General features: G+C 39.2%; 1 protein-coding gene across 1 annotated transcript; it reads right to left on the reverse strand.

The window, feature by feature from the left end:
- Positions 1–14,730: 14,730 nt before the first annotated feature.
- Positions 14,731–57,725, reverse strand: LOC136560143 (vitellogenin-1-like). Its single transcript, XM_066555820.1, has 36 exons — positions 57,686–57,725; positions 57,357–57,377; positions 56,981–57,132; positions 54,286–54,537; positions 52,009–52,170; positions 51,176–51,327; positions 48,365–48,515; positions 48,102–48,259; positions 47,836–48,001; positions 46,639–46,761; positions 44,873–45,091; positions 42,621–42,838; positions 42,444–42,541; positions 38,020–38,144; positions 37,835–37,936; positions 37,631–37,750; positions 37,188–37,377; positions 37,007–37,100; positions 36,709–36,894; positions 31,654–31,798; positions 29,904–30,123; positions 28,875–29,044; positions 27,822–28,239; positions 27,295–27,563; positions 27,156–27,212; positions 26,105–26,302; positions 24,897–25,103; positions 23,601–23,743; positions 22,944–23,082; positions 21,591–21,726; positions 20,704–20,890; positions 20,211–20,308; positions 19,536–19,630; positions 19,271–19,430; positions 17,924–18,085; positions 14,731–14,900 (listed from the first exon to the last, which is right to left on the reverse strand). Exons 1-36 carry the CDS (start codon positions 57,723–57,725, stop codon positions 14,782–14,784), a joined length of 5,652 nt encoding a protein of 1,883 aa, XP_066411917.1. The 3' UTR covers positions 14,731–14,781.
- Between the last annotated feature and the right edge of the window lie 3,223 nt (positions 57,726–60,948).

Below are 60,948 nucleotides of genomic sequence, written 5' to 3' on the forward strand. Positions count from 1 at the left end.
CTAGCACGTTGCAAATAACATCTGCCAAGAGGACTGGCATCATTATCTAACCTAGTGATTATGGAGCTTGGCCAAGAGTGATGTATTCCTGGTCCCAGTCTCACTGTCCTTGATTATTTCTGGCTTGTATTTGTTTTTTAATCCAGATGCCATCTGACATTGGATATTTGAACATCCCAGGGAGCAGAAGCTGAGTCCCACGTCTCTTCTACTCAAATCCAGGTTTGTCCTCCTTTACAGGCTCTGCATTTTCCCCCAGGAAGTAGAAGCCATAGTTTCAGCCCTCCTCAGCAGGGAAAAGCCTGGAATTCAGGTCCACCACTTCCTGAGCAAATTCTCTATTCGGGTATTATGCAAAAGGCCACGTCTGTGAATAAAAACTTGGCATACATTAAGATTACTCAAAGCATACCAAATAAATCAGGCTCTTCAGGAGGGACAGCTAGTTTGTAAATCCCAAGCAGCCTTTGTTGACAGAGAAGTGCTTAGATTGTCAGCTCAGCTTGGATTTTTCAGAAATCTAGTGCAAAATCCCTTTGTGTCTTCAGTTTTCATTACCCCCTGAGCTGTGAGGCTCAGGGTTCGTGTTTGGCATTCAGGATGAGGTGCTTTGCCTGTCCTGTGCACCTCTAGCAGCTGCACCCAGAGCTCCTTCCCTGTAAAAGGATTTGTGGCCAAAGAACAGCAGTGCAGTGAGAGCAGGAGCAGAGCTGTTAGAGGGGAAGGCACCCAGTGAATCAAAATTCAGAACAGGAGACTGGTGAATGTATCAAGAGGGAAAGCACAAACAGATCCCCAGTCAGCTTACATGTTCAAAAGCTGCTTTTTTAAAAAAAAAGGGGAAAAAAGGTTATAGATGGAACAAAGAGGTTAATTTAAAAAGAATTGTATAAGCCCAAATTTTAATTCAGTTTTGAAAGGAAGCAGCCTTTTACTGCACACTTGAGCAGTTAAAGTCTCACCCTTGTTAGCTTCCCAAAAAGTGATGCTTATTGCTTTCAAACAGCACTCAGAACAACTATCCAGAGGCTGTGGCCCATACCTAAGCAGCCAGATGGCTTAATAACAAGAGACAGCAAGTTCTTTTGTGCAGCTATACTGCACTTGGCTAACTGCTCAGGATGTCCTGAAAGATGATGTCTAATGTCAACAACATTTGTGTCTTGGTTCTTGTCTCAGACATGTGAAATTAGAAAGCCTGAAATGTCTGTCCTGGGTGCTCAGAAACTTCTTACTATTCTGGCATCTTTTCCCAGACAGTATTCATTCTCCAACTGAGTTACACATTGGTTTATACACACTAAATCTATTTATGTGCTCATAGGATAAGGAGTGCCAGGGCTTATTTGCATTTGTGGTTTATAAAACCTGAACATGATTTCCTGAATGTGTGACAGTGCCCTGTATTGTCTTCTGATATGCTCTGAAAAACAACTTTTAGCCTATTCCTAAGACTGCTTACATTATTGTAAAGTTGTTGAGTTACCTCTAACAGAGCCAGCAGCTCACTACTGATTTTTCATTCCCTTGTGAGATGGTAAAGCCACTCTTTTTCTCAGCTGCATTAGTTGTCTCACTGCAGATAACTCGGCCCAGATTTACATAGGTGGTGGATGTCACAGCTGCACGTCCCAGTGGCAGCAAAAGGCACCCAGGAGTGCTCAGTGCTTGCTGAAAAATGACACTATTCAGATTTCAAATTTACCACTGCAAATTAGAGGAGTGGAAAGTATGAGGCAATGAAGGATGGGATTTATTTGCATTCTCCTGATTCCTGTATGCTGGTGTGACTAATAAATATATTTTGAGATCCCCTGAGTCTTAGTGAGAATGTAATTTTTTTTCCTTGGTCTTAACAAGGAAAGGAAGAAAATGATGGATGAAATTGGATGTCACAAATTTTATTTAAACATGCTGTCATTGATTTGCATTTTATTTCTTGGTCCAACTGGAGTAGGAAAATCCTGCTTTTTCAGCTCTCCAAGTTCTCCAGGAGTACCCCCTAAAGAGCTGATAAAACAAGTATGACAACTCAAGATAAATAATTGCTCCTGGCTAATTGTTTCCAAACTACAAATGCAGTCACATAGTCAAAAATCATCGTGGCCAGTTCATGGAACAGCTGTTTCATATAGAAATGCTGTGATTCATTTTGTATTCCTGTCCATTATGTGCTCTTGGTGATTTTAGTGCAATTATGTGTAGCAAAAGGTTATTACTTTTTTTGAGGAAGGCACTGTAAGCTGCCATTTTCCAGAGCTGTATTTCTGTGCTGTATTATCCTCTCTATGAGAAGCAGCCAGAAGGTGTGTCAGAAAGACATTATCTTCAAAAACACATGAAAGGTGTCAGTCTGATTTTAACACAGTTTTGTGCAATTTATATTTGTTTTCTGTCACATTAACTGTTAACTGCCCTGTTTGGTAAAGATGCATGCTGATAGGAAAAAAATCCAAATGAGAAATGGCAGGATTTTCTAAAGAAAATTGCTTGAGAGAAATTTTACTGGGCTGTTCCTTCTGTTGCAACAAATAAACAAACTGCCATACCAATAGAAGGGATTCTGCCCAAATTTGGCTCTCCACCCATGGGAATGGATGTGGAACTGAAGCCACAGTGATCCTGTCTGCTAATTTTCTTGGGTGTTTGCTCTGTTATCTCACTTTCCTTCCTATAAAATGGGATATTAATTCTTCTTTCGTTCAGAGAATTAGTTGGGGTTTTGTGCAGTCCTTTGGTACTATTAATGAAGGATTTCCTCTGCAATTTAACTCATCTCTCCCTCTTTGCACAGACAATCCTCACTACACCAGGAACCTTTCTTTGCAGAGTCATATTTGCTGTTTTTCATTAGGAGCTGATGAATGTAAAGCTGAGATTTTCCCTGAGAATCTGGAAGTGAAGCTGAAATCACCTCAGTGAAAAGTGAGCCAGCATGGTGAGTTTTATATTCCTAAATTAGCACTGAAGAGAAGGGGAAAACTTAAGAAGTAATTTCACAGAAAAGCCTCAGTGTGCTGGTGAGTAGGAAAATAAAGTATTCTTCACCCATGAATCATGCTCACTCCTGGGGAGGAGAGATAGATACTTATTGCTCTTGCCATTTACCCTCTAGCCAGCTGTCTGAAGAAGAGTCATGCACCCATAGCCACATGTTGAAAATATCTTCTCTGCTCTCTTGAGTTGTTATAATGGTTAGAACAGAGAAGAATTGTGAAGGACTTCATTATTCTTCCCATTTAATTTTGCAGGATGCCCTTTGGTGCTTCTGCTCTGCGGTAGGGCAGAGTCATTCTGATTGATGTATACACCTGGTGGACACCAAAATAAGGCTACCATTACTAAGAAATACTGACTTTGAAGTCATGAATTACAAAAAGAAGAAAGAAAGCAGTAAGAACATTTTGAAAATATGAAGTAGCAATGCTTACTAATTTAGCAGACAGATCGCAGAAGGAGAACACCAAAAAGCAAATAACGCCCCCTTAAAGTATGGGACTCTAGTGCTGGCAAGCACCAGTTCAGCCCTATCTCCCATGGATACAGTTGGATGCAGCAGCAGGAGTGTTATTTTCTCCCTGCATGATATGAGTCACTTCCACAGGAGACAATATGCAATCCTAAGAGCCAAGCACTAGGTGTTTCATATTTGCTGAATCTCTTGCTTTGAGTCATTGATTTCTTCACATCGAATCTCATCTCTGGCCCAGTTAGTGAGCCATTAAGTGAGGACTCTACTGTGTTGATGAAATAATAATTCTGTTTACAGAGTGCCTTCTCACCAAGGCACTGTAGGTGCAGCACACTGTCTGCTTAATTCACACTCTTTTAATAATTAAAGCTTTTCTACCTAATGCCTTTGTGAAAAACTGAATTCTTGTGTGAGCTTCAACCAGAAGCAATTGCAGAGAGACTTCCTGGGGAGCAGTTCCTAGAAGGTTGCCCATTTGTTTGGTGCCAGAGCAGACTTTCCTCTAGAATGAGGAAAACATTTCTTTCTTTTGAGGAAGGTGCTCAGGCCTTGTACTCAAGCACATCAGCTGAGGAGAACGCAGTTCTACTCCATTTCTGCCATGCTTTTGTCCCATTAGGGATCGCCATACTCTGAATGCATAAGTTGTGTGACAATTCAAAGTCTTTTTTCACCTTCTAAAAAGTTAAGATATGCTGAAATGATATTCATATTCTCAAAGAATAAATTGTCTTCTGTTAGCAGAGAAAAAAGACAAACTTGGGAAAAGTAAGAGCCAGCATGACTTGCTGCATCCAGCCCAATCCAGAACAGCAGGAGTTTACCCACCCAGCTGAGGAGAAGGAAAAAAAAATCCTGTTCATATGTTTTTGGGCAATCAACTTCTACTTCTACAAAACTCCCTCTATTTTATTTTTCTTTAATTCTCATGCATAATTAGAGAAAGAAGAAGACAGGAGTGAGGTATGCTGGCTGCTAGTGATGTGCTGTCTCATCCCCTAACACCTGCACGCCACTGGCTTAGATGTGAGCAGTTCCTCATGTTCCACTTAAGATTCCATGGGGGCACTTGCAAAACCTGTCCAGAGCTTTTCTTTCCTGGGCCACAAAAGCACATCTTTGTATGCTTGGTGCATCTAATCCAGAAGGGAATAAGGTTTAGTTACAAAGGCAAAAATTTTGCTTTACCCTTAAGGGCTTGTGTCTCCTTTTTTTCCCTTCTGTGGACATTCATGAAGTTTTTGTAAAAAGAGACATTAGGGCTCTGTACCTACTTTGCGTGGGTGTAAAAATGGCACACAAAAAGAAGGATGTAAAGGATCACAGGTCATAGTCCTGAAGTGGCATTATTTGTGATTTGCATCTGTAGGCCTGCTCTTGGGCTAATACTGGGTGATTAATTAGATGCAGTGGCTGGATATAGCTCTGAAGTGACTATTTACAGGGGGATAGCTGAGAAACCAGTATGAAACATGGTGACTCACACCTGGCTGACATGACTTCCCTTAACCTGTGGGAAGGGCTCCCAGAAGCTGAAGCTCTTGTAGCAAAATTTAGACTTCAGGTCCCATTACTGCTTGTTTTTGAAGTATGCTTTGAACAGGAAGAAAACCTAGCAGGGAACAGATGATAGTCCATGTTGGCAGGAATAAATTAATTTGTTTCTTACACTTGTGTGAACATTGGCTTCAGGAAGCAGTGTCTGTTCCACTGCCATGGCATGTCCTTGGTGGCCATGGGAGGGGACCACTGACATGCTCAATAGGTTAAGCTCATTAAGCTGAAACGTCTTGAAAGTGCCCAGCTTTTTTTTTTTTTTTTAATGTTCTTGCATTTCTGTTCTCTCTCCTTATATTTGGAAGGTCGCTGGCTTAGGGATGGTGCAGAAAGAGTAATTTCAATTCCCGTTGTGTTGTCCTAAACCGTTTCTGTGAAGGCAATAGGCTGCAGTAGTGGATGAATAGTTCTGGTGGCATTAGCCCACCTGTGAACTGTTTCCTTAAAGCTACTGGGTGTCCTGGTGTCTGGCTGCTGCCAGAGGGCTGGAGCTCAAGTGGGAAGGGTCACCAGACCCCCAGGAAAGGTGTTGGTTGAAAGCAAATGTCATCAGCCAAACTGCACCCATGTGGCCCCATTGCTGGTGTGAAGGCAGGGGAGCACCCAACACTTACATTCTCCTCAAAAAATGCCTTTGAAAATATTTTCCTAAGATTTTTATTTTACTTCTATCACAAAAACCAAGGCTAGAAGATAGTTTGAGAGCTCTTTAAGATAAATCCTTTTGTGCCTTTCCTACAGATGCAGGTAATTGCAGAGAGATTTGGGATCTGTCTAAGTCAGATCCTGCCCATTAAAAAATAGATCTCAGTGCTGGATTTGACATGCAGTGTTGACATCCTTCTTTTATAGTAAGTCAGATGATATGTTTAGCAGACAGCTACTTTGACAACTTTCCTTCTGAGAAGCTAAAGGAAGAAAATGCTGAAAATTTCCTGTAGCTTTTGACATTTTATGTGCTTGCTGAGCTAATCTTTGTAAAATCTTGATGTTGGGAGGTCACTTACTGATACCAGAGGCAAATGCAACTCCAGAGACTTCATTTCATTGCAGTTAGGGAGCTGGACCTCCTGTTAACAAAAAATATTGCCTTGCTTACGTTAAAGGGAAAACAGACTCACCACTTCTGAACTCTGATACCAATTCTGCAGGATCTTTCTAAACCTTCCATTTCCTTCCATTAGAAAAATTACCCGCACAAATCTTTCAAGAAATTATCAAATGAATACTATTTCCTCTTCACAGTTTAAATGACATCTTGAATGATTTCCTACACAGTTTTCTTTACTTTTTCCTCTCACTTTGCTGCATTACCTTCTCTATCCTGAATAGTTGAATAGCTAAACACCCATATTATGTGATAATGACTAACTCCACCTACAGACCCTGAAGCCATTATGAAGAAATATTGAACAAGAATTGAGCTGCCTCTATGCTCATTCAGAATGAGATGAAAGCCAGACAAGAGCCTTGTAGAGGAAGTCAGTCTGGATGTCTCATTGTATCACCTTCTGCATTAATAGGAAACACCTAGAGTGGGATCTCTAAAAGTTTTCTGGAAGCCTTTTGACTGGTTACTGTTAATATATTTTTTTCAAAATAATTCTTTTCCATAGGGTGTAAAATATCTAGATTGTTTTCGTTTGTATTGGTTTGAAGAACAACAATGCATATACCATATTTTTATTTGAAAATATGAGGAGAATGTTTTGCTTGCTTGCAGCTATAAATTTTTTTAGGGACATGTGTAATAAAGCATCCATGTGTTTTGGGAGTGTTCCAACCATGAATATTTTTAGTGTATCTGACATCTGTGTCTCTGGTAGAAGATACCATCACAGTATCCTTGCTGAAGGTACAGTGGGCAAAGAGGCTTCTTCTCACAAAATCAGCCATAATGAAAACTGATTATATATTAATGTAAGGGATTTCTTTTGTTAAATGGCTTGGCCATGTTTGCCCTCTAGTGGCAGTGAGTTTGCAGCTGATGGACCCCCAGAAGTGGCCAAGAGGAGCAGAGAACATCACTGATGGATTTTATTTAACTCTGTTGTTTGTTTTGTGGTTCTGTTTATCAGCTTCTGCTGTGAGCACACAAGTGCACAGGGAAGGCTTCCTCTCACCTAGAGGTCAGGGTGAAGTGTGAGTAAACCTATTTCCTGCTGCTCCATTCCCTCAAGGGTAAAGCCTTTGAGAAGATCCCCAGGTCTCTTATCAAGGAGGTAAATGCAGCAGCAGCTGGTAGGAGCAGAGGGGGCTGCAGTTTGCTTTCCTGAGGGTTTGCTATAGGAATCTGTTCAGCATGTTGAGAAACACTTGGTTATGTAGTGCTTTCCTGACAACCCTGCTTATTGACTAACAAGGGAAAAATAAGCCCTATAAATAGCATAATACAGAGCTCAGGCAAAGAGAAGAACTTAAAGTAGGAAAGGTCTTTTCATAGAAAAATATCTTCTGTGGATGGAAGAGGGTAATGAAACCCAGTAGCTGTGAAATTGCTGTGTGATCACCAAGCAAGAAAAGCGCTTGGTTTGTCATTCAGAAAAATTATTGCAGTTTTCAGTCTTGAGACATTAGAATAGCAAGGCAGATTCTGGCACAGATTTCCTTTCTAATATACTGTTTTAAAAGATCTATCAACATTTTTGCAGCAGAAGAAACTTTTTTTTCCTTTCTTCCTTCAGTGCATATTGATGGAGGAAAACAGCAAGGCTCATGTTTTCAGTCTTAGTGCAACTATAGAGGAAATGGTTGACATTTAAGGATGCTGTAATGAGGAAATTACCAGGTATTCTCCTGAGGGGCTGACTCTGGGTGATCCCACTCCATCTGTATTCCTTGCACCTATGACTCAGGGCCATTGGTTTTTAAAAAGCACTATTTATTACTTCTTGATTGCCTTAGGATGAAGTGCTTGTAGAATGGTGGAAGTGTAATGAGAGCCTTATTGGATGAGAGACTTCCCAAGCTAAAATATGAGTTTTGGCAGCTTGGCTAAACAAACACATTTCCAGCTAGCAGTTGTGAAAATCTCACACTGTCTCCAGCCCAGAGGTTATGCAAATGTAAGCTGTTGTGGCACTGCTTGTCTCTTCTGCTCCATATGGAGCTGCAGTTAAAAGGGGACTTGATGACTGGAACAATGGTGAAGAGATGGACACAATTACAGGAAATATTTCTATTGCTGTTATGGGGCTATTCAGGCATAGAGTCCTGATCACTGATTTCAGAACAAATCTGATGCATATACAAATAATTTAAAAAACTCCTTTAAAGTGAGATTTTTAGGGAGAGACAAGCTCAGGAAGAGCAAAAACTTACACATTTCAATTACTCTTTGGTACCATGCTGAAAACATGCAGTAGATGAATGAAGGTGACATTCAAATGTTTGTACTATAAAGGAGTTACCCCTAGAATTGATAATAGAAGCTGTGTAAGAAATGAGAAATCCTTCTTAATTATTTTTATATTTGCATTGACATGATATAGAACCATACCATACTCTGAGCTGTGATTCTGCTTGGCCAGGACAGGGTTTACTCTGTAGGTGTTTATGTAAAGCTGTAGATTTGGTAGGACACGGAGCACAGAGCTTTGCCTGTGCCTATAACCTAAACCATGACCTTTAATTCAGCCAGTTTGTGCCTAATCATTAAGAGCAAGCTGAAACGGGACACCAAATGATGTGCAAAAATGTAGTGCTTTGAGCTTCAGATCCTTTGAGAAATATAAATGAAATAAATTCATCCCAGCACTTCTGAAAAGGCCCTTTGTCCGCTGCCTGAGTGAAGGGGGTGAGGCAGAGAGCAGCCTGCAGGTGCTGCATGAAGAAGCCGCTCCCAGGGCACTTTGGGGCTGTCCCTGCGCGCCTCGCTCTGCGCAGGGGGGATTTCAGCATCCCAGAATTTCTCATGAGTGGAGCAATCCATTTTGTCGACCCACCAGCTGGCCAAGAGGTGTGGGCAGTGCCAGCTTCCCTGTCTGCCTGGTGCTAACCAGCTGGCCCTGGGCATGCAGAGGAGCCTGCAGAGCCAAGCTGCAGGCAGGAGGCAGCGCAGGGGAGCCGCTGCTGGCTGCGCTCGGAGCTGGCAGCCCTGCCCGGCCGGGAAGCAGTGAAATCCGTATGGCTGCAGCTGGGGAGCTGAGCACTTGGCAAAGGGGACAGCCTGCCTGCCAGATTTATTTTGGTCTGTCAGGCAAGGTCACCAATTAATTCCTCTGGAGCATTTCAGTTTGGTTGCATTAGGATTTTCCAATGTGAAGCTGTAGTGCTGTAGAGACTTATGCCCAGCTTCACAGAGGAAAGAAAAAGACTTAGATACAATGCAGGTGCTTATACTCAAGACTGAAATCCTTAATAATCCCTTCTATACCTTTAAATAGTGAAGTTTTTCACTGCCTAATTTTCACAAGCTGTAGAGCTCTCCAGCATCCTCAAAAGCAACCTTGCCTTTGCTCAGAAATGGTGGAAAATGCGCAGGGCTCAGCCCTTTCTCACACCTATGAAATGGAAAGTGTCACACAACTTGCTCTTTCCTCTGTATTCCACCTGTGATTATGCTCATGCCTATTTTCATTCCTTGATTTAACAGGTTGAGCAATCATCAGAGATGTGAGCCTCCTTCCCTGGCCCACCCTCCCCAACTGTGTTCCAGAGCAGGCAATGCATGTGCCAAAACCTAGAAGGTGATTTCAGGTATGGAAACTGTTCCCAGGGAGCCCAGGGCCCCATGAAATGGGGTGTGTATGGTGACATCTTCAGCATTTCCTGTTGAAGTCTTGGTAGGGATTGGGCTGGAGGGAAAGATGCCTTAGATTCCACCTGAAGTGCTTTATCTCCTTAATAAGGGAAGTGAGTATGTTGCTCTGGGATGAACACTGTGCTCTGGCTCAGACACAGGAAAGTCACAGAGACTCAGAATGCCAGAGGAAACGGGGGCACCATGACTCATGGTGTAGATCAAAAGGAAGTGGTGTTATTTCTCAAAGGTGAAATATTCAGAGATGTGTCTGCATTGAGGCTGCAGTAATGTAGGCAGGTTAATGCCACTGTGAGACAAGCACTTCTCTGCCACTTCTAGCCCCACCCTGAGCCCCTGTTAATCTCTTATGCCCATAGTGAATCTAATCTGTATATCATCCCCCAAATCATGAACAGATCTTGAATAGTACTAGTTTTGTTTTGACCACAGAAGCAGGAATCTGAGTAGAATTCTAGCATGTTAGCTTATTCAGCCCAAATTCTTGGCTCTCTTTTTTTTTTTCTTTTTTTTTTCTGTAATTATCTTTTTTATCAGCTGGCAAAAAACAAAGCGTCAAAGCAGCTCTAATTAGAGTAAATTCTCAACCACATAAGAGACAGATATGACCACAGTTACATTAGGCATTTAAATATTGTTTCTTATAATGTCTATAAGGAATGTTTGGTTTCTTTTTCTGTGAATGTTAAGAAGATACATGAAGGTTAGGTGCCTGTATGTGTCCTGACCAGACCAGTGGACTCATAAATAGGGAAGGGAAACTGGGACTGCAGGAAGAGACAGGCTACAGATAATGAAGGGAAAGCTCTGTGATAGATCTGTCAACATAGATAATTCCTGCTTGTCAAACCCCATCTGAAAGGCAACTTAAAATTATTAGGCCATAGAAGTGTTTCCTGTGAATTACAGCTAAGTGAACTGCAAGTGAAAAAAAAGGGATAACCAGATTTTTTCTGTACTTTAAGCATTTTCAGGTACCAAAATAATAGCCTTCTTACACTGATTCAGGATGAACTGTAAGTACTATTTTTGAGCAGCCTTGGATTTTCTAAGTAAACTGTTCTTCCAGTATTGCTTACAGTATAATTATTGCCTATCCAGCAATACCAGAAATAAGAATGTCTTATGCAATGCCTTTTTCCTCTGGGGACAATGTAAAATGGTATTCAGAATAGTATCAAACTGTAATGTACTTACAGGAAAAAAAAAATCACATAGTAAGCAAGTGTGGAGATAATAGGGAAAAACACCCCACCCCAAACCTTTAATGGAATTTATGTAAAACTACCAGGAATATATCAGACCTATAAAAAAAAACCTCAAGGAAAAACATTTAAGCCATTGTAACTAAATAAAAAAAAAGCCAGTAGATGGCATGAGAGACCTTGAGATTCAACATAAAACTCAGACGGTCACTAAAAGCTACTCCTGCAACCTTCTGAGCTGTCTCTGGTTTTAGCCCTAACTACTGTATTTGCTGGATTCCTGAGGTTTCTTATTCATCAGCTGCACTTAGATCTGCACACTACATTTATTTTTAGGGACAACTGAAGTTCATTTAATAACTCATTCAAACATGCTGAGTAAAAGCCTGGCTCTGTTGAGTTTAACCATTGGTTTCAGTGGGGTTAGAATTGAGGATGTTTTTTTTTAATGCTCACACTGTGGAGCTGGCATTTCATTTCCAGCAAGGGTCTGGTATTAGTGGTTTTGTCCTTTCCTATCACTGCTGCTCCTTTCTCTAGAGCAGAATGATCCTGCTTTCCTGAGATTCACTGTGTCATTTAAAATTAGTGAATCAAAAGAGCCAGGTCTGGTGGACAAAAGGTTTGTTGTCTTTGTCTAGGACACAAAAGTCTGTGTCTCCAATAGCCTTTTTGCCTATCTGTCTGTAATAGTATCATTCAATTCTAGGCTTTTAGGAATAATCCACTAAGGTATAACCAAAACTGACCATGAACAAATGAAGTGTATTGTTTTGATTTTTTCCAAATGTATAGTTATTTTACAGTTGGATGAATCTGAAAATGAAAACCTTCAACTTAGCAATAAAATATACTCATGTGGTTGGGAGATCTAGTGGAAAAATTTACTTTTCATTTCTAGAATCACTGAAGAACTTGCAAAAGACATATGGGACTATAAATTCATAAGCATTTCTGACTCCATCAAGTAGGTAAGTAGTCATATCTTTCTGATGCAGAAAATGAGACACAGAAGTCCCCAGCCTCATGCAAAACCACATTACAGAGCTGCAAGGGCAGGATTAGGATGCAGGCCTGGCTTATGCTTAAGTCTGCATCTTTTTTCTGACACTTAAAAAGAAAGCAATACTAGAGTACCATAATTGCAAGATTATATTACTTGGTTACTGCAGTAAAGTCCAGAATTCATTAATACATACAATTGAGGAGCGCTAGGAATGAAAAATGGAATGCATGAAAGCTCAGCCTGTGTAGTATGCATTTTAATACTCAGTTGGGTACATAGTTTTGGCTTGCTTTATAAGATAGGACAGGCATGATTTCCAAATGAGGTTTAAATCTGGACTGCAGATATTCTCCCAGATGGGTTGGAAATGTCTGTGTGGTGCATTAGAAATTCCAGAAGGGCCTTTTCACACTTGTACTGCTAATGTTCTTAATTCCTTTGGCAAAATGAGCTGGTTCTCAGTCCTGCTTTGCTGTGCACACTACCAACCTCATGCTTTTCTAATGTTCATTACATTGTGATTTTACAGCTGCAGTGAAGCCTTTCAGGCAGTCAAAGGCATTCAGCTGTCCCAGCAAGAGGGCACTAAGGAACAGGAGCTGGCCAGAAAGGAAAGCTGCCCCTTGGAAGTGGAAATGGGAGCTGTGTCCCACCCATGCCCTGTGCAGAGCAGAGAAAGGTCTGCGCCTGGGCTTTACCTGCTTTCCCCCAGGGTCAGCCTGCACCCCAGCCCAGGCTGCAGGACTGGTGGGGTGATGGTGAGTGAATTCCCAGGAGCAGAATTTCTTCTCTTACTAATGGCTCTTTGCTGTTACTAAGCCCCTGTTTTAGTAGTTGAGCATGAAACTTCATTTTTCTTCTCCCCCTACTACCTTTGTCTTATCTGAAGTGGTTGACTGGCAAAAGTTTCTTTTTTGTAAACAAGAGGATTAAAGAGAGAGGTGTTGGATTAAAGATGACAGTCTGATCCTGTGAAAGTCAATGTCAAATCTCCCATAAGCCACAGTGAAAACAATACCAGCAAGAAAAGAGCTCTCCAGGTGTAAGACTAGTGTGATTTTAAGGGAAAGTGGAATGCAATATTCTTCATCTCCCCTCTTGTTTGAGGTATCTGTTTTGCAATCTAGCTCTTCCGATGAGTTAGGAAAACACAGCTTTTGTACAATTTGTGAATGCTTTATTAAAAATAAAAACACAGGGCAAGGATTCATGTTACTGGTCTTAGTTTGGATATCCATGCATGAAGAAAAGCTCTTGAATAGAGCACTGGGTATTTGTATATATTCTCAAACACAATGCACAGACAAAGGCTGGGGGAGGAGAAAGAGGCAGGTAACTGCCTTTTGCCTTTGTAGGTTATCCCCAGGAGAGAGGCTTGGGGCAGAGGCAAATAGCCTTTCCCCAGAGTATGCATCAGGCAACTGCTTTGAACAAACTTGTAATGGCTTACTCTGGAAGTAATGATGTTATGGCTGTATATGGAGAAAAACTGGGCCTTTTCTGAGAGTTGGTGGCAAGCTGCAACTCTAGAGAGAGTAAAAGGAGTACCTCCTTACATTACTCACGCTTCTGCTCTTGAAAGAAAAGCACTGTGAAGTGTTATGCTGTAATTGTTCAACTATTTAGCCTTCAATAATTTTTCTGATAGATCAGTTTTTAGTTAGAAAGAAAAGTATTTTCTTTAATGACACTTTCCTGCCAGGGTTTGGGTTCAGCTGTGCCTTGCCCATGCTAAGGCTTCTCTTGGAAAAGCGTGCTGGCTGCTATTGACTGCTGTGGAAAACATGGCATGGTTCAGTGCACGGCTGATTTGTGACACAGGGTGAAGAGATGCCACTGCTTGGGGGTTTGAAGGTGCCTCCTATTCCTGGTCCCCTGGGTGGGAGGGAATTACCTTTCTGCACAGTGAAAGCTAGCAGATTGACTCTTCACTGGTTAAACACAGTCTGGCTGCCCTGCTTGTATTTTATTTTAGCTTTATGGTGCTATTGATCTTACATATCTTTCTATATATTGCTTTCCGGAGTATTTGGAATGCTACTTGATGTATTATTGTTCCCTGAAGTTTTTGAAGCCATCATTTTCATAAATATACAATAGGAGATGGTAAAGCAAAAAAAAAAAAGTTCCTATTCACACTTTTAGTTAGTTCATGAAGCAACAGCACATCCATTGAAATTTAAATGAAAATGGGGACTGTGTCACACACTATAGCTCTCTGGAAAGCTACAGTGGGAGTCTAGCAGTCCAATTCATTCCTTTGTAGAATGTACTAAGGCTAATGGTCTTGCTGGGAGTAAAATATATTTTTTTGCAGAGCGGTTCCAGGAACAGACGTTGCTCTTTACCAGAACACATAAAAGAAAACAAATGCTTACTGTGTCTTTAGTATGCTAAATATGAAATTCTTTGCACAATGGAATGTTAGTAGTAGCCGTAATCATGTTTTCCTTTCATCACCTAGTGAACATAATTTTATGAGCGGACTGCTGTAATTATATCTCAGATAAAAGGGAGCAGAATTTCTGTATAATATTATAGTTGGCCTGATTGTTTTGTTGATAGGGAAAAATAAAGAGAGACCACATGAATACTTATTTAATGAACATATTTATTAAGCAGTGCAGACTGTACATAATGCATTTGACTTTGCAGTAGACTTACTTCCTCCAAACACCTTTCTTAATATTTTACTACAGCTATTATGTTCCCTTCTTATCTGTCCAGCTATTCAATTATTTGTGTAGTATGTCTATAGCACAATGCCAAAACGTTTAGCTTAACTACAGCTGCCAGTGCAGGTACAATCAATGTCAGCATCCACAGACTCCACAACATCCTCAGACGCAGATTTCTTATCGCTGCTTTTCTGCCATTCCAACAGGCTTACAGCAGTTTCTGTCAGAAGAGTGAAGTCATTGTTAACTAACATCAAGCAAATTAACACATTTCAAAGAAATACTGTTTTGATGGCTGTCAACTCCCTCATCAAGTAAAGAATGAAATCCTGCCCTCACGACTGACATCTAACTGAGTCATTGACTTGGAACAGGATTTTCACCCATGATATAATTACTGTAATACTTCCCTAAAACCAAAATGAATTACATTTCACGAAACACAAAGGCAAAAGGAGGCTGTGAAAGTGCTGGAGGTAGCCCCTGTCAGTGTAAGACCACCACGTACCAATCCACATCAGCAATCACTTCTGTTAGTGCTGCATATCACTGGGTATTTCTGCTGACTATTTGTTGAAGTTCATTTCTGAAGGGTAAGCCCTTTGGAGAATTTTCAGAGGTTCATAAACTTCTAATTAAAGTTTCCCATATACTGTGAAATCTGGCAGAGCATTCTCAGTTGCAGTATTAACCTTACCACACTGCTTTATCAACAGCAGCTTGAATAAGCCATATTCCTTAATGCTGAAATAATCTAAATGGAATAATGATATTCATCCTCCCAATAAATATTCCTAGCTAGTTGGAGGTTTATCATTGCATTGGAAGAATATTAGGATATCCATTTAGATTAAGTTTGTATAATGAGAATGGATAAAGCTTTCATAATTTCACTTCCATTTGTTTTATTCCTTAGTTGGACAGTACATTTATTAAATGCCATTCCTCATCACAGGGAAATATGGACACTGCTGTATGAGTTCAGGTTGCATCAGTCACTTATCTTCTGAAAGGTTAACACTCCCCATGGCTAAATTACTGTCCAACATTAAGAGCAGGTTTTGCATAATAAACTGGATAATAAATATTTCCCAGAAAGATGCTGGAGATGCTTTTAAAAATGTATATTATATTTTCAGGCTGTGAAATGAGAAATGCTGTAAAATGTCTGAATTCTGGTTTTTATATACATTATGTCCCTTACTCTTGGCCCACTGTGGGTCTGAGCACATTCTTATCCATGTAGGAAATGGTTTCCTTGCAAACTGGATTGTGGGTGAGTAACTGATCCCCATGTAACTGATCCCCTTGTGGCATGTTTGAAATATAAATCAATATGTGGATTTAAACTTGGAGTGATGCCTGCCTCGGTCAAGTTCCTAGGGCCACAGTCTTGCTGATTTGAGGGCGACAGGAGAAATTCTGCATTCTTGTACTTCATTTTATCCTTGCTCCACTGCAAGTGGGGTCCTTGACAGTGATGGGGTCCTTGAATTTTGAAAGAGCAAACTATCATGTCTGAATTGTCATATAAAGAGTTGAGAAAAGTTCTTTGTCCTGTGCATGTGTGTTCCTAGATTGAGAAAGATGAAGATTTCTCCTGCTTCTACTGCTTCTCCAAGTCATTTGACAAAGAAAGAAAGAAAGAGTAGTTTTTAAGTCCTGGCCTTGTATTCCTATTGATCTTTAGTCTAAGAAAAAGCAATAAATTTAGCAAGCTAAAGAATGATAAATGGAATCTTTTTCTTCCTCCTCTTTTTCTGCTTCCTCTTCAGGAAAATAAATAAGCATACAAATAAATAAATAAATAAATAAACAAACAAACAAGGTCTTGATTAGAAGTATTGCCAGCAGACTCCCCAGTCTCTGCTTCAGTAAATGAACAAGAGAAGGTTGCAGTTGCTCTGAAAGCAGCACTGGCTGCAACAACTAACATTTTTTTTTCTGATTTTCCTCTTTTCTCAAACTGTTTTGTGAGAGAATGAGACAGCTTTATTATAGCCTAATATTCTAAGGCAGTGAGTGGTCTGGGGTTGTGACACTTCAGAGATACAGACTTGGATACACAGTAGAAATCTGTGAAACATGGATATAACAAGATTTTGGAAGGATTTTTTGTAGAGGGTGGGTTTTTCTATTTATGAAAGAATGCATCTATTCTCATCTCAGGGAGCCACCAAAACTATTAACACTCTCTCTGTGCTACTTGTTGAATAGGCTGTGGCAGATATTTGACTATTGTAGAGAGACATCCTCTCTGCTTTTCTGGGCTGATTCAGCACACTGCTGATATAATAACACAACCAAAGTGCAAAGTTCTACACAGACATTTAAATTCAGACATAAAATACCCTGCCCTTTCCAGCCCTACTCAACACAGGGGTGCATTGGCTCCAGTGAAACTACGCTGGATTATCTCAGCTAACCATGGATTTGGCCAGCAATGGTTAAGAGAACAAACCACTTCAATAGATACTTCCTAATGTTAGGGTTCCCTGTAAGTTATATAGGTAATTAATTAAAAGATTTAGGAAAGAATGCTCGAGAAACATCTGTGGGTTCCAGGTTGGATTTTCCTTTCATGATTACATAACTTCAGTGTGAAACTGTATTAGACAGTGCCTTATATCCTGGTATAAATGAAATGAGAAAAAGGAAAAGGCTTGCAGTTTTTTGTTTCTCTTTTTTCTTTTTCTTTTTTCTTTTTTTTTCTTTATCTGGGGCATGACTATGTGTGTATAAAATACCTTAAAAACCAAACCATTTTCTGTAACAATTCCAGCAATGTGGTTTTGCTGATGAATTGCACAGTGGCATAGCATGGCAGTCTAACTACAGCACTCATGTCACACTACCTGACTGACTTTCAATTGCCTTGCCTGCCCTGGTCTACACAAAATTGCAGGCTGTAATGCACATAAAAGGACTCAGTGTTGCTTATCTCAACTTTATGGAGATCCTGAAGACATGACAAATTTTATTTTGTGATTTTATTGATCGCTGCTGCCCCTTTTACCTCCTCAAATGTTTTTCTCAGATGATGCTACCTGCCATCACCTAACCTAGCTTTTAGCTGGCCAGCACTGTCAGCAGCTATAGCAAATACTAATGGGATTTAAAACAGCAGCTGAGAGAGGAGCCGGAGCAGTACAGGTCTGTGCATGGCTGTGCTGTGTTTTGTTCTTTCGAGTGCTCTGACAGCTCCTGCAGTACGTGACACACAGAGGGAGAAAAACACTGTACCTTTTGGGAAGCAGTGGAAGCCAACCTTTACTGAAGCCTTTTCACTTGGAGTACAGTCTTTCATACATTTCAGTACTGGGTCAACAGAGTAGCAGGTAGATTCCTCACCATCAATAGTAGGGTTTCGATTCAGCTTCACATAACTGCGCTGCAGCTTGCACCCTAAGAGGAAAAGGAAAGGTAGTTAAAATTGTAGAAATAAATCCCAATCGATCCTTGCAATAATAAAGGTCCATATTTTCTCTTCAGCTTTTATTAAAACACAGGTATCTGACAAACCATTTTTGCAGTACTGAGGTTATCAAGATAGGACAATAATAAGTTGAGGAAAGAGTCTGAAAAGGGAGCTATTTTTAAAATCTAATTGCACAATAGAACCCAAATGGAATCATGTATACTCAGTTTTTTAGAACTACATAATACACAGAAAATAACCTCTCATGTCTGAAAGCTATTAAGAATAGATACTGCAAGCACAATGGCTACTTCATTGCATTAGGAAAAATGTCAACTGTAGTGAATAGATAAAAAAGGGCAGCATTTATTTAATAACAACAAGGATAATTTTTGTATTGGATGATTTTTATAATGCTGCAATTATCTCACTAGAAAGGTATAATGTAACTTAACAGGATGCCAGCTACGACTCTGTTTTCTGACACACAGATAAGAATAATTCTGCTGCCACTGAAGTCAAGGAGAAAGCAACCATTAACTTCAATAAAATTATTTCAGGTCCAAGGTAAATGGAGACCTACCAAACAAAACTGTATTGATATTTTGGGAGTCTAACATTGTTTTTCCAGCTGCGTGTGAGATGAAGCTCTTTAATGTAGGACTAGTTCTAAATGTTTTCCTGAGATTGCACCCTCACGTGGTGCAGAACAATAATGAATTTTTTTTGCACTTTGGAAATTTACATGAGTGTAGGATCTGACACTCTATTCATAATCTGCACCTTGTGTGGTGAAATTAAGTCTGCAGACAACAGCTGAAACTGTTTTGATACGATGGTGAAAATCACACGATTTTTTTTCCTGTAGGAGCAAGATTAGGGCTGATTTTGCCTCTCAAGAGAAAAAGCTACTCAGCGTAAGAAATAAAACCCAATTATTTAACATTGAATTGCACATGAGACAAAGACTTTTGCTGGAGTATATATTCTCTATATTCACAAGCAGTGTTTTAAACAGTCAGTAGTTAATAAAGTTAAAATGGATGCATATGGCTATTGAAATTTCTAAGTAAAAAGTATCTACTGCTTTAAAAAAATATTTTCTAGCTCCTGGCAGAGGAAAAGTGAAATCATAATCTATCCAAGCATAGAGTTTTTCCAGATTCACTCACCACCAGAGCAGGTTTCTTCTAGCAGTACCCATGAATGAACAAACGCAGAACAGCTGTGTGCCAGCCTACGGTTTGGCATGAGCAGCTCATTTTCCTTTTCTCTGTCATTGTTACCACAAACTCCACAGGTCTTTCCTCTCATCCACGAAGCAACTGTAACCTGCAAAGTAGCACATCTTTGTAGTGAAGGCTGAAGTGTTGGTATGTCACACTGGCAAGGCGCTAGGCAGAAAGAAAGCAGTAACCTTGAAAGTAAGTGCAGTACCTTAAGATTTACACCATCAAAAGTCACCTTCTTCAGTCCGAGTTCTGGAACTTCCACGGTAACTGTTTTTCCATTTTTATAAATTTTAACATTGCCTGTAGAAAGATGGTGAATCATAGAGTGATCATCTTAAATTAATGGAGGAACTGTGTAACACAGGAGACACCACAATGCATTTTCCTTCACAATGATCATTTTGCTGCTACAGTTAAATATGTATATTTAAGTGGAGAGGAAAAACAAAAATAGAAGAAATAATATATTTTCAAAAATATTCTACTGCTGTTACCTATAGTGGGAACTGACTTCTGTAGCTAGTATGCTAAATTTTGAAATTATAATGACAGTCGTGGTGCTCCAGCTAAATGTCTGAATTAAAGCATCTCTCTGTGACTATAACATGAACTTTTTTTCTGAACAATCACCAAGCTGGGTATATGATAAGAAAGGGCTTTATTCACCTGTCATTTATGCTGGAGGAGTAGAAGTAAGAGTATATATACTATAGGAATCATGAACATAAGTCACTACAAAACTTAAGAAAGTAGTCCTTAGTTTTCTCTTTGAATTAATTCCACTTATGTTTTCATTACACTGAGATTTTTCTGTGAAATTTATAAAATCTTGATATTTAGCTCCCAGGTCAGCTGTGGAAAACTGGGTATCACAGCTTACCTTTTGCATACTCAGAACCTCCACTGTGTGATAGAACTCGTTCTTCATTGTATGCCACAAGGAGAGATGAATTTGAGGCAGGACAGATTGTGATGTTCCTTAAGAAAAAGTAAAAATAAAAGAGAATAAATTAGTGGTTAAATACGAAAAGTATAGATATTTGTGACTATCTGAATTTGAATGAATGAACAAGCAGTTTTCTTTCCAAAGTGCAAAATTCATTGAGACTGTGGGCTTTAATAGTCAACCTTTAAAGAAAAGACAGCATGGGCACTTAGTGAGCAATTTATCAGATATTGGTGGTTGTGGAATTCAAGACAAGAGCAACTACACCATAGAGCCTCAGACAAGGATTCCTTCTAGAAATTCTTTCTTTCCCATATGTCTTATTGAGAACCAGTTTCAGCTAGAAACTAGGTATCTCTTACTCCTAGAGTGACTCCCTGAGAAACTTTGTACCTAATTTCTAAGCCTCAGTATAAATCACACTTACGCTGATGTTGTATTTATGTGAACCTCTCTTGAGAAAGATTGAGGATCAACCTTTCTTGTAGAAATGATGAACTTTGGGTATTCAGTACAGTCTTGAACCACCACCAGGTTGCAGCTTTTATTGAAAGAATATGAATGGCTTACACGATCAAATGTTTTGAAATCTCTCTCCCTGATTTCACACGTGGCTGCAAGAAAAAAACCATAAATAAATGGCAGATATGATCACTGTAAGTGTTGCTATGAAGTACTGAAAGACACCTCTATGAGATTGAACTACCCAGCAAACATGAAGAAAACTTCACCTCCCTGGCAGAAGCCAGAGTCTGTAAGGACGTGAGAACACTACAAAATAGCTACCTGCTATAGATTATACCAGTATCGATTTTGATTACGTGCCAAACACAAAACTCGAGCTAACAGGGAATAAAATGTACAAAATTCTTGAGGAACTGGATGCCATAACAAACTGTGATAAAAACTCCCCATTTCCCACAGAAGTGCTAGACACCAACCAGGAGAAACTTATGTGGCTCCTTTTTGAATAAAATAAACTGGACAGAAAATATGTGGACTCTCCAGTGCCCATCACCTGACACCTCTCAATGCAGATCTGGCACCTTCTTAGGAGGGGCAAAAGACAACCTCTAGTCCTTGAAGACACAAGTGATTCCCAAACTCTGAATGTTTACAGTAGTTTGAAGCCTCTTCATTCACCTGCCAAAAAGCCTGCCTCTCTGTGAGGGAACAAGCTGCTGGAAGCAGGGCTACAGATACATGCTATGCTTCCCTGTAAGACCATTAGAAGGAAAGGCAAGGCCCAGCCATGGCAGAGTATGATCTACACACATTGCTTATTCATGAGACAAACATATAAGTAACATTTACATTGATCTTCTTGTGCTATTTGTGAAGCTATTTCAGGCAATAAATTCCAAGCAGTGATATCTCGAGTCTCGTAAGCTGGAGACGGGCCTAAGGGCAGAGTGAATGGCAATCGGAATCCCTGACAATAAAGTGTTACCTGAAAAACCAGAAATGAAAATACATTAAGATAAATTGAACCATATGCTCAAGATATGACTGCAAAAAAACCCCACTCTTATCTTGGAAAAAAAAAAAAAAAAAACCTTTGAAGATGCATTTCTACAATTGCAGTTGTGTTGGTCTCGACAGCTTCAGCTTTTGTGAGAAATCATTATCATCTCTTCTAGTCATACTTGACTTTTTGAGAAAATTTTAAGAACACTGAAAAGTAACTGATAGAGATGAGTTTAAATGATATTTGAATTACTTCTTAAAAAATAAGCTAACAAGTTGAGTAACTGAGATGATGGATGTGTTTGGAAAAATGAATCTCATCTATTAAGGGTTGAAAACTGGCATGTTCAGTATTGGGGTAAGATCCTCCACTGTAGCTACAAATTATATTTGCCAAGAAAATCAAATGAATGCCTAATGCACTGACTTCCTCATGATCACATAGTAAAGATCCTGCAGTACTGAAGCACTGTGGTGGGTTAAAGACACACAAGTTTCTGTGTATGCGCAGCTAGCTGTTATTAAGTTGCCAGAGATCCATAGGGGAAATTATAAAGAGGTGCATAGGAACTTAGTGGACAAGGACCAATTAATTGGTGGGACTCTGCAGACCAGGCCTGTGCAGGCTCCTGTAAGAGGGTGGGTGACTGCTCCAGTTTGGTTAGAGCAGAGTTGCATTTGTGGCTGCTCAGACCGGTCACATCAAGCATAGCTACTGCAGGTGTGGGACTGCAGTGCTAACACACACAGGTGCTGTTTGTGGCTGCAGCAGAGTGCAAAGTGCTCTCAAGGCCTCCTCCATCTGTGACCCTTGTTCAAGAACTAGTCAAACTGGGTAAAAATGCATAAAGGTGTGAGTGCAGAGCAGTCATACCTGAGACAATTTGGTCTCACTGTTTTCTCAGAATGCAATTGGACTACAGAGCCTGATTTTGCAATTTTTGACTACAGAATGCAATTGGACTACAGAGCCTGATTTTGCAATTTTTGACTACAGAGCTTACTCTGCACTGGGCCAAAGCAGCACAAAATCAAGGGAGCTGTTGTATGTATTTGAAGACCCACCTCCTATAGTCAGGTATATAGCAGATTCTCTAAAAGGGAATATTTTGCTTTTTGTTTCTTTATGTTGAGTGTCAAAACATTCTAAGTTGAAAATCATTCAATGTAAGGAAAATTAAAATAAAAAATTTAACGTACCTCAGGAGCTTTAATTACTGTATCAATTGTTCGTGGAGATGTTGCAGCTGCTCTAACTATGAATTCATGAGATGGATTTCTCTGATGTACTTCTGAGAAGCCCAACACAAGTGCTGCACCAGGAATGTATTGCATGAATCTAGAGATAAACAAGATGTGACAAACTCAGGTGCAGGAACAAAAGCACACATGGGATGGTGAGGGCTACTGGCAGATCCAAAAACTCAGGAAAAAATGGAAGAACTGAAAAGTTGAGGAAATATTACTTTGGGTCAAATTATATGGTTGATTTTATTGAGAAGAAATACACTGGTTTTATTTTGCCTATTTAAAATGGTTATTTTTTGAGACTGAATAGAAGAATATTTTAAAACAAAAAGGCATTTTGAACTGAAATAGAAAATAATTTAATATGGAAAATGAAATCAAGCATACTTTTTAAATATTTGGAGGTTATAATTTAATATGAAATATGTGGAAAAACTAGAACACATCCATAAAATATTTGTGTACCACTGAACTTGTGGTTACCATCCAAGCACTGCCCAGACAAGTATTTTTGGGTTGAAAAATTTCATCCAGTTCTTTCAGTGTTTTTCAAAAGCCAAGTAGGGTAAAAAAGTCAAATAAAAATTTAGGAAATAATGAATTACATACTCTGTGCTTGTCTTTTTTATCCAGGATGGAAGCTTTCCCCATTGCACCTTCAGCTGTGCAGCTGGCTTCCTTGCCAGTTGTCCAGTGGTAGTCACTGCTTCTATCCTGTAATCCTGGCACTCCTTGCCCCATCTCAGTCTGGCCTTTGTAAACAGGGAAACAGTCACCCAAAGTTCAGAAAAGAATCCCAGAATGAACCTTGACCATTTCAAAATGCAAAATTTTCTTTCACCAATTTGTGCATCGATCCTTCATATTTCCAATCTTTTACTCTAAACGGGCTCACAGAGAAATTTTGATTTGCTCATGCAAAATCTGAGGCATGGTAGGAAAAATATTTTCTGGTCTGTGCAAAACTACATACACATGTTCATGTCTCAAAGAAGCTGCAAAAAGCATGTTGAGATTTCCTCAGATGTGGTAACTTCTTAATCAATATGTATTTTTTCCTAGAAGAAGACTGCACTATAATTTCTCTTTTCTTTCCCCAAGACCTCTTGATTTGAACCCACCCCATTTTCTTCAATAGCGAATATCATGCTGAATTTGTTAATCGCAGCTGCAAAAAGCAGAGATTTATAAATTGTTGCACAAACATCTCGTTCTAAAAAACTCATGGGAAGCACAGCACAGGGATATGCAAAAAAAGTAAGGAAAGGACCTTTTCCTTCACTTATGATGCTCTCTTTGGCATCAACCCGTTACCCAACTTTGCTTTTTCCATCTTTTCATATAAATCCTAGGAAATACAATGTAAATATATTTGAGTTATGAGTCTTTTGAAATCACAGAACAGTCTGACTTGGAAGGGACCGATAAGGATCATCCAGCTCCATCCAGAAAGAGTTCAGCCTCTGAGTGAATGGCCCATACAGGGATCAAATCCAGTGTCCTGTCCTTAGTGTTAACACCACCCTGCTCTAAACAGCTGAGTTAAACTTGGGGTCAATAAATTATATACAGAAAACCAGGCAGATTCCCAGACAAGAAAACTCATAGTAGAACAGATAATAAATAGTGATGAAGAAGTCAATTTTTCAATTTTTTAAAATGCTTCTACTGGTTATATTTTGATTTATCTTGAAAATCAATATTTTTTGCCAGAGTTTGAAGTGTGCATTTTTTTTTTACTATCGTCTATTTTAATGGTGAAATATTTTCTGAAACTTCCTTAACTTTATGAAACATTTAGAAATAAGTATGCCTTTCCTGTTTAATACTCTTAATCAGCAGATTCTCTGTGCCTGCTCTGGGCTTTGTGGATGTCTCTCTGTGCAAAGCTGCCTGAGCACTTACCTGTGCTTTCAGAGGCAGTATCACAGCATCAGCACATGCTTTCCAATTGGTTTCAGCCAGCTGAACCACAACTAGTTGCACATCAACTTTGGCAGCATCAGAACGAACATATGCTGTGGCTTGATAACCTTGATTTCTGCTGTCACTCCTCACTGCCTGCGCCACAATCGTGATGCCAGGTGGAATTACGTCTCCCAGGAAGTTGCGCTGAAAAAGAGCCCCCGACCATCTGTGTTTAAGGATTCCTGTGTGCTCACCAGAGAGCCTGCAGGCCAGTTAATGTGCACTGATAGCAGGCAGCAGCCCTCGTCCTTCATCACTTTAGTTTGCAGTACATCTATATCCACAATAGTTAAGGATGAATTTGGTTGGAAGCCTTATTGTTCAAAGATGTGATTGTTTTGATGAGGGATCCAAGATGCTTCCAAGCTGTCTTTGTGCATATAGCAAGGTTTTGTTCATTATGGTAATGTTTCAAATAGTTGCCTACAATGTGTACTAGAGACATTCAGAGTAATATACACATTCACAACTTATTTTACTATACTACAGTTTCTTCAAGCCAATCAAATATTTTGAAATCCTGCTTAGTAGCAGAGTTTCCCATGACATTGCCTGCATTTGCAGAGCTATTTGTTCTATTATTATGTAGATACCTTTATGCAGTACAATTATAGAATACTGTGTGCATAATAAAGGTAAAAGCAATCTGTGCTTAATGGGCCTTCACATTTACCAATCAGTAATGTCCATGGAAAGTCTGATTTTAGTTATACTCTGCCTGCACTCATGACCTCCAGTCTACATTTAAAAATAATTAGGCATACGTATTTATTTCTTCCTCATTTTTACCTAAAGCAACTGATTTTGTATTCTGGGCTTTCACAGGAAAAAGAAAATTATTTCCTCTTTAACTCACAGCTACATTCCCTTCAACATGTATAATTTCCAAATCCAGGCTTTCACATACTGCAAATACCTTCAGAAATGAAGGAAAGGAAACAGACAAACCTGAACACAAGGAGATTTGGAAAAAAAAAAAAAAAGAGTTTTTTGCGGGGGGAAATATCTCAATGAACTTTGGCTTTCCATTTACAGACTTTTAGTGTCCCTCCAGAACCTAATACCTGGTTAGTGCCACCTCATCTCCAGCTCCAGCTCAGCAGCCAGCTAAGCCTGGCTGCTCTGGGTACCACACACAGTTGTACCTCACGTGTCAGGCTGGAGCCATGGCTGTGGCGATGGATGCTGACTCTTTTGCTCCTCCTGGAGTTGTGGGCAGAATTTTCTCCATGGTGGTGGTGGCTGCTGCTGCTGCTGTCACTGCTGCTGCTGCTGTTTCTGTGGCTGCTTCCCAGCTCAGAGGAAGATGATGATGAGCTGCTTGATCCTTTATGATCTGGATGCTATGAAATAAAAATAGGTTAAAAATCTATGAGGCAGCCTCCAGTTTTACAGTGTAAACATCATAATCAGTGCTATCAGCCTCCCTTTATAGGTAACGGACTTGGACATATCTAGAGTGTTATTTTTATTTCCATGTATAGACATGAATTTTGTTGGGTTGGAATGTGCCTTGTATCCACCTTGACATCTATTGAAAAAAAGACTGCATAGATACTGCTTGCAAATAGCAACATCACACTGTTTGGGTCTAATGCTAGGGAAAATGAAAAGTGGCATTTCATAAGTGGTCAAATACATCCATATCCAGAAAAAAAAACATAGTACAATTTTATGAATAATACTATAAATCATCTTCCTTTTTCACATACAAGATATATAATAGCTGTACAGGTAACACCTACAAAAGCCACTTCATTATCACCCTTCTAATATATGCTAAAAATACCTCTGTGCCATAATGTGTACTGAACCTGGTTTCTGAAAAATATCTGTGTAATGGTTTTGCCATGGCTTCCTAAGAACTGTGAACATAACTATTCCCATTGGAAGGTCCCATTGTTTTATTATTCCCCCATGGTCTTTGTTAACCTAGTTTTGGCTGCATTTGTGTGTCCTGACCCAAATTTGAGAATTGCAAGTGCTGCAACACCAAAAAAGATGACGTGTAATAGCATATTAATAATAAATCTGCTTTTTTTGTTCATCAGAAATATTGTTATTGGGGGTTATGGAATGGTCAAGGGAAATGGTCCAAATAAAGCCCTTCAGTAACAGGTTTGATCACATCAGCTACCATGCAATGGTAGCTACCTGCAGCTACCATGGCAATGTGCACTTGAATTAGGCACCTACCCAATGGACGTGAGCAGACCTGAAGCGGAGACTGTATACTTTTGGAAGGTGATACTCCTGCAAAATTCACAAAGAAGTTATTACCTACGGGTCAGTCAAGATCACCTCCTAGCAGAAGTCAAAGTATTAGACATTTTACCCATTCTGTGGAAGTGTGACCACTGCCACTGTGAACTCGGGACTTGGCGTGGTTTGTCTCAGCTCCTTGGTCAGATTTGCTGCGCCAACGGGAAGCACCAGTGCTCTCACTGCTGCTGCTGCTGCTGCTGCTGCTACTCTGTGTTTTAGGCTTCTGCTCACGGGCACTTCTCTCTCCTTCAGCAGCACTGGCAAGTGGAAACGGTGTGGTCTTGGACTGCTTCTTAGCCTTCTGCTTTATACCAGATGCTTTGCTACTGCTGCTGCTACCTGTGCTGCCTCTGGTACTGCCTTTGCTGCTGCTCTGGCTGCTGATACCACTGCTTCTGCTACTCCTACTGCTGCCCTTGCTGCTCTTACTACTACTGCTTTTGCTACTGCTAATATTGCTCTTGCTACTGCTACTACTATTCTTACTGCTACTGCTGCTCTTGCTGCTACTACTACTGCTGCTCTTACTGCTACTACTACTACTGCTGCTGCTGCTATGACCGCTGCTCTTACTGCTACTACTGCTGCTTTTGCTACTGCCACTACTGCTCTTACTGCTACTGCTGCTGCTCTTGCTGCTACTACTGCTGCTGCTGCTCTTACTACTACTACTACTGCTGCTCTTACTGCTACTGCTGCTGCTCTTGCTGCTACTACTGCTGCTCTTGCTGCTACTACTATCACTGCTACTGCTGTCACTACTACTGCCACTGCTGCTACTACTGCTGCTTTTGCTGCTGCTGCTGCTACTACTACTGCTGCTACTGCCGCTGCCCCCAAATGGGTAGAACTTCTTTCCTTTGGCTTTGAACTGCCCTGTTTTCAGATTTATCTGGGTGCCTCCCTGTGATGCTCTGTCATCAGAGTCGCTGCTGGAGGGGCTGCTTGTTGTACTCTCAGCACTTCCACTGGCGCTGCTGGCGCTGGATGATGAGCTCCTGTATTTTCTTGTCCCCTAGTCAAGGGTAACATTGGAAAAAAATTATTTTTCTGTGTTCCTGCAGAATGGCATAAGTAAAATCAGATGCAGACATCTCTGAATCTCTGCTGCCTTAGAAGACAAGGTGTATGCTCGATAACATCTTTGCAACACATCACAATAATTCAAAGGCAATTTCATAATAATGTGTTAAACCCACACATAAGCAGAATACCCCAAACACTTCTGTGATAAGGAGCATGTGCAGCAGTTGTTGGCCTCACAATGACATGTAACTGGTATCAGTAATGACAGTGCTGTAGCTGTCACTGTCTCAGGGCAGGTTGTGTAGTTGGTGTCAGAGCATTTTGCTGCAGTTGCAGTAGCTGTAAATAACAGACTACTTTTTTGGCCACACAACAGCTATTTTATCTCTTACAAGAGATTTTCAGAAAAGCATGCAAAACCAACCTGCTCCTTCTAATGTCTTTCACTTGCAGAAAGGATGAGTGCAAACAAAAGACCTGCCGAAAGACTTGTGTATCCAAAAGTCTGTCTTTAATTTCCTTTGGCATAATATCTAAACAAAGGAAGCTACTTAGTAGAAGGAATAAAAATGACCTTTGTGTAACATCTCCCACAAATTCTGAAGTGGAATTTCGCAGCAGTACCTGATCATCAGTGTCAGCAAGGATTTTCTTCACTTTTTTAATTGCTTCTTTTCTGGAAGATGCTTGTGCCTCTGGATCTTCAAATGTTACTAGACGTATCATTTTTGTAGGAGCTTGGTCTCCTGCTTGAATTGTGACTTGTATTTTTTCAATAGGTGCCTCAGTGGAAACTGAAATTGCATGGCAATTAGTATTATTGTTACTATTAGCAACTGAATGAGAGAATAAGCCATAATTTATTTAGTCATTTTTTCTCAAATATAAATGTTCAGTGATTATTATTGGTACTGAGCAATTTTGTTAAATTTTTTTCCTAACAGCTAAAGCATTTATTAATGGCAAATAAATTTTAAAATATTACCATGGTACTAGATTCTTTCAGGTCAATAAACAGAATATCAGCAGATTTAAGTCAAGTGAATTGGATTGTTTAAAGAGATAAACCATGGGTTAGAGAATTAAATGTCAGACAGGAATTGAGGCTTAATTCTTGAATGCTAAAGAATGGCCTAATGGTTAGGCCATTAGTTTGATACTTAGAAGACCTAGATTCAGTGGCCTGCTGTGCTTTTATTTCTTCTGATCATGGATTAAGACATTAAGGACTAGATCCTGGCAGGGTTAATCCATAATTCCCTTTTAGAGTCTGGGTTTTAGAATGTAGCTACAGGACACTGCATCAGATCTGTTGCCCATGTCCAATTGCTTCGTGCTTGCATCCCAAATCCAATGATTCAGGATGCATCAGACACACTCTGCAGGCACAGATCAGCTCTGCTTGACGCTGGCCACGCTAAGCGACATTGCTGGGAGAGCTGGGAAATTGCTGCTCAGGCAATGGGGGAGAAATGGATCCCTGCTGTGAGCATAGACTGTTGCCAATACTGGCTGGCCTGGTTCTTCTAATTGTAGACTTAGTGGTACTTAAGATGCAAAAAATACATATGCACGTATACGTCTGTATCTGTCTTTATGTGTGAGTGTGTGTATATACACACCTCCACCCACTATTTTCTCACTTATATTTACCTGGCTTGAAGCTGATTCTCAGGGCATGCTCTCCAACCAGGTAATAAAGAGGCAGGTTTTTGATAAATGCTGCGTGCACGCTTTTCTTCTCAATGCACACTTGAACTCCAAATGTGCTTGCATTGAAGCACACGGACTGAACAAATGGCTCTTTTTGGGAAGAGGAGCGTCCAGAAGAAAAGGGATTTCCAGATGAAACATCCTCTGCAGACTGCCTACCCTATTAGATAGCATACACATCAAATGAACTCAGACAAAAATGAGAGTAATTACCTGCACATTATGCATCATATTTTGGTAGCAGTACCTGTACTCTGCAGGGGGAATTAACCAGTTTATTTTAGATACCAAGGCAGTGACATAGAACAACTTAGTTCTAAAGTGGACAAAATTATCATCTGAATGGCTTGATTAGACTACCTACTGTAAAAAGAGCTTCAGGTTGTAAGAATGGGAAATTATATCAAAATTAATTTTAAATATTTAATTTTGTTTCCCTGGAATATTAGACAGTGTTTACAGGTTCTTGATAAAACTGACTGTACTTTAGACTGACTGGAGTTTTTTCCTTTGATTTTTGATGTGTCAGACAATAGAACTTTCAACTATGTCCACAAAAATTCTGAGTCAGATGAGGTCTAACGTGAATGTGACACTATATCATTTAAATGGTCAAAACATATAATGTATTAGAAATGTCCACGAAAACCCATGTAATTTACATGTGATAAGCAATGCTTAGAGAAGAACAAATTAAAATTAAATAAAATTGGAATCAAATCCATGAAATGAAAACTATGATTTCCTGAAGCAATGAAGCAAATACCTAAAGACACAATAATCACAAGATTTCTTTTCACATATAATTCATGTTTGCAATTATTTTTTATGCAGTTTATCATATCTCACAAGATTCCAGCCTTGCATGAACCCTACCAAAAAACCTGGAATTTCTGGTGATACTGAGAAATGCTCCACTCAGTGCCATTTTTCAGTTGCTGTTCATTTAAGAATAACTGCGGAATGCCGAGTTTTCAGGAAGGGCAGCACAGAGGCACAAAGCAGAAGAAAGCTTGTTCCAGGATATTGGAAAGTGCTCTCACTGATAGCACGTTTGTCGATTGACTTCTCCATAGGAAAGTGCTGTTCTTGTCCTCCGTTCATCTCTTATTTTATCTGAAAACCCTTCAGAGTTGCAGGATAACAATGAAACCAGAACAGGACAGTGTATTCCTGCCTCTGTTGGCCTGAGTGAATTGTCACAGCGATGCCTTCACAGCACTGCCCAGCTTAGAAAGCCTATCCCGGCTTTTAAGGAAACCTGGCTCAGGAAGTCATGACACAAACTGCACTCTATCCTCGAATCAGGTTGCTTATAAGCATTATATTTGGCTCTCTAAGTCAAGCAGTGGAGCATCATGTGGAACATTTGTGACTGACCCAGGAATGTGGTGCTTCCATAATGGTTGCGAAGAATTTTAAAGATCGTGGGCCTGTAGATGGCAGTGCAAAATTAATTACCAAAGAAAACGCTTTTGCTTTAGACAAAGTGTTGCAAGTTTGATGTATGACACTCTAGATTTTAAAATAATGTTACTATAGGGCTATTTGTGTTATTAGATTGAACCTGACTTATTTGAGTGAATCAGCATTGGTCAGAGATGAATTGTAGCCTTTCCTATAGAGAAAATAAATGGTTCCCTACTGTTTAAAAGCCCAAAAAAGAATAGTCAGACAGTACATCATTTACCCCAATGTTATCAGTCTCTCCTGATGCAGAATCTGAATTGAAGGACGTCTTCATTATGTCAGGTACTGCTTCAGGTAAAAGAACGGGAGTCATCTTACTAGCAGCCAAATCCCCAATATTTCGTGTAACAGCAAATGTCTTAGACCTGCAGAATAAACATTAGAGGAAACCTGTATTGATAAAGCACTGCTGAGGAACAGACGAGAATAATGCCTTGTAGCCTGCACTCAACAACAAGTATCATACCTTGCAAATTGCTTTACAGATATTTACGGCATCCTTCCTGTTGTGTTTTCAAGGACTGCTAAGAGTCAATAAAGACAATCTCAGGGGCAGATAGCCCTGTTAGAATTTTAGAATCATGTGTACAGGTTAAAAACCTTTCAGTTGATTGGATCTTCATACTCTAATACCGTGAAAAACAGCACGCTTAGAAGCCTGGCTGTGGATTAATTATTAAATATTTGAGTCTCCTATTTTGAGCTCCTGGACTTTTAAATTTTTAAATTCATCTTCTGTGTGTTCACTGCAGTAGCCTTAGTTCTAACTTCTTTTGACATTGTATTTGGAAAAATACTGCCATAACTTCAAAAAACAGCCTGGGGACTGGTGGCTACTGAATGCTGTTTCCTGTGCAATTTTTATTAGAGCAGAATTGAAGAAAGGAGCGTGAAATCATGAAACTAAGTGTCTCCAGCTTGATTTAAATTCACTAATACTCATGGCTTGGCCATGGCTTGGCAAGAGGTCAAGAGAGTTGGGCAGGAGGGTTAAGAGCCTACTTATGTAAATCTGTCTGGTACATTGTTTCCAGTGTTGTCAATTCTAAGTGTAGTAGTCAGGATCCCAGATAAGTGATAGAAGGTGCAGCATCAGACTGAGGCTCTCATGGCAAAATATCCTGAACCCCTGGCTTCATACCCACATTTTTTGTGGAACTTGTTATGGTGCTGTGAACTATGGTGCTGAGTTTTGTTTTGGGTCAGAGCAACATCTTGAATGCTGAAACGCTTTTGAGAGACAAAATCCTACTTCCCTCAGCTATTAACACTGTGCTAGCTCTACCTTATTAGCCATTTATCAGCTAACATCCACCTCAAAATTCCCCATGTGCTCTTTCTCAAGGATGAAGCTGATCTCTTTGCCCTGGGACTTTTGTGGTCTGCCAATGGAGGTGGCTGCTGTGACAGTGAATGGAGATGGTCTCAAAATGGTCTCTATTTTAATACGGCCCACACTGTACTAGCCTGAGCAATTCCAATCTAACCTATTTGAAAGATGAATTTGTATTCATTTGATAGCCCTCTCTTCCTCTTGAAGGCTCCTACCGTGCTGTGTGCAATGTAAAGCACACAATTGCTCTTCATGTGGAACACCTCAATAAAACGTGTGTCACCTGTGGGCTTTGTTTTCTTTTCCATCTCTCTCTTTTTTTAGATAAGGACATGACAGCAACGCTCCACGCTGGGTGATAGGAGAACCTTGAAGAATGGAATCTGAAATAAAATATTCTCCCTAACAAGCTGAGGGGATAAAAGAAAATACAAATCAACTTGCATTTCAGATAGCTCATCTGGGTAAAGAGACAAAAAGGGAAATGGTTTTATTTTAATCCCATTCAATAATTCAAATGACCACTGAACTGCAGGCTGGATCTCCAAGCAGAAAGCCCTGGGGTTTCTTTTCCAATTTTTTAAGTATTTTTATGCCAATAGTCTACTCCTGCCACCTAATGAAAGCGAAGGATCGATTCCTCCCTGTTGAGCACAGAGAGCCGACAAATGTAGCTGCATCACAGGTGACACATGTCAATGTCTGCAGAATCACACGGCACAGTAAAAATAGGCTACAAGAGCCAGCTCTAGTGCTTTAACAAGAAAAAACAGTCACAAAGAAGGCCTAAAGCTATGGTATGAAAGAATCTGTTCTCTCTGATCCCACACAAGGGAGAAAAAATAAAAAGGAGATTTTCCAATATGTATTAGTGCATTTTTTTGGATGAGAGAAGAAGCTGTGCTATAATATAAGCCAAACTCACTGCATGGGTAGGGGACAAGCAACTCAGCTGTGTTGGACACACTGATGCTTGAGAGAGTGTGGCCTTTGAGCTCTCCTGTCCCCCCTAGCATGGGGACAGGAGAGCTCAAATGTCTGTTTAAAACAAAAAACAATCAACAAGAGACTATTTTTCCAGGTTTTAAAACAAAGTGTGACATCACATGTAAATAAATGAGCAGTGCTTCCCAAACACACCTTGCTGCCTCAACAAGATCACTCTCTGCATTCTCTGCTATACATGGTGTAGCCACGTTGGACAAAGAGATTTATAATTGGCTCATCTTACAAATAAGATGCCTATGTGAAGCAATTTCTGCTTATCCTACAGCTAAAATAAGCAAAAAACCTTGTGATACAAGCTCTATTCATGATTATGCATATACTTCTGTAGGCTGTCATTATGAATATGTGTTATATTAGCAAAGTGCATTCTCTGGCAGCTCTCCATATTTATACTTTAATCACAGAGCTCTAATTTCCCCTGAAATTTATTTGATTTTTACTTCTTGTAAATTTTGTTTAAAAGTATGTTGAAGTAGCCATCTGTAGTATACTAAATAATTATGTTAAAAGAGCCTTAAAAATAACCATTATTTTAATTAAATTTTGATAGGATTGAATTGAAACACATGCTATATATTCTCTCCGTAGTACGATTAATTACTGTGCTCTGATTTTTTCTATAGAGAGTTGAGCCCATAATGTGCTGATTTGTCTTGGGAATGCAACATCTCTATCACCAAAGTTTTCTATTTTTTTTTCTTCGTTTGAGCCTATGATTACTAACCTGAATTTCTCTTTGGCTCTTGAAAATTTATATAAATCCCACTGCTGTGACAGGTTATAACCTTTATAGCGTGTAGGATATAAATGAATCTAATGCTATTGAAAACTGTTTGCTTCCTGTGTCTGAATGTGAGAGATGATGGGGAAAATAATACCACATCCTGTCTAACTTTAATGCCATGGGCGTGTAGAAAGTAGCCTGCTGACCATCAAGACAGTGCCCAATACGAAAATATTTTGAACAAAGCTTACAAACATATGAAAGATCAATAGCTTTCTAGAACTATTTCTTTAAATGGGGTATTTAAAGCTAACAAGGGAAGGTGTCACAATATCTCTAAAACATTGACTTCAATTGGATCTTTATTATTTGGTAGATCTATGTAAAAGGAAGAAAAAGACGATGTTGAATTAAATTTTTTAACTCAGTCTATATAGCTATATATATCTATATATTTATATATCTATATATCTATCTCTTTTCTGTCTACCGTGCCTGCTTGTTTTTCTTCATGCCTCTAAGATTTTACTTTGCTTGGTCTTTGACCTCCTCAGTGATGTGGTTCAATGTTACATTCTCTAGTTATTGCTTTGCCTTCACTTGCACTCATTGCTGTTTCATTGCTCCATGTGGTTTCCACTGGCCATTTGTTTTGTAACAGTGAATGGGAATGCTTTTTGGAGAGAAATTGATGGTGCTAGAAGTCATCTAGTGAGTATTAGCTTTCTCATATACTTGGCATTATGGAGCTATTTCCAAGTGACTACTTCACTTTATAAATGGTAATGCTGCAGGGTCTAGATCAGGGCTTGTGCTGGAACTCATGGGCTTCTCTGCTGTAATACCTTGTTTCTGATACTGACTTGCTTTCTGCTTAATGGCAATGCATTTAACCCTTTTTGTGTCTCATTTGATCTCCCCTTAGGTCAAAGGAGGAAAATATTTTTTATCTATTTGCAGGGAGGATCCTTCTGCTAATATTTCTCTCTGCTTGAGGCTCTAAACTCCCCATCAGTATTCAATACTCTCATTTCAGTTCAGTGTGCTTATTGAGTTCATTAATACCTGCCTCCCTCTCTCTAACAGTGGGAACTAGTGAGAGTTGCTGCCTGCTGTCCCTGATGACCTTAGGAGCAGACTGTCCTGGACTCCATAAGAAACTGAACCAAAAAAACCCATGCAGCTAACTTTTCATCTCTGAAATGCTGAGACCCTCCCTACCCCTGCATGGACAAAACCTTATTACAACCAACACTTGATGGAGTGGAGGAATTGTCTTAGGGAGGAGGATGAGATGTCAAATGCACGTCAAATGGTCTGTGACTATTGAAGGACAAGGGAAAAGAATGATTAGCCTAACTGGTGGCTAAATGGAGGAAACCTGCAGAGCATCTCTGGGCCAGCAGCCATGAATGCTAATTGCAGCTGGATCAAGATACTGATCTCTTTTGTTACGGCTGTATTCCTAGAGCAGAAACTTGTTAACATTTCAGTGGTTTGTATAATCGCCGATTTCTGTTGTCAGTGAAGCTTTTTCCTTTGTGAAGAATTTTTAGCTTCTCTTTCTCAGGTTCTTTTTTCATGTGTGTGCGTGAGAAGGTTTTCTAAGTTTGGTCTACTGCTTTGATTCCTTGGACATATTCTTTCTGTTTCCTCCTGCTCTTTGCATTTGTATTTCCATCTGTTTTCATTTGTTTGGCATCTGGCTACAACAGTTTTCCAGAGTGTATTGTAATTGCATGCACTGATAATAAATCAAGGGGACCTAACAGGTAAGAAAACCAAATGGCAGCCACAGGGGAACAAAGTAAAAACATAAGAAACACCGAACACTATGCTTCAAGGCATCTAATGCAAATATAGATGGGTTAACTGTTCTAACTGATAGGATTCATCTGGCTTATATCTTACCTAGTGTTTCCAGTTCAAATATTTGTATCAAGATAGAAATTTTATGTAATTTGCGTTTCAGATAGCTTATGGATCTCAACAACTGAGATATAGTCCTAAGGAGGATTTTCAGGTGAAGACCACAGAAAGTAACACATGTTTTCAAGCAAAGCTTTAGTGCATGTCACTTCATTTAAAATAAACATTAACTATACCAATCACTGCCACTTATCCAAGCTGTAAGTCAGAGACAAGATTCCTAGATGTATTTGGGTGACTCTGCTTTGCTACATAGAAAGATACTAAGTGCTGTGTCTTACCTTATGGTAACTACGTTAGTCTCATCTTTACATGGCGGGATTTCAATTTTGATATTTTTTTCCCTCATCTGGATAGTGGCAACGACATTCACAGGTACATGAGCACTCATTTTGGTGCGTGCTTCCAGCCCTGCCTGGACTGCGTGTGTGTTAATTCCCATTACAAAGGTCACCTCCTTGGCCATGCTGAAAAGGTAGAAGGAGGGTATAATTATGTTCATGCAGCAATCAGCTGTTGAATATTTATGGTCTCCGTCACTTGAAAATATTTTTATTTTATTTTATACTAAATACTTACCTTAGACTTGTTTTGGATCTCAGCCTAATGTTGGCATTTAGCAACTCAGTCAATCTGAAATCAGACTTTGGAGAAGGTGTAATCTGTGCTTGAACTATTAAAAAAAAGCAAAGAAAGGGTTAAAAACACCCTCCAGTCTTAGCAAAAATGTTTGTATTGCTAAAGCAATGAGCTATGTTACCATTTCCTGCCACTTTTGTGATAGAAGAGTAATAGAAGCTGGTCTCTGTCGGGAAGCCAGTGCAGGTGGGCACAATGCGGCGGATCTCAGAGGACAGGAGAGCTTTGGTCCACTGCCTCCCTACACCACTTTGAAGGCTACTGATTATTCTCCTTAATGAAGGGATTTTTTCATCAGATCCATACCATGCCTGCAATTACAGAGTTCAACATGTCTAAATAAGCAGAACTTGAGTATCATGATCCGTGTCATTAACTATGCCTCAGGGGAAATTCTGTCAGCAATGATTATAAATAATCCTGATCAAAGCTTGACCTTATTTGCCTTGATTAATACTAGTGACAAAAAACCCAACCATGGATTTATAAAAGGGAGAGAATGTATGAAAGTAACAGTATTTTAGAGATTTTGATGCTTGGGTAGTTGTGCTTTAAAAATGATACCTGCAGTGCATTTTGGATGGCATTTTTATCAAGTCCACCAAAAAACAGCTCTTGGCCAAACATCTTCAAGTAGCCTGATGCAAAAGGTTTGTCGCTGGAGAATGCCTTCCAGTCAGAGAGCTGTGTGAGAAGATGAAAAAATCCTGATTCTTCATAACATCTGAGAAAGCAATATCAGAGATTTTCTTTTCCCCCAGAATTTACCGTTTTCAGGATTTTCTTGAAGTCATAGTCAGCTTCCCAGTCCCTGTCAGGAGTGTAACCTTTGGCAAACACCTCCTGCAGTCCTTCAGCTGTTATTCCTACCTGTGGGAAGAAAAAGTGCAGGTGCAAGTGGATGATGGTTGTAAGAAGGGTTTAGAGAGCAAACTGTGGGTAGACCCAATTACCTCCAAGGGATCAGCCACTCTTCCAAGGAAATGTGCCCGTAGCTGGGACATTGCTACAGTTGGAATTAAGCTACCTGCATCATTCAATACCAAATATTTAGCTGCCAGCCCGCTCATAAGGAACTCTGCAGAGAAATAGGCAGTAAGACACAGCGCAGTTAGTTCTTAGGTCAGAGTGTGCAGATTATATTTATTTACTAATTTAATAAGGAATATAATATGAGCAAGGCCAGAAAACTTAGCTATAGAACTGATGCTCTAAACCAGTTATAAATAGAATATTCTGAGTTTTTTAAGTAATAATGGGCAAACCTACAAGCTCACTGGTCACTGCATGGTGGTTATGCCATTTTTCCAGTTGCTTTTGCTGTATCATAGAACCATAGTATAGTTTGTGTTGAAAGCAATCTCAAGGATCATCCAGTTCCAACCTCCTGCCATGGGCTTGGGCACCCTCCAGTAGTCCAGTTTGCTGAAATCTGCATGCAACCTGGCCTTGAATACTTCCAGAATTGGGGCATTCACACCTTCTCTGAGCAAGCTGTGCCAGTGTCTCATCACCCTCACAGTAATGAATTTCTTTGTGATACCTAATATGAACTGATTCTCTTTCAGTTTGAATACGTTCCCCCTTATCCTGTCACTCCATGCCTTGAGTAAAGCTGGTCTCCAGGTCTTTTGCACGCTGCCTTCAGCTGCTGGAAGGCCACAACTGGGTCAGCCCAGAGCCGCCTCTTTTCCAGACTGAACAGTCCCAATTCTCTTAGCCTTTCCTCATGGGAGAGGTGTTCAACCCATCTGATCATCTTGCTGGTCCTCCTTAATACTTGCTCCAACAGGTCCAAGTCTTTCCTGTGTCCCAGAGCTGGATGCAGCCCTGCAGGTGGGGCTCACAAGAACAGAGGAGAGGTGCAGAATTTTCCCCTTGTCCTGCTGGTCTGGCTTCTTTTGCTGCAGCCCGGGACACAATTGGCTTTCTGGGCTGCAAGTGCACATGGCTGGCTCATGTCCGGGCTCTCCTTCTGCAGCACCCTGAGTCCTTCTTGGCAGGGCTTCTTTTGATCTGTTCATTCCCCAGCCTGGATTGATATGGAGGGTTACCCTGACCCACGTGCAGCATCTGGCACTTGATCTTGTTAAAACTCCTGAAATTCCTATGGGCCCACCTTGTGAATTTCTCCAAGTATGGAAAATATGCCTGTCCATATCATTTACATCCAGTCACACTCTGTAAAATCAGCTTATGAAATGCTTTTACGAGATGTCATTTAGGGCACCTTGACTAAGGAGATGAGAAATGAAAACAGATTTGCCATCCTTTGCTAATAGTTCAGTGAAAGTGATACAGATGTCCTGTAAGGACAGATGGTGAGCTATAGATTTGTCTCTCAAATGACTCAAAAACTATTTAATAAATCTAGTCCCAAATGCTGTAACCCTCACATGAAATGCACCAGTTGTTAAATTATTGGTAACTACTGAGTGAACTTTGTGGAAACAATTTGTTTCTATTTGTTTCTCTTTTTAGATATATCATCCATAATGTTCTTAGGTACAGATAATCAGTGCAGAGCATAGTCAGGAATTCTTCGCAGTTCTGGGACAGTTAGATCCTGTCCTGTTTTATGAGTTAAAGTAATCCCTCTGCTTTTCTAAGTTTCCTTAGGTTTCAAGAGGAACAAGGCTGACAGGATTTGTAGTCATCCTTGTGCTTCCTTCTAGCCCTCTTCTCCTGTTCCTAACCTTCCGGAGAATAAGGAAATATGTATGAACTGTAATTTTGTCTAATTGCCTTCATTGTTTTGCTGTATGAATCTACTGTGCTATCCAAAGTGCTGGGCACTATCTACCTACAGCACATGAGATTCAGAAACAGCTCCTGGAATCAAGACACAGGTATTTGTGCCACCCCACTTTTGACAGAGGAATAAGTGGAGAACATTCAGTAGATAGTAATGATGATCATATTAAAAAAAACCAAACAAACAAACCAAGTGGTGCCACACCGGGACATTACTAGTGACTTGACAGAAAACTTAAAAATGTCAAGACTAATTTTCCTCTGCATGAGCTTAGCCAAGGCAATGCCAGGTGTTTTCTGGACAAGACACTAAAACTGAGGCACTGTACTTTAAGTGAATTTGTTTTTTTTTTTATGCTCTTACCACAAAACCTATTAAAAAATCCATAGTAATTCCTGATACTTAATAAGAAGTATTCCTTATAGATGATTAAATGATTATATAGAATTCATTGACTTGAAGAGAGCAGGAATATTTTCCATACCTCAGGCATTACATAGTGCTAATGCTCCAAGAATATACTTGCCATTTCACCCTGAGTTTGATGACACCTGCATATATTTGATTAATGTCTTACCCCAAAGATGGGGGAAAGAAAACTTAGTGAGGAAAGAAAGCAGTCTATGGTACATATAAACATCAGTACACAGTTAATTATATGAATCTGTGCATATTGAGAGTCAGATTCTCACAGTCCTCACACTGAGCAGAACCTGAGTCACCCCTTTGATTTCAGCAGCAATGGGTAGAGCATGAAGCACTATTTGTGGTGGTCATGTGTGACAAATTCCAGAGTAGAGATAGATTCAGCTGACATTATTTCCTGTCATTAAAAATTCAGCATCTAGCACCACAAAGATCTGTGATGCTGGGGGCAGATTTTTGTTTTTATCAAGGAAATAGGTACTGCATTACAGCCGTCACTATGGTAACTCTTCCAGAATGGACTCACAGAAAAATATTTTACCTGTGGCTAGTGGAGACAAATCAAATTAGAAATCCTCTTCCCATGTTAGTGTAGTAGGAGATTGACTTAATTTAGCTGAGTTATGCAAGTCTAAGATTAGCATGTGTGAGAAAAAGATCTTGTTTTTTATTTTTCAGGATGAGGACCTACCTATCCATGGTAGCCAAATTAATGACAATGGTCTTCACTGGGAAGTAACAGCAATTCCCTGATGTACTTCATTTCCAGGCTACAGCCAAAATAAAGTATTCCATTTCACATAGCCTCCCTCATACATATTGCACCCTTCTTTCTCACTGTGTGAAAATTTAGATGGCTTAATTTTAAAAGCAAAAATTAGAAGACAAAATGAATGCCTAAACACAGAAACACATATCTTCATATTAACAGAAAATGTATGTATCCCTGAATGTATTTTAAGTAGTATAAATGTTCATGTGGTGTATATTAGTGACTGTGTTTCTTTGGGCACTTGCTGTCTCCATCATTGAGGCAGAAATCACATGTATAGTGTATTACTGTGATTCTTACAGAATGTATTATATTTATTTCTATTATAGCACACATTAAATGGTCATGTAAATCCCAAAAAAACTGGGGCAAGGCAAGAATAATATTTGCAAAAGTCTTTCAAACCACACCCCTGTTTCCAAAAAGGAAGCAGCAGTACTTGTACACTCAGCACTGTGGATTTCAGATGTTTCAGAGTGTCTTAATGTTGATTATTTTGAGAAGAATCTCAACACATACCAGTGAATGACAAAAGTTCTAAACACATCTGGCTCCTGATAGATAAATAGCATGTGTAAAGAGACTGTGTTTGGAGCTATAATCTCCTAAGTCTACCAGCTACATATGCCAAACCGCTGAGGCTGTCATGGTCATTTACATAGAGAAGTCGCTTAAAAAATCTACTGAGAAAAATAACATACATGGAAAATAGCAAAAGCTACAGTGTGGACCAGCAAAACCTCTCCTCTAATCTGGTCCTTCCCTACTTTAACTGTATTTTCATGTGTAACTCTGATGTAACTGGCCAGTCTCCAGATACCATGCATGGATCTGCTCATTCTAGTAAAGAATCCTGGTAGAAAGATGCAAGAAAAATCTTTAGACAATAAACCTGATGTAGCTGCACATGGGTGCAATGAATTGTCACATCTGAATGTTTTCAGAGTTTTCTGTTTCACTGGGCACAATTGTTGGGGTGAACAGTATTTAGCATCACATTTGGATGCAGCAGGAGTTGTAGGTGTTCAACACTGGTAGAAATTAATCCACTTCAGCAGCAATTTAGGTCCCTTCTGTTTGTTTGGTGCTGAACAATGGTATGAAATTGTTAAGCACCACTGAGAATACAGCATTTCATACAGGAGCATGTGCCTCCCTGACTAATGAAAAAGGAGGGTTAGAGCCCCACAAGCCCTCTGGTAATTTCATTCTGGCAGTGTACAATGCAAAACACACAGGGACATAAAAACTCTTCAAATGGAGAGCCTGAGATTCTCATATTTTTTTCACTGAAGATAGGAAAACATGGAGGAACAACATGCAGCCTAACAGCTGGCTAGGAGAATTGGGCTTTCATACTGTACAATTATTTTCCCCCACATATTCACCATCGTATGTTTTCTACAAACCCTTCTGGATCTTACCTTTAAAGATGCTGAAACGGAAAAACTTGCTGAACTGATATCCAGACCTGTCAAATTTGGGACTTAGTGCTCTGACAGCCATTCTGCAGGCAGAACCCCTGGAAAAGTTTGGTGAGCACATTAATATTTCAATTAGCTTGCAACAAGTGCTTCTCCTAGGAAGGGAATTTTCCTTACAGCACTTGAAGATCTGGATCTGTGCTTCTACCCAGGGCCCTCAAGTGAGAGTAGATGAAACTTGCCACTTGCATGCTAGGCTCCTTCAGCACAGCATCAGCTAATGTCATCACGATTGGAAGACCTGGCTTGGTTTCCAGTAAAACTGCTGCAGCCAACATTCGGATTCGAGGATGAATTTTTTGATTCAGGAAAATCTCAAGGGTAATAGCCTGGACCTGATAATAATAGATATATCCAGTTTTACTGTCAGTTTGAACATTTTGGTAATAATCACCCAACACCTGTGAATGGTCTGTTTCATCAATAGCACAGTAGAAATTTGGATTATTTAATTATTATGGCAACACTGTAGTTTCATAGTCCAAGGGCTGAAAGAAGCATTATGGTAATGTAGTCTGACTTCCTACACAATCAAAGCCAAGGAACTTCACTGGATAACTTCTACATCAAATCTTTCATACTTTTTGAGCTATCCCACTCTAGGTAAAAGAGATTTCATGAATCCATTACATACCTGAGAAGTGATTTCAGTAATCATTTATCCCTCTACATAAAGGTACAACTTGTTTCTAATAATGTGATCTTCTGGGGTACCTTCTGCTAACTAATAGAATAAAAATGAAACAAATAAAACCCAATTTAATACCAGAAATGTCTATGCCATATAGGCAGCTTAAACCAAAATTCAATGCAATAAATGTAATTTCCTTTTGGTTGACATGTTTGCCCTCAGCAATATTCACTACCAAGAACAATTTTATACTGGAACTTTTGCAGTTTCCAGGGGGGCACAGGAGCCTTTGGTCCTAACTTTGAAATGGATGTGGATGATGTGCCACTGTTCTGGCAGCCCTTCTGCACAGCCCTGTCCTGCCTGGGAGAGAGCACATCCATGAGCTGTAATGAAGAATGACCCAGGAAACTTCAGCAAACTTTGGAAAAACCCTGACTGGTTTTATGAATTTGAATATGTTGATTATCAAATATCAATGTAGATGAGGTGATAAAGATGCAACAGGCCTAAATTTTCAAATTAAACAATAAAAAAGGCCATGAATTATGTAATATATGGGCGTGTACCTAGCTGCAAGCCAGGAATTGAACTGTTTTTTGAACAAAAAAAAAAAAAAAAGTGGCCACAATCATTAACTTGTTCCAGATCACTTCTCCCCAAACAAAATGCATAGAAAATGAAACTGAGTGGTCTGGGGCACCTGTGGAAAGCCAGGCCAAAGAGCAATCAGAGATGCAGTGTTGGTCTCAAACATCACATTGGCTTTTTTTCTTCCCCAGAAAATACTTTAACTTCTACCCTTGCAATTCTCTCCTATCCCTCCCCTGCATTTCCCCATCCAGCTCCTGCACTCCACTAAATTGTTTCTTTATTCTTTTGGTTAAAAGCATACTCTGGCTCACTATTGTCTGTGGATCAATACATGCACTCAAACTGGGAGGCACATGCAAAAATGAATATAATGGAAACACTGATACTGATTAGTAGGTGAATAGTTAATGAAAGCTTTTATTTTACTTTTTATATTAAGAATTTACTTATATGAAACAAGAAATTTCAACATTAGGAAAAAGATCTTGAAAAGCTTGAAAAGGTTTCCATTTAAAAGCAGATTGCTTCACTATGAAAACGATTGTAAAGCGATGTCTGTGGTACATGAGAGTGTGCTGGTGTAGGCTTTGTATGTGAGATCTAATAATTATCTCAGTCAGGGACAAAAGTCACATTTAGTAAATGCTCTGTTTATGACTTAAGCCCACACAATGTCTGTAAATTTGTAATTAGGATGCAAACCCCTGGTATCTATTTACAATAAAATCCGGTCTTGAATTACGATTAGATGTGACACTCAGTATTAAATGTCAATTCTCTGAAAACCTTGTTTTGTGGTTCTCTCACATACCAAAGGTGAAGTAGTACTAAACACATTTGGGTCAATAATTTAGTTTTCTGTCTAATGTCCTTGGAAATGAAATGTTTGCAATGGAAATACTGATTTGTCTTCAACAACAATGAATGTATCCTTTTAATGGGATTTTTTTGTTGCAGTCTGAAATACTGGAGGTTAATGTCAAAAGAAATAAGACATGCCTACCGAGGAATGGCTAAGTATTTTTTTATTTAAATAATGTTATCTTTAAAAAAATAAATCTGCTTTTCCCTCATCACCCATTATCTGTTAGCAGCTTTGTAAGTGGAAGTCAGAAGGGCAAAGGAGGCAGCTTTGTTTGCTTACCATTTTGGGGTCTTTCAGGCCTATGTTTTTCAGAGCCATCACAGCAGTCACATGGACCCTGAGTGGCAAATCCAAGGCACCAGCTGCATATCCTGGCAAAAACTTCTTGATGTGCTTGATGCTGGCTGGATGTCCTACATTCCCAAGGGCTTTCAAAGCCAGGGAAATTTCTTCTGTGCTAGACTTGCTCAATGCCTCTCCTGCAAAGCCATGAAGAAGCTGAAAAATGAAAACAAATCTGTTGAGTTCAATTCCAGCTCTTATCTATATTCCATTCACCAGCCTGTTCTGGGGTTTGACTTCCATAATTTCAGTTTGTTCAATTCATTTATTTTAAATATTTTCAAATTCTTATTTTTCCTCATGAATAGAACATTTTATTCATAGAAGCTGCACTGAGCAGCTTCTTCTCACTATACCTTAAAGTTATCAAGTAAGATTTTTAAAGGAAAAATAACAGCTTGGACCTAGTGTCCACTGCCTTTCAAGGTAAGTTGGGAACCCTGAAATAATGCTGCTTGAACATCTCTCTCTCATGGTTGAAGATAGGTGCAAAAATACAGATACAGTTAAACCTTCAGACCCTTAAAATGATTCCTGAAGATATGGCTAGTGTTGGTTCCCTTAACCAGCTATGAAAGCCTTTTTCACTGTTGATTAATAGATGGAAAATGAGATCACTGCCAACAAATAGGTAATTTTACAGCCTTCATTGTAAGCAACTGCATCACACTTCTATTGGTATGGCAAGATTAGAAGTAGTTGTCTGAAGGCTGAATAAGAGCAAAGAACTAAATACTAACAGATAACTGTTTTAAATGAAAACAAATGGCTCTAAAAAAGGAAGTGAGATGTAAGAGAATAATTTCAATACAGATTGTGTAGTTTAAAATAACACATTTGAGATCCCTTGATGGTGCAGAAACAGTCTACTTGATATTACTGATCAAATGAAGGGACACTGGAAATGCATTGAATAAGCCTAAACAATAATTTGCTTTGGGAAAGAATTTTCATTCTTTGACACAGGGTTTCTCAGATTTATTAATTAGCTCAAGAGCATTGGTGGCAATTGTAACACAGGAGACCAATGTAGGAATGTTGGCCATGCCTATGTACTACAGGAAAAACATCAAGTCAGGCACGCAGTGTAATTGGAACACCCTGCTCTCACTGGGGATGGTGGACTGACGGGTGCCAAAGACTAAACACACATTTCTCTTTCCTTCGCTGTTACTGGCTGAGTGGTTGGCTCCAAAAAACTTGACATGCATTTTTAGAACTGGGAAATGCTATTTAATGACTGCTCAAATTGTTTTGAGGCCTGCTGATTAAAAGCAGCGTAGAACAGGGAGGGTATTACTGCTGTTATAACAACCTTATAGCCTATATTGATGACTGGGCTCTGCTTCTGGCTAGGATACATTAATTCTTACAAAAACCTGGGCTTTTGTATCACTTAGTTAGTTTATAAATATACATAATACCTATATTTAAAGTATTTTTGAGCAATGTCACGGGACTTCATTAATAATTGGCAACAGAGCACTCAGAGACACTCAGATAGAAAGTGTTATGAATTGTTTGCTTCTTCCTCTCACTCTCTTTCGTGTGCTAATCTAAAGATAAAAATGCTGTATTTAACCAACTGGGGTTCCTTTCCCCAAAGGAAGCTCTGTAGTGAAGCAAGCTATGGCTTTCTGAATAATGAAGAAAGAACTCGAGGCTTAATTTTTCTTTTAAATGATAAATAAGCCTGTGGTTACCTGGAGACACTCGGAGCAGGAGTCTGAGGAGGAGCACTGCTTGTGGCACAGGGACGCGTAGCTGAGGTGACAAACCTTCCCAAGCACGGAGCTCGAGCGTGGGCAGTGCTTCTTTACTATGAGCTGGGGAGAAGGCAGCTGGTTGTTACTACCACTAATGAAGAGAAACATTATTGAAAAATATGTTTCTGCACAATGAAAGACAAAACCGGGCTTTTGATATTTTTTTTTGTCGATGGATTTTCAGTTAATCTGTGGATAGTGCTGTATTTGACAGCGTAATTGTAAAGTAATACCAAGTAACATCTGGAAGGCAGATCTGTTTCTTTTACAGTGTTTCACATTTAAATTTGGCATAGCCTATAATCCAAAGGGAAGAAATCACCCAGTCATGGAATGGAAAAATGCACATTATTGAAGAAACATTCATCATGTTTTATGATTGCCTCAGCTATAGGTACAATGAATTTGAGATTTGTTGTGAATGGACCTCATTGCTTGGGCAGACAGGAATATCTTTTATAAATGCAGGAGCTGACAGGAGGCACCAGCCCACTGGTTTCTTGTGTGGGAAGCAGAGCACCAGCACACAGTAACAGTTGGGCTGTCAGGGCTTTCACTGGGGGAAAAAATCTAGTCTGGGGTTCATCATCTCTACTTAGGGTAGGCAGAGATAAATTCTTGCATCTGAGACTGGATTAAAGCCTGTGTATACAGAAAAAATTGCAAAAATAATTAGTCTTCCTCCTACATGGCCTACACATTGACATAATTCCCTTGGTTTTGACAGATCTTCTCAAATTCATAGCCATCCTTCTAGGACAATTAGGACAAACACATGGATATAACAAATATGTATTTCTTGCTCCCTTGTCTTTGTAGACAGTCAGAGAACTAATCTGATATAACTTTAAAGTACATTTGGAAAAAGAGAGACTAGAAGCCACTGTTTGCAGCAATAACCTCTGTCCCTGAGGGGTATTTTAGTCTTTATTTCCTGTTTCATTCTGGACTCATTTTTGCCCTTTTGATTTGCATTCTCCTCCCCTTAAGACATGCAGGAAACAAAGCCCTTTCAACCTCGCTAGAGGATATAAAACCTTTATCATTTCAAAGCCTTTGCTATCTTGTCAAAGGAATAAATACAACAGATGCTAGAATCAGCAGAGTGGTTTGAAAGTGTTTAGAGAATCCCACCGTTGCTTCCTCCATCACATCCTGAGTTGGAGTGCTGGAGTGCAGAGCCACAAGCACTGTTTGAGTCACTTCCCAGCTGGTGAGCTCCTGCCTTTCCATTTTGTGCCGCAGGAACCTGAGTGCTCGGTGACTGGCCACTGCAGGAATTATATCCAAAATGTGGCGCCTGCAATGGGAAAGGTAAGCAGCATTTTCCAAGTCTGCCTCTGAACAAAGGGATTCCAGAGGGTCTCCAGCAGAAGCAGTACCACCTTTGCTGCCTGTACCTGTAGGCTGGCCGACTGGAGAATCGCTTCCACACTGATTCGTAATTCTCCTCATTTGCTGCGCGGAAGAGGTGCAGGAGCTTGAGAGCCTTTGCTGGTGCATCATTGGGAAGCTGGTCAGAGGTGGCCTCTACTAGTTCTTGGAGGCTTTCCTCTATCTGCAGAAAGATGAAAATGCAGGAAGACCACATGCAGTGTTGCATTGTTTCACATGCAGGGATTTAAATCTCCAACAAAGAATCTGTCCAGTTGCTGGGCTTTACCTCATTTTCCACATCTTTTATTTTAAATAAGTGGACAGGAAGCTGAAGCAGCTCACTGCCAAACTGATACTGAAGAGATCCACGATTCTGGTACTCTTTTGATGGGACCTCTGCCCTCTGCTTCTGCACATCAGTCAAAACAAGTTTTTGCCTGGAATGGAGAACCCCAGGAAGAAAACATCACAAGATGCAGGGTACAAACTAAAAAAAACCCAAACAAACAGTAATTCTGCTTCCCCATACTGCAATGCAGCTACAATAGGTTTTGCTATTGAGGGCATTTACAGCCAAATGCATTTGGACATGCTGCTCAGAACCATACTCTGAGAAGGTGTGCACTTGTCCAACAGGGCTCAGAGCAGAGCCAGCCTTTGCCTTCCTTTGGGAAAAACTGGGCTTGAGCATTTATGGAAGAAGAGGGAGGTGAGAAGTTGTGGCCTGAAGAATATCACAGGAAGTACTTGCTGTGTCTTAAGGAGTAAACTATGGAATCTAGAAAAACACAGATGGGAAACTTGCTCAGAAATTACAATTTAAATTTAAACATTTTAAGAAATTCATAAAAGCTGTTATGTGTCTGTTTCTCTCCTGAAAGCTTCAAATGGAATTGAAAGTTTTTAGATACAATAAGAAATGCTACAATCTTTTTACTTGAACTATTACAATTCCCTCCACATTTTGTTTGGTAAGCTGAATATCCTGGGGACTAGAGAAGAAGGTTCTCATGAAGCTTTAAATTGGATTTTAAAAGAAAAGGACCACATAAATTCAGGATTAGTCTTTGGAAAAGTGCTCGACCTTTTGAAAACTTTTTAAGAATCAACAAACCTTCATCATTTGTTATTAAGAATAATTCCAATGAGAGACTGTCTTTGTAAATATTTGCTATCTTTTACAATTTCAGCTAAAGAGATGCAGCCTATCCCACCAATTATGTTTAAAATGGGTCATTTAGGACACTATAATAAAGTTAGGTATTTGTACTGAACAACTGAAAACATTCCAAAAGCAATATTGCTGTACTACAGAGTCTCTCGAAATCTCTGTAGAAAATTGGTGCGTTTATTTCGGAATCTCTATGATCTTCTGTATCATTTCTATTCACTCCTTCCATATGGATTGCAGAGAACTGCTGCAGAAAAATAGCATATAACTGCTTTACAGACAAGCCACTGGAATTTGAATAGAAACTGCTACAGAATCAGTAGAGATTTTTTTCTCTCTTGAAATTTTATACAATATTATTGAAAGGGCATTTGGGTCACAAAGTATAACATCAGGTACACTCAGGCACATTTAACTCCCCCTTTCAAATCCTGATGCATCTATTATGTCTTATTTTCATTGTTTTGGGAAGAGATATATCTGCCTAGAATAGATGAGAAAATGCTGTATTCTGAAGAGAAGAGCAAATGAATGCTAAAGATATTGCTAAAATGGCGAGACAGGAGTGAAACCTCTCTTGGCCTTGAAAGGTGCTGCAAGAGTCTTATGCTGAGCAGGTCTGAAAGCTCAGCTCCAAGTGCCTTGATAGATTACTTTTTTTTTAACAGAGAATGCATTGTGGAAATAACTTCTGAAGACTTGAGTGAGATAGTCACATCTTCCCAACTATCTTATATTTGTCCCCGTCAGCTGGGTAATGATAAAAATGCAGAGAAAATGGGAAAAGTAAAGGTACTACCCTTCTGAGAGCTGAGAAAGACCTTACAGAAGCCAATCTCTACAGGCTGCACAAGGAGAATGTAATGCATCATAAATCCATTGTCTCCAGACTAATGCCGACTCACAAAAACCTATAATTTAATAAGAACATTGCAGTTGTGTCTATCTACACCTTGATAGCATAGATATTAAAGCCACTTTCACTTTTTGTTTTGGTTTAGTTTTGTTTGGTTAGCCAAATTGAACAGGTTCATTATATATATGGAGTTAATCAGTCAATTACTGACACAAACTTTCTGATGTTGCTGTTTCCAAGAGATCCTTGCAGAAGCTAATGGAGCAATGAAGATTACAGCAGCTGTAGAGTGGGATTGAAGAACACCTTCTGCACTGTGACATTTATGCCAAAAAGCCTCTCCCTTCAGTAGGGCACTCCTATTTACAGAGTCCATAATTAAATAAGGAGCTGAAAATTTTTTCAATAAATGAATTTGATAGATGAAAAAAAATTAAAATACTGAAAGTTTGAGTGCTTCAGCTAGGGACACAATTTCATAGACAAACATATTCGTGTTTTACCCTAAATTTCTTTAAGAAATATGTGAAACTTGCTGTGAAAAAGTAAATGCATTTAACATGTCTTGTGCCCAATTGTTTTGCAATAAAACCCAATTTCCTATCAAGAAACAGTTTTGGTGGGAGATTTGCAAGCTGCCCATGGTATTTAGGAATCCAAAGTCCTATCTAGGTTTCTTGTGAACTAGTCTCCAAGGATCTCTTACTGCATTATTATTTTCCATGGAACTCTCTTTCCTGAGTAACTGTCTTTCAAAGTATTTTGCTTCAAATATATTAGTTCACAATTTCTCAGATAGAATTATATTTGTTTTGGCTTTTATGGCATAAATCAAATATCCCTGAGAAATAAAATAGTCAAGTCCTGCCAAGTTTAGCTAACAAAATTTGGATAGAGATGTGCATGTTTCAGATTTACAACTAAGAGTGACGGTTGTTTTTATGAGCTGTTTGGGATTTTATGTAATTAAATACTGGCAAACAATAGGCTGTGGAAGTAAAGGATTTATTTCACTTACAGACCTTCACTCAGATTACTGGATTGCTGAATTAAAGCAATATGTACATTACCTTGCTTCTACAATAGCATTTCCTCCTGTTATCTCGTTGAAGGGTGCAAACTGGTGGATTTCCTCAACATCAGCTTGTGTAATTACAGCTTCACTATGTGTATATTTAATTTTGTAATTGTAAGTAGCAGTTGCACGAGAATTCTTGTTCCTCTTTATAATATATAAAAAAAAATGAAACAAAGCAAATAAAAAGTCATTGAACTTTGAAATTCTGTGACTAGAGGCTATTACATCACCCAGTAAACTCATTTGTTTTCCAGGGCTGTTTTGTTCATTGGCCATAAGAGCAATCAGTGTGAATTCTGTGCACTCACTTGCATGGGAGAGGTCAGGCACGCTGCCTGTCTCCATTACTTTTACTGCTAAGAAGTGTTAGCTGCTTTTTCCTTTTCCCAAATCTAAGTAATTGGTCATTCCCTCGAGAAGCAGACACATTTTTCTGAGGAGAGCAGCTGCATAAACCACTCTATTTCAAAGACAGGATTATAATAAAATTCAGCAGTACCTGTCTTGAATAGCAGAAAATGGACATCGTGACTATTTTTTTTACTCAACAGAGCAGGTGAACTAACTCATGCTGATAATTAATGGTTTCCAAGCCAGCTAGCTTGAGCTAGCTCAAGTGTGCTTGCAGTACATTACAGGGGGCAGCCCAGACCTCTGCTTCTCTGTAGGATCATTTTCATACAGAAAGAAAATATTGACAACTAGATACAGCAGATCTGATTTTCCTCTCATTTTTAGTATTTCAAATTAAGAGATTGTGTGGATATCAAATGGTGTTCTGCATAAGAATTTAAAATACTTTTACATAATACCACTCTGATTTACCTGCTGGCAGGTCTTGCATGGATGAGTGTATACTGATCCTGTGACAATTTGAACTTTCTCTTCACAGCTGTCCAGGTCCTTGGATTTGGTCACATAGACTAGGTTTGCTCTCTTGTTTTCCCGGATTGCATATGTTGTGTTACAAATACCTCCAATCCCAGCCTGGCAAAAATGAGAACAGGATCAGGATCACTATTATACAAAGCTTTACTTCACCTGTTTAATTCTGCATTTTCAAAACTACTAATGGAAGTGAATGCTTTATTTTTTCCTTATATTCTTCAGAAGCAAAATTGTAATGATCATTACTTTCTTCTCTTTTTTACAAGTACCGTTTCCAGTAAGCCAAATCAGAGTTACACTGAGAGAACTAAATCTCCCCAAAGTTTCACTCAGAGCCTCAGGAAAGGGGAGTAATATTTTCACTTAGAGCTGTTGATTATGAAATATGTTTTGAGAAAATATTAATGAAAAAAGTGTCAAAATAATTTGATCAGTCAGAATGAAATCTTAACAGCAAAGTATTTCAAGGTTGGAGATGACATTCTGCCCTCAAAACTTGCTTTTACAGAGAGCTTACCAATGCCTATGGAACAGGCCTTGCAATATCAGGTGATCTGTCACAATATGACCAACAATAATTAAAAAAAATTCAGTATAACAGAGTTTTGATTATGGGTCATCTTGAGTTCACAGTTTTAGCTGAGCTCTTCAATAATATTTTGAGCATATACATTTATAAGAGCTTTTAAGTCTCCACAGTCAGTGAGATTTTTGTAGAGGAAAAATGCTTGATTGCATTTGAGGAGGAAGAGTTATTTTCCTGATTTTTTTATTATTGTTATTTATAGCATAGCTATTGCAGAGACCAGCTCTGGGCTATGTGAGAGCAGAGAAATGGTCACGTGGTGTTTAGGAAGGAAGACGTACCCACTACATCTTCAGCCTAACAGAATTCCCTGAGACACTGTGTCTTTGGCAAAGGCTAGAAATAGGAATTGTCCAAGATTTCTGGAAGCATTGCACTCTGCAAATACAGGTGTGGGTCTCTGCTCACTGCAGGGTATCGCAGAGACATCCAGACTCTGTCTGGCCCAGAGAGTTCAGTGGGATGGAACAGACTCCTGCCCAGGTGAACTGCACAGCTCTGTGCAGTTTATGGCCAGCCCAGACACCCTGAACCCACAGGATGGGATGTATACCTTCCCAGGTTAGTCCTTTAAACCTCTCTGCAACTTAGATTTTGGGACTAATAGGGTTTATCTTCCTTTGTACAGTGACTCAAGATTGTCAAGCATGGGTGCCAAAGCTCATTAATCAGTTGCTGTCTGAGAGAAGCAAAGAAAACTTGGAAATTATTCCAGAAGGTGAAGCCACATCTATTGCCTAGTGGTGAGAGTATAACATATTGCTAACTGAATTAGAATTAAGATGTGAAACTAGATATGAGAAAACAGTGTTGCAGAACATCCAACACCACCACATGGATTTTTATGTGCAGAAAACAGTGTGCAAAAAATTAAATCATCTAGCTCCTTTCCCAGAAACAATTCTACTTATGGAAAAATTAATTAAAAAAAATATAGAGTTACTCTGGTTTAGAGTTCCAATAAAAATAACATGAAAGTACAATAATTTAAAGGTTTTTGCCAATCTCTGAATTGAATGTAGTCTAATCAATGTAAATATGGTTTCAAAAACTAAACACATTGCAATTTCTGTGGTGAATAGTAATATCAGATGATTGACCTTGACTAATATATTACAACTTGAAAAACAGTGGAAATTTCAACAGAGCATCAACTGCAACTGTCAAAGCTGTTATGGTAATGTTATGACATATATACCATTTTCTTCCTAAAAGAGGAGCTAGAAGAGATTAAAGTATATATGATTGGTAGAAAAAGTCAAATTACTGTTATTTTGACTTTAATATTAGACTGTATTTTCAAGCATATTCTGTACAGTGTTCCCATTTTATGTAGGCTTCATCTTTCACAGTTTGCTTTCTCTGTAATCACAAGCCCGATTTTCCAAGGGTTTAATTCTGCAAATGTATTTTCTGAAATGCTTTCATCAACCAGTTTAAAACTATGCTCTTCTGTTGTCCTGTTTAAGTACATCTCCACCAAATGTTGTCCCATATGAAACTTAATCATGATCTCCCAAGCTTAGGTCTTTCTTATAAGTGAATTTTATGACAGGGATGAATACAGAAAACGTGGTAGAAGACTCTGAAGTGAAAGTTTATTTATTTACAAAGGCACCACAACTCACCTCCTGCAGACTGTATGAATTCTGCGCCTTCTTTATGCTCAGCTCCAGCACGTTCATAATCCCTCTGTAGATGTTCAGACCATCATCTGACACAGAATCAGGAGCCATAATGTTCCCAACGTGGCCATTGCTGTACTCAAACTTGATGGGGTTACTGAGCTGCCCAGTGAGGACCTGGGTCAGTTTCAGGGATCGCGAGAACGAGCTCGCGGGCCAGGCACCATTGTACTCTGCGGCTTCGATCGAGTGAATCTAGAACAAAGGGGGAATAAAACTCCTCTTTCAGTTTTTTCCCCCCAGTTAACTTTTTTTTCAATACACACAAGCGTCTAGATCTTCAATCACATCAAAAATAAGCTTTTAAATAACACAAAGCTTCTTCAAACGGGAAACTTAGAAGTTTTCACTTAGCATAACCAGTGTCAATACACACATTTCTGTATATAAAATGAAAGAGAACAATGCAAATGGCTGATATTTCCACAGCCACTGCACTCTGTTCTGTTTCACAGAAAATCCATATTGACAAAGGTTGACTTGTGCAAAGAAATGAGCCAGAGAAGAGCCACATGCAGCAGGTTGCTACCCGAAAGTAGTGTGGAAGAACTGCAGGAAATTGCAGGAGAAAGTTAATGTTGCATAAAACATCATTAACTCCTGTTGTGAACTCTGTCATTTCCCTCACTGGGGTCACAGAGCGCAGGCAGCAATCTGAAACTAATAAACACATGGCCTCTAGGCCAGCCAGACATGCAGAATTAGTTTGAGCAGTGGACAGCAGGTTACAGAAATTGTCCTTCCCTACGCGTTTTGCTGTGGAACCAAAGGCTGAGGCACTGGCTTCAGCCCCACTCTGCACTTCACACTCCAGCCTCAACACAGGGCACATCCAAACAAGTAGAAACTTGTGCTAAACTATGCATAACTTGAAAAATTCCTACCCCAGAGAATAGGCATGTTTAGCTTAGTTTCTCAGAGGACCCTTCCCTTCTATATATTTTGACAATTTAAAGAGACTTTTCTCTGACACCTCAGGCTGGCGATGTGGTGCAAGACACGGATTAATTTCTCAAAAAGCCACACAAACTAAATCCTCATACAGCAAACCACTGGAGACTGCACTTTCATATTTATTTTTGTTATTGTTGGTGGAGATCACTGCCAACCCCAGTAACTGAAGCTTACAGGGATGGCTGTTAGAGAGTAAATCCCTCATGCTGCCTCTTGGACATGCTTCTGGCATATTGCATACAGGCAGGTTTGGGACTGCTCTGCAGGGTCAGGGCGAGGTAGTTTTCCCCAGCCCTTGGGGCCCAGGCAGGTCTTAGGCTGTCTGCTTGGTTTTGAACACAGCTGGCAATTCTTACTTGTTGGTTTGTGATGAAAAAATTGTCAGCTGGAAACTGCCCAGGGACCACAGCTTTTTGTTTAGGCTGAATGTGAACTAGCAGGCTGCAGATGAAAGTTTAATTCCCTGAACCATCCCTCCAAACTGTCTAATTTAAATATAACAGCAGCAAAATAAACTTTTCCCAGAGAAGAAGGGAATAAATGTACTATTACCTTTAGCTTAGAACTTGCCCAAAAAGTTATGTTTTTTTTTTCCTTTTCTCCTCTCCTTGCCTGAAATTATTTCTGAAATGGAAACTTTTCAAAAATGCAGTAACACCAGTAAAATGATGTTGGAAAGTTTTAGAGAACAGGAGTCAATTTTTGGTGAAGACTCACCCTGGCACACCAAGAGCCATTTAGGCAGGAATGAAGGAGGATCTGGGATAAGGACAAGACTTCTTCTGCCTCTTTTTGGCAGGGAAGCTTTCTACTCACCACTCTAGATGTGTGACACTTATTTCCTTGGCTTTTTTTGTTTTGAAATCCATCCCCTTAAATATGTCATGGAAAAGCAATATTTCCCATCTAGATCTATTATAATTTGAATTCACAAAAATACCTAATAACAGCAGGCTAATTCAGGGTGGAAGGCTACAACATTTACAAGCATTTACTAGATGGCCACCAGTCTTTTTAACCTACAGTTTTCAATATGCCAAATTAAAGCTTTTAAAAGTAACATTTTTCTTCCCTGCATACACAAGGCTAAGTGAAATTTGTGTAAAGCAATTGAGGTGTGCATTTCTCTACAATCATTATAAGCACATATAGGCTTCTGTTAAAGACAAAAGTGTATTTCACATAATCAAAACCTTCAGAAATTACTCAGCAAGCAGTAAAAACATACAATTGAGGATGACAAAGAATGTCACTCAGGACCCTTCAGAAAAAAGAAGGATAACATTAATTATGCTAAATATTGAATCACATGCAACTACTGTTGCATCTTTTATTGCCTTGTGTCTGCTGGTTGTGAAATCAGTTGATTAAATAATCCTAGGTTGTACAGTTTGAAACAATTGGATTGATCTACTAATAAATAATTGTGCATTTCAAATTACATTCCATTTTTTCCCTGACCACAAAGCAGAAGAAATCCTTAAAGCCCAAGGTTGGCTTGAGCTGAGAATTACCTTGCAAAGTGCAAATAGAATTTAGGGCACTGTATAAAAAATAACAGAGTTAGTTACATTATCCCTGAGTAAGCACAACACATGATGAAACCTAATAACTTCACAAAAGCTTAAAAAAGAAGCTAAGTATGATGAGAATTTTACCTTTCAAATTTAATATATTTTCTTACCCTAATAAGACAAAGTTTTGGCCCAATACCACTAATTTCCACTTTACTTTTTATTCTTATTCCAGCTCTTGCAAGTCCTTTTTCTGGAAGTCCACTGAGAAGCGTGGTTTCATAATCAAATGTATAAACCTTGTTTTCGCTGAAATCGGGTTCTGCAAAGAAGTGGTTTCCATAAAATATTATACACAATGTACAGAACATACTAAAGTACCTGCATTAGAACGTATGGAACAAAAAAAGACAAATTTGTTCATTTTGCACTGAACCTGTACTAAATTAGCTGTTGTAAAGCTATATTAAACATTGATACACTTTTCAGATTCTATTTTTAATTTCACTCATTATAATTATATTAGTTGATAGGAAAATTACTTACGGTAATTAAGATGCTGGCTCCCTGAAAGAGAAGAAAAAATAGAGGAATGAAATGACAAAGAAAAAAAACCCATTAAAATGTGAATATACTGTGGTATAAAAGGCTATATCTCATCTTGCACATATAGCATAACCCTTTCTAATTAACTTTGCTTCTTATTTCAGCACCAGCCAAATACCCTTTTTTCTTTAAACAACAAAAGAAGTAATGAAATATTTTTTCTACAACATGTTAAAGTTCACATCTGCCAGTGAACTATATTTAGGTTCTGAAACCTTTTCCTGAATATACAATTTTAAATTGATCAAAGCACATAAGTAGATACTTACCCACCAGGGTTAAAACCAGGGCTAATATCAAGCCCCTCATGATGGGGATAAAGTAAAGGTGGATGTGATGGGTTTCTCTTTTATAAAGGCATGTGATATCACATGTTTCTTTTGGCACATTAGTTTGACAAATAAGTGCATTCTAGAATGCATATTGATCAATCCCAAAATAAACATTTCTGAGGTCATGAATGCTGACAACTTCAAATCACCTCATGAGTTCAGCTACCTTACTTTCTATGTAGTTCACCATGTCTGTGAGCCCTTTGAAATTCAGCAGAACACCTTGGCAGGTATATGCTGGAAAAGAGATTTAATTTTAAAAATATCCTGCTTTCTATTTTCCTCCATTTCTCTACATTTTATTTATACAGTAAAAAACCACCAAAGTTTAAATTATCCAAATATAGTTCCTCCATCATAACTGAAATAATTTAGATTTCTTCCAGTCATGTCTTCAATCTCTTGATATTTTATCTGTCATAAGGGTCACTGCTTTGGAGACAAACCTTGCTCACATTGAAACTCTACTTTTAGAGGAGAATTTGTGGTTGATTTTACAGATTTAGGCTTGAGACACCTTACAGCTCATAGGCATGCAATGAGAAACTGCCTTTCTGTGGTGCTTACCATATCTTGCTACCCACACCTGGAAAGATAAAACTTGTCAGTATGACCATCACATTAGCCTTTGGTTAACAGTGAAAGTTTATACTAAGAAAACAAGAGGGAAATTATTCTCTTTGTTTATAAGAAGAATCTAACAAGAAGTGAGTTAAATTTCCAGAGGTCCTCAGTGAGTTGGGACCATTGGGAACTTCTCAGTAGGTTCTCATGGGGCTTTTTCTGCTGTTCCACTTGGGGAAATACAACCAGAATTTCCCACTTGCAGCAATAACATTTAGATCAATCCTTAGTAAAACCACGTCAGGAGGGAGTTTTCTCCCTAACTTCAATTATATGTATTTTTTCACAAGTGTTTAACATTTACTTTGAATTTAAACTTGTCTTTTGTTCAAATGATAAATTAAATATCATGTAAAAACCCACCTGCATACAAAGGTTACTGAGGGGGCAGGAAGGAGAGCTCAGGAATGTCTACCTGGTATTTCCATGAGGCTGTGGGAGGTGCAACACAGCAAACACTAAGTTCAGGCAGCCAGGCTTTATCCTCCAGGAGGGGAACAAGGATGTGTCTGCTGGTGCTGTCCATCAGGGAGGAGAAGGGTGTAACCTAAACCCAGGTCCTGAGGTCCACCTTCAGGCCTGAAGACACATTTATTGCAGGCCCCATTAAAGAGTCCTTTACATTATTGCTTCATTTACTTGGAGTGATGCCACCTGACTGAGGAATAATGAAGTTCATTATTGTGGTGCCAGGGCACCTGGGCTGGAATCAAGGATGCAGTTTCACGGTCCCTCTACCCCATCATTGCTCCACCAGGAGTCAAAGGAGGGCTCCTTCACTACCAAGACCTCCTGAAATTTTGAGGATTTTAATATCTCAGCTTTGCTTCATGAAGGGAGTGATACAGAATTGTATGGGTAGTCAGACCTTCCCTGGAATGAAATCTGTCTAACAAAATATTTAAGTGTATCGCAGACATATGAACCATTAAAAGGGATTAATAATTGTGTTATGGTTCAATGTGAGCTCAAGAGGTGAAAAATTAAGTGCACACAGATTTTCCTGTGAGCTGTGACAAGATACACCATGTTTGTGAGCCCTGTGAAATTCAACAGCATACCTTGGTGCTGTGAGTTGTAGTCAGAAACATCCTTACAAACAGCTACATGTTTTGCAGCCAGCATGGAAGTAAATGCACAGCAGCAAAGTAATACTGTAAGTGATAACATGCAAAACTCCTGCTTCTCTCACCCTGCTCATCATTGCCACAGCTTGACCTCTGCAGTAATATTGTGCTATCATATTGAGCTCAACTAGCTCCATTCCACAGGGCAAAATGTATAAGATAAAGTACAGAGCTGAATGAGAAAGAATATTTATTTAAACGTTGTTACTAACAGCTCATTGAAATACTGCGTGAGGGACACATACATATTAAAACTACAGAACTACAGCATTTTTCAAGTTTAACAAAAGGTTTTATAATTAAGGTGTAACATGAATAAATTTGTTCTAAATGGGTAGTGAATATACTGCATTTCTTTTTTCTAATGAAGCACACTGAATCTAAACTTACAATCACCATGTAGATACCTGATTGCAAAAATAACAACTATAATAATTAAGATGGTGCAGGCTGCCATTTTCTCTTCATTTGCAGCATGTACTCTCTCTTTTTAATAACTCCTCTCTACCCAGGCTTGTTTCCTTGGGGGAGAAAAGAAAGTGATCTCAGAATTGCTGTACCCATTATTACTTTAAAAGAACTACAGAATAAATGCAGTAAGTAGAGAGGAGACACAGCTAGAGTTTGAGGGTCACAGCACTGAGCTCTAATCCTTTCTTCAAAGTAGACACACCATTCCAGCTAGTTCTGAGGGAATAAACAGGAGATCCATCACATAAGGGAAATGGATAAAAGGAGGAAAGGTAAGAGGTACACTTTTTAAAGGCAATACAATTTTTCTTAAACATTCAACAGGTCATGTTAGTGAGCAAGAAAACACATGAAAAATAAATAATCCACAATCAAACAGGTCCTCCACAAGTATCCAAGTGCCTAATTTAGTTGCAGAGGAAGGAAATTTAATGTGGGCAGAGGCTTTATACACAACCTCTATCTTTTCCTTTATTTCTTCTTTTAGGCATAAACAATGAAGAAAAGGGATTGTTAAAAAGCAATGGGAAATATCTTGGGATTTTTTTTTCTTTTAAAGAAGAAAATATATGGTGTTGAGTGTTACAGAGAACGTGATGGCTGTATTAGGAGTGCAATAATAGGAGGTAGACTGCTTTGATTTTACAGGGCACTTGCATCATAAATGAAACACGAATACAGCCTAATTAACCTGATTAGAGCTATTGCTTCTACACAGCAATTGTCTTTACATAACACATTCTGCTTGAGTAACAGAGTCTTATTATCTGCTGTTGTACTGCCATGGATAGCTCTGCACTCTCCTTGTTCTGTATTCACATTGCTGAATTATGGTGCAGTGATGCCATTTCCATCCTGCTAATGTATAGCCTAATGACAAAGCAGAGATTAGCCAAACAGCTCCCAAGCACCCAGAGCAGGTTAAAATAGATATAACCAGGTGGCTAGGGGAAGAGATATTTAGCCTTCAGTTTTCCT

Source organism: Molothrus aeneus, chromosome 9 (assembly GCF_037042795.1).
Source record: "Molothrus aeneus isolate 106 chromosome 9, BPBGC_Maene_1.0, whole genome shotgun sequence".
Taxonomy (NCBI): Eukaryota; Metazoa; Chordata; class Aves; order Passeriformes; family Icteridae; genus Molothrus; species Molothrus aeneus.

Coding starts and splice junctions, on each gene's coding strand:
- LOC136560143 (XM_066555820.1), bottom strand. CDS start 57,725: ATGAGGGGCTTGATATTAGCCCTGGTTTTAACCCTGGTGG. Junction 57,378..57,685: donor CCTGGTTTTAACCCTGGTGG/GTAAGTATCTAC, acceptor CTTCTCTTTCAG/GGAGCCAGCATCTTAATTAC. Junction 18,086..19,270: donor AGAAGAAACCTGCTCTGGTG/GTGAGTGAATCT, acceptor TTTTCCTCTTAG/GGTGCAAGCTGCAGCGCAGT.